General features: G+C 41.7%; 2 protein-coding genes and 1 pseudogene across 5 annotated transcripts; all 3 read left to right on the forward strand.

Annotated features, from left to right (window-relative positions):
- Nucleotides 1-741: 741 nt before the first annotated feature.
- On the forward strand, nucleotides 742-13,811 carry LOC106583886 (V-type proton ATPase 16 kDa proteolipid subunit). The gene is made up of 3 exons (XM_014168511.2): nucleotides 742-1,136; nucleotides 11,958-12,141; nucleotides 12,472-13,811. The coding sequence occupies exons 1-3, from the start codon at nucleotides 1,064-1,066 to the stop codon at nucleotides 12,674-12,676; spliced, it is 462 nt and encodes a 153-aa protein (XP_014023986.1). The 5' UTR covers nucleotides 742-1,063; the 3' UTR covers nucleotides 12,677-13,811.
- Nucleotides 13,812-14,811: 1,000 nt separating this feature from the next.
- On the forward strand, nucleotides 14,812-49,242 carry LOC106583885 (SPRY domain-containing SOCS box protein 3). Of its 4 annotated transcripts, none has more exons than XM_014168509.2 (7): nucleotides 14,812-15,204; nucleotides 20,918-21,056; nucleotides 21,382-21,640; nucleotides 21,834-22,021; nucleotides 22,305-22,407; nucleotides 44,912-45,037; nucleotides 46,042-49,242. In XM_014168509.2, exons 2-7 carry the CDS (start codon nucleotides 20,931-20,933, stop codon nucleotides 46,434-46,436), a joined length of 1,197 nt encoding a protein of 398 aa, XP_014023984.1. In that variant the 5' UTR covers nucleotides 14,812-15,204; nucleotides 20,918-20,930; the 3' UTR covers nucleotides 46,437-49,242. The 4 variants fall into 4 exon arrangements, with proteins under 4 accessions (XP_014023984.1, XP_014023985.1, XP_045562106.1 ...); XM_014168510.2 differs by having other exon boundaries at nucleotides 14,824-15,204; nucleotides 21,382-21,559; XM_045706150.1 differs by lacking the exon at nucleotides 14,812-15,204 and adding an exon at nucleotides 15,263-15,606.
- An 11,597-nt stretch (nucleotides 49,243-60,839) lies between these two features.
- Nucleotides 60,840-61,297, forward strand: LOC123729883 (28S ribosomal protein S34, mitochondrial-like; annotated as a pseudogene).
- The last annotated feature ends 10,792 nt before the right edge of the window (nucleotides 61,298-72,089 follow it).

Genomic DNA, 72,089 nt, shown 5'->3' on the forward strand with positions numbered 1-72,089 from the left:
CCTTGGAGGAAAGGAACAGGCTGAGCCAGAAGGTGATAAACAGTGTGAGAAGTTTATGGGGGTTGCAGGTCACCAACGGATTGTGTGTAAATGCATGTGCGTAAGTAAGCAAGAACTATATAATGACTGTTTTGCTATCCTGACGCCAGAACGTTCTCATGAATAAAGCTACAGAAACCTTTTGCAGAAAGCTGAGTCCTTGCCTAATTATTTTAACCCATTGTCTTACAAACCTTGGGCATTAGTCAAGGCAAATTGACTATTGATTATTATCATCAAGATATTAAATTCCTTTAACAATACCCCATTTCATTGATCCCCAATCCTTAGGTAAAGCTGTAGAGTGCAATATGAATGTCAATACACCACACAATAGGCTGACTGGGGAGGTGATTTCACAGTCACAGTCCCGCGATAAGAGCTACAACACTAATATTTGTGTAAACTCTTCACAGTTGTGTTCTGTGGGTGTCACCGAGTAGACTGGTAACCCATTTCATTGCTTCACATTCCAACCTTGTTTAACATGATCTAGTCTAAACATGGCATAATTCCACAAATTGTAACCTTCTGCATCACTTTCATATCTTTTTTTGACATGCAAAGACCCAAACGGTGTTCCATTGCGGCACATCCCCTCCCACAACCAGGCAAGCATGAATAGACCACAGACAGCCTTCAGCGGACCATACCATTATGACTACAAAATTAGGGATATCATCTAATTTATTTGATGAAATTATAAACAAAGAAGTTCTACCTTTCTTTGCAACAAATTATATTATTTGTATTCTCACGCGAACGAAATGGACATGACACGCAGGATATTTTGGACACCCCTACATCGACATAATGGGACATGGCCAGTGGAATGATCATGTGACATTTCCCGTTTCGCCATTTTCTACCGCTACACCAGTGTTCCTGTGAAGAGGTGGCTTTTTCGGGTGTCGTCCCTGTGCTGTACCAAAGGGCCTTGCAATTGAGTGTTGAGAATCGACAGAAACGTTAACGTTTTTTTTTTTTAAAGGACGTTTGTGCGCTTTTCCCTGAACGCGTAAGAATGTCGTCAGAAAGTCCCGAATACTCCCCTTTCTTCGCAGTGATGGGAGCCTCTGCGGCTATGGTCTTCAGCGGTAACGTTAACTATCACAACACCCTCGTTCAGTCATATGTCTCATGCCTCGTTCAATCATAAGGGGTGTGTGGGTCGTATTACTCTCGGCCGAAATGTCTACTACTAAGGAATGTTGTGTTGATTATGGAGCGGGCAAGTCAAAAAAGCCAAGAGGATGCGGTTGCTTGTTAGATAACTGGCTATCATACCTGTCATGTGAGGGGGTAGGTATTCGGACTGGAGATTTCCATCGTAACAGATGACGTTTCCATTGACGTAATAAGCTGGCCAATTTCTATTGATACAGTTTGATATAGGTATTTTTGTGTTAACTGGAGACATCCAATTCGATACTTTAAATAACGATGGTTGGTAATCGTGTCGACTAGCAACAAGATGCCTATCTGCTAATCAGCTAATCAGCTTGCTCACCTGTGCTGCTCAACCACAGAACAATGAGCCAGATGTTTCACCATACATCTGAAGCACCCGGTTGCATTTCCATTCGCCACCAAAAATGGTTATTTTTATTTATTTTATTTAACCTTTATTTTACAGATGAGCCCAGAATTACATAACTTACACACATCGATGTAAATACAAAATGCAAGCAGAAAGGACATGGTCATAAAAAAAAAACACATTCATCACTAATAAAGTCCTCAATCAGCCTCCTGAATTGCACCAAAACATTTTGAAGATTGTTTCACAAATAAGGTCAAATCAAATTTCATTTGTCACATGTGCCGAATACAACAGGTGTAGACCTTACAGATGGTACTAACCGTGCCCTTACAAGCCCTTAACCAACAATGTAGTTTTAAGAAAAAGGGGGGGGGGGGAAAGAAATAACATAACAGTAGCGAGCAACAATAAAATAACAGTAGCGAGGCTATATATAGGGGGTTCTGGTACAGAGTCAATGTGCGGGGGCACTAGTTTGAGGTAATATAAACATGTAGGTAGAGGTAAAGTGACTATGCATGGATAATAAACAGATTAGCAGCAGCGTAAAACTGGGGGGTGGGTTTGGGACAATGCAAATAGTCCGGGTAGCCATTTGATTAACTGTTCAAGAGACTTTTTGCTTGAGGGTAGAAGCTGCTATGCCTTTTTGACCAAGACTTGGTGCTCCAGTACCACTTGCCGTGCGGTAGCAGAGAGAACAGTCTATGGCTATGGTGGCTGGAGTCCTTGGCAATTTTTTGGGCCTTCCTCTGACACCGCCTGGTATAGAGGTCCTGGATGGCAGGAAGCTTGGCCCCAGTGATGTACTACACTTTGAAGTGCCTTGCGGTCGGAGGCCGAGCAGTTGCCATACCAGGCAGTGATGCAACCAGTCAGAATGCTCTCGATGGTACAGCTGTAGAACCTTTTGAGAATCTGAGGACCCATGCCAAATCTTTTCAGTCTCCTGAGGGGGAATAGATTTTGTCGTGCCCTCTTCACGACTGTGTTGGTGTGCTTGGACCATGTTAGTTTGTTGATGTGGACACCATGGAACTTGAAGCTCTCAACCTGCTCCGGTACAGCCCCGTCGATGAGAATGGGGGCGTGCTCGGTCCTTCTTTTCCTGTAGTCCACAATCATCTCCTTTGTCTTGATCACGTTGAGGGAGAGGTTGTTGTCCTGGCACCACACGGCCAGGTCTCTGACTTCCTCCCTATAGGCTGTCTCTCGTTGTCAGTGATCACTGTTGTCACCTGCAAACTTAATGAAGGTGTTGGAGTCTTGCTTGGCCAATTGTAACACACAAACTGTATCTCCCGTCATAAGCAGAACAAGTTTCATGGTGGATGTTGCCTAACGCATGATTTCAGACCATGTTCATGGAAATCAACTTAAAAAGTTATTTCAGGTAACACACAAACTGTCCCCTGTTGCATGCAGCACTAGTTGCATGGTTGATATTGACTAAAACATGATTTTAGACCATGTTCATGGAAAGTGTTTTAAGAATGTTTATTTGCAACTCAGTGTCTCCCTTCAAATACTAAACTAGTGGAATTGTGGGAGTTGCCTAACAATTGATTTTAGACCATGTTCATGGAAATCAGCCTAAGTTATTTCAGGATAGACAAACAATTGTAACACAAACTGTGTCTCCCGACATATGCTGAACGAGTTGCATTGTGGATTCTCTGCTGTTATGTTTTGGAAGAACCTAACCATTTAGCTAGATAGCTAACTAGCTACTAAATTTGCAAATCAAATGCACAACTGCAGAGCATTTACCACATTTTAGACAATTAATTTGATATAAGATATCTAGCTGGCAAACATTTAGTTGTTTACTGTAACTCGATCACCTGCCGCGTGCTGCACAACAGTGAGTGACTCACAAGGCTCCGGTCTCTCGTCGCTGTGTGCTTGTAAACAACAACCACCAGGTGACTACCGGTAAGCTTCATAATGAAAAATTATGTGACGGATGAAATGAAGAACGCAATGTTCTTCATCTCCTAACGTTTTGCAAAAGTTGAGTGCGGTATTTACTTAAAAAGTAGCTACAAATATTCAACTGTATAGTTTCAATGGTATTGACACAGTAAGACTGAGTGACTGACAAGCCATCTTCTAATGCAGCACCTGACTAGCCATATTCAATCAATAGCCTAGATGGTGCTAAATTCATTCGAGTTAGGGTACCCTCTTCATTTGATCAGATCTGTGTCATTCATTTCCTCTCCGTTGGTAGAGCATGGCGCTTGCAATGCCAGGGTTGTGGGTTCGCTTCCCACGGGTGGCCAGTACGAAAAAGTATGAAAATGTATCTACTCACTAATGTAAGTCGCTCTGGATAATGTAAATGTAAACTACAGCGTTTTATTTGCCAAGGTCAGCGATTAAATATTGTCGCATTAACCGAAAAAAGGCCTTTATAAGACTACACCAGAGATGGTTCATAACGTTGCCCTTCTGTCGCGTTCAAAACAACTGGCAACTCTGAAATCTCTGACTTCCAAGCGTTCAAGACAACTGTGAACTCTTAAAAATAATTTTGGAACGGTCGTCCAACTCGGAATTCCAAGTCGGAAACTCTGGCATCTTTCTAGAGCTCCGACTTTCGACATCATGATTTTACCTTGTTCTTTTCTGAGTTCCCAGTTGTCTTGAAAGCACCTTTCATACTGGCTTTGACTCCACTCTCCAGAACCAGTCATTCACCCGCAGTCATATGACTCACAAGCTTAGACAGCCAGGGACTTTCCACCCATGCATACCTCGCCTGAACTGTGTGCGCGCAGTGAAGTTAACCTCTATGGGCTAGGTGGGACGCTAGCGTGCCACCCGTGGTGCACTCCATCAACAGCAGGTGCATTTCAAGAGCGGCAAATTTGAATCCAAATAAATGTCAAAATTCAAATTTTTCAAACATACAACTATTTTACACCCTTTGAAAGATAAACATCTCCTTAATCTAACCACGTTTTACGATTTCAAAAAGGTTTTACGGCGAAAGCATAAATTTAGAGTATGTTAGGACAGTACATTTACAAGAGTTGTGTGTAATGTTTTGTCAAGTCAAAGACAGGGTCACCAAAACCATAAAACCAGCTAAAATGATGCACTAACCTTTTACAATCTCCATCAGATGACACTCCTAGGACATTATGTTAGACAATGCATACATTTTTAGTTCTATCAAGTTCATATTTATATCCAAAAACAGCGTTTTACTATGGCATTGATGTTGAGGAAATCGTTTCCCTCCAATAACCGGCAGTCAAGTCAGCGTCACAAATTAAATAATTAAAATTAGAAAACATTGGTAAAATATTATATTGTCATTTAAAGAATTATAGATTTACATCTCTTGAACGCAATCAACTTGCCAGATTTAAAAATAACCTTACTGGGAAATCACACTTTGCAATAATCTGAGCACTGCGCCCAGAAAAATACGCGTTGCGATACAGACTAGACGTCATGTTGGGGAGATCTAAAATCGAAAATACTATGTAAATAATCCATTACCTTTGATTCTCTTCATCAGATGTCACTTCCAGGTATCACAGGTCCATAACGAATGTAGTTTTGTTCAAAAAAGCTCATCATTTATGTCCAAAAATCTCCGTCTTGTTAGCACATGATCTAAGCCAGCCGGACTTCTCGTCATGAACGAGGGGAAAAAATATATTTACGTTCGTTCAAACATGTCAAACGTTGTATAGCATAAATCATTAGGGCCTTTTTTAACCAGAACATGAATAATATTCAAGGTGGATGAATGCATACTCTTTTATAACGTATTGGAACGAGGGTACCCAACATGAACTCGCGCGCCAGGTGTCTAATGGGACATCATCGTTCCATGGCTCTTGTTCGGTCAGATCTCCCTCCAGAAGACTCAAAACACTTGGTAAAGGCTGGTGACATCTAGTGGAAGCAATAGGAAGTGCCAAAATATTCCTCAGCCCCTGTGTTTTTCAATGGGATAGGTTTAAAGGTAATACAACACATCAGGTATCCACTTCCTGTCAGAAAATGTCTCAGGGTTTTGCCTGCCAAATGAGTTCTGTTATACTCACAGACACCATTCAAACAGTTTTAGAAACTTTAGAGTGTTTTCTATCCATATATAATAAGTATATGCATATTCTAGTTACTGGGTAGGATTAGTAACCAGATTAAATCGGGTACATTTTTTTTATCCAGACGTGCAAATGCTGCCCCCTAGCCCTAACAGGATAAAGATGACTTTCTCTGAGAATCCGCAAGCGGTTTCGAAGACAGCTGAATGTGGATAGCTTAGCCTCAGAGCCTTCATGAGCAAAATATTTTTATAACTTACCCAAGATAAGACCACATCCTGTCGTTTCCAATGGGAGAAAATTAATCAGTGGGTAGAACAAGCAAGGAGGTGGGCAGAGCCAAGCATGAGCTAGGGTGATCCTATTGGCACATTCTAGCATGTATTTGCATATTTCTGTTAAGGAATGCATACTCTGAAGTGAAGATGTGAAACAACTCAATTCGCCCTTGCACTCCTAAACAACGCAATCTTTTTAAACTGGCAAAGGGTAAACCTCTACAAAACTTAAGTCCACTGTTCATAACATATTATAGTTTGAGGAACAGAAAACTGTATTGAGATCAAATGTTTCATCAATGAGAAAATTAGCAGGAAGTCGTCCAACATCCATCTTCTCCCTCTGCCCGCCACTGGGCTTCCTTTCATCATTTTAGGACGTTAAAGGATGTTGCTCTAGGTGGTCAGTCCACCTCACAGGAGCAACATAACAGCCACAAACTCACTGAGACAAATCAGGCGCACCTTTAGACCTGCATTCGGTGGCGCCACACAGACTGGCGAACAGCCAGCAACACTTCCCCCCCACACCACTTCTCTCCCAAGAACTGCATGCAGATTCACTGAGCTATGCCCAAGCTGTACAGTCAGAGAGGCCCCATGCAGAGTTTGGAGCGTCGCTGGCCACACTGCCCTCCACACTACCCTCTTCAATTCCCCCTACAACCTCCCTCCCATGCTACCAGACCAGGCCCGCCTCAGCAAAGCTCTACCAGACCTGCCCCATCACAGCCCAGCTCTACACAGCTACGACCACTACCCTAGGGTCTAGAAAAACACTGTTGAGGGTAGTGCACCACATGATGCAGTACCATTCACATCATCAGTCCTCATATGCTGAATGTTTGGAGCTTCGCCAGCCACACTGCCCTCCTCAATTCTCCCCACAACCTCCCTCCCAGGCTAGTTTTAGTTACCCTCCCTACTCCCAACCCCAGGACAGGCCTGGGACACTCCCCCCCCCCATTGCAGCCCCAACCCTGCAACAGGATTCCACACCAAGGCCTCCTGTGAATACTCAGAATGGAGAATTGGCAGCCACCAATCCCCTGCAGCAGCTCCACTCCCTTGGTGGGAGCTTCATCAGGGTGGACTGAGCTCTGCTAACACTTCTCTCCCAGTTCCCGCCCCAGCCACTACAGCCAGCAACTTGAGGGAGGTCTGTCAAATGCGCAGTCTACTCTGCTCTCAGCTGGTCAGCAAGGGACCTCTGCAGAGTCTCAGCTCACTCAAAAAATAGCTGCAGGTGACCTTATGCCTGTTAGCTCTTATGGGAATGAGCTTAAAATACCCCCTCTGACTTTAAATCACATGTGGGGCTTGGGATAATGCACTTTAAATGTGCAAAGTATGATTTCAAAAGTTGACAATTGACATTTGGGTACAGGACTTGTGTCCTGGTTCTCTCAGAAACATGGTTAAATGGTTCTATATCTGATGATAGACATTGAAGTAAATGATTATAATGTATTTAGATGTGACAGATTACAGAAAGGTGTAAGAGTGGACATATGTCAAATCAAATTTCATGGCATCCCAATCTTTAAGTATTTCTGTTCTCAAGAAATGTAAAACACCTGGTTGTAGAGGTGCCCATCAACCAGAATTATGGCTGACCGCAATTAGTCGACTGGTCGATTGTTTGGTCGACCAAGATTTTTTTTAGTTGAGCAAAGGCAAATATACAGTGCATTTGGAAAGTATTCAGACCCCTTGACTTGTTCCACATTTGTTACGTTACAGCCATATTCTAAAATTAATTCAATAGTTTGCCCCCCCACAATCTACACACAATACCCCATAATGACAAAGCAAAAAAACATTTCCATAAGTATTCAGACCCTTTACTCAGTACTTTTTGAAGCACCTTGGGCAGCGATTAACCCTTGGCACACCTGTATTTGGGGAGTTTCTCCCATTCTTCTCTGCAGATCCTCTCAAGTGTTGTCAGGTTGGATGGGGAGGATCGAAGCACAGCTATTTTCAGGTCTCTTCAGAGATGTTTGATCGGGTTCAAGTCCAGGCTCTGGCTGGGCCACTCAAGGACATTCAGAGACTTGTCCCAAAGCCACTCCTGTGTTGTCTTGGCTGTGTGCTTAGGATCGTTGTCCTGTTGGAAGATGAACCTTCGTCCAAGTCTGTGAACCTGAGCAGGTTTTCATCAAGGATCTCTATGTACTTTGCTCAGTTCATCTTTCCATCGATCCTGACTAATCTCCCAGTCCACGCAGCTGGAAAACATCCCCACTGAATGATGCTGCCACCACTATGCTTCACTGTAGGGATGGTGCCAGGTTTCCTGCAGACGTGACACTTGGAATTCAGGCCAAAGAGTTCAATCTTGATTTCATCAGTCCAGAGAATCTTGTTTCTCATAGTCTGAGAGTCCTTTAGGTGCCTTTTGGCAAACTCCAAGTGGGCGTCATGTGCCTTTTACTGAGGAGTGGCTTCCGTCTGGCTACTACCATAAAGGCCTGATTGGTGGAGTGCTGCAGAGATGATTGTCCTCTGGAAGGTTCTCCCATCTCCACAGAGGTACTCTGGAGCTCTGTCAAAGTGACCATCGGGTTCTTGTTCACCTCCCTGACCAAGGCCCTTCTCCCCCGACTGCTCAGTTTGACCGGGCAGCTAGCTCTAGGAAGAGTCTTGCTGGTTCCAAACCTCTTCCATTTTTTGATAATGATGGAGGCCACTGTGTTCTTCGGGACTTTCAATGCTGCAGACATTTTTTGGAACCCTTCCCCAGATCTGTGCCTCGACATAATCCTGTCTCGGAGCTCTACGGACAAGTATTTTGACCTCATGGCTTGATTTTTGCTCAGACATGAACTGTCAACTGTGGGACCTTATATAGACAGGTGTGTGCCTTTCCCAATAATGTCCAATCAATTGAATTTACCACAGATGGACTCCAATCAAGTTGTAGAAACATCTCAAGGATGATCAATGGAAACAGGATGCACCTGAGCTCAATTTCGAGTTTCGTAGCAAAGGATCTGAATACTTAAGGTTTTTCAGTTTTTTTAATACATTTCTAAAAACCTTTTTTTTTTTTTTTCTTTGTCATTATGGGCTATTGTGTGTGTATAGTCGTGGCCAAAAGTTGAGTGACACAAATATTAATTTTCACAAAGTCTGCCTGACTTTGTATGATGGCAATTTGCATATACTCCAGAATGTTATGAAGCGTGATCAGATGAATTTCAATGAATTGCAAACTCCCTCTTTGCCATGCAAATGAACCGCCCAAACCCAGCATGCCCCACGCTGATATTTGTGGAGATGTGAAAAATTGGCTACATGGCTAATTAAAGTACTGTGGATGATAGACTGGTTAAACCGAGTGGCACAGTGGTCTAACACACTGCATCTCAGTGCTAGAGGCGTCACTACAGACAACCTGGTTCAAATCCAGACTGTATCACAACCGGCCGTGATTGGGAGTCCCATAGGGCGGTGCGCAATTGGCCCAGCGTCGTCCGAGTTTGGCCAGTGTAGGCCGTCATTGTAAATAAGAATTTCTTCTTAACTAACTTGCCTAGTTAAATACCAGACTGGCCTCACCCTTTGGCATTTTTTCACTTCCGTTTGACTAGGTTAGCTCTACTGCCTTCGGGGTTCAGCACTGCATGGCTATGTCCCCATTATCTCTCATTCAGGGACTAGAATTAACACCTGTCAAATGCGGGTAGATTTTGGCATTGGCAGGTCAAATTCACCAGCCACGTTGGCGGGTGGTCAGTCTCCACAGTGTGAGCATTTCACTTGTATTTGTGAATAGAAATGGTCAAGTATGATCACATTTATGGAAACATTTATTCTGCAGTAGCTATTTTCTAAGTATTTCTGCAGTTTTGTTTCATAGCTGGTAAATGAATTGCAAAAAGTCAAAGAACTACAAAACGTATAGCCTATCTCACCTTGCGCTTCAACACTGCATGTGAAGAGCTGAGTTGAAAGATTCATTTTTAGAAGCGTTGCACACGCATAAGTTGGCCTAATTTACTTGAAACAAAAGTTGACTGAAGTGAGACTTTGTCCTTGTCTCTTGGCTATTTACACTGAACAAAAATATGAACGCAACATGCAATGTTTTGGTCCCATGTTTCATGAGCTGAAATACAAGATCCCAGAAATGTTCCATATGCACAAAAGCTTATTTCTATCAAATGTTGTGCCCAAATGTGTTCATGTCCCTGTTAGTGAGAGGCCACTCTAAAATGTTCACTTTTGTCACAACACAATGCCACAGATGTCTCAGGTTTTGAGGGAGCGTGTAATTGGCCTGCTGACTGCAGGAATGTCCAACAGAGCAGTGGCCAGATAATTCATTGTTAATTTCTCTACCATAAGAATGTATTTTTTACCCTTTTTCTCCCCAATTTTGTGATATCCAATTACGATCTTGTCTCATCGCTGCAAAGGTCGAGTCATACGTCCTCCGAAATATGACCCGCCAAACCGCACTCCTTAACACCTGCCAGCTTAACTCGGAAGCCAGCCGCACCAATGTGTCAGAGGAAACATTGATGACCGAAGTAAGCCTGCATGTGCCTGGCCTGCCACGCCACAAGGAGTCAAGTAAAGCCCACCCCGGCCAAACCATCCCCTAACCCGGACAACGCTGTGCCAATTATGCCCCTCCATATGGGACTTCCGGTTGTGACACAGCCTGGGAACGAACCTGGGTCTGTAGTGACACCTTTAGCACTGCGATTCAGTGCCTTAGGACCACCCACTGGCTCTCCAGTGGGTGGTCCTGGCTCCCAAATGGATGGGCCTATGCCCTCCGAGGCTCCCCTGCCCAGTCATGTGAAATCCATAAATTAGGACCTAATGAATTTATTTCAAACGACTGATTTCCTTCTATGAACTGTAACTCAGTGAAATGTTTGAAATTGTTGCAGTTTTATATTTTTTGTTCAGTATACGTCTCCCATGCCACCATCAAGACAATGCTTTTTTAGGTTTGTGGGAAGTAATGAACAAGTGTACACTTCAGGAGAAAGGAGATATTGGGACACACACCATGTCTTTCTCTGGCTACATCCTGGAGTCTTTCTCTCAGTGGCTCTTTTTTAAAATAGTTATTCCTTAAATCCTCGCATCCTCGCTCCTCACTGAAAGAACTGACCAAGCCATCCTAATGTTTTCACCATAGTTTTCACCATGTTGTTTATACCTGTCAAGTCTTTGCCAATCAGTACAGTTGAAGGGGAGAAGAGGACAGATTTGTTTTTAAAGCAATGAAGGCAGCCATATAGGCTCTCATGAATTTGGGAACCTTTGCAATTACAGAAAGGTGTGAGCCTCAAGAGTTAAAGGGATAGTTTGGGATGTTGGCAATGAAGCCCTTTATCTACTTCCCCAGAGTCAGATGAACTCGTGGATACCATTCTTTTGTTTGTCTCTGCGTTCAGTTTGAAGGGAGTTGTTAACTAGCTTTAACACAATTAAACACAACTAGCATTAGTGCAACGACTGGAATGACTGTTCCCATAGACTTCCAGTCATTGCACTAACACTAGTTAGCATTGGCTCGTGAATGTACCTTTAACTAACTTCATACTGGACGCAGAGACATGAACTTGTGGATACCATTTGGATCTGACTCTGGGGAAGTAGATAAAGGGCTTCGTTGACAAAATCACAAACTATCCCATTAAACACACAAAATCCCCAACCTCTTTCTCCACCTTGCACAAACTCCTGAAACCATTGTGATGGGCATTACCAATGTGCTAATGCATTTGTTGATCTATTGAGTTTTCTTCATAGATGTAAAGATTTAAGATGTTTTTCCTAGAGCTACAAAGCGTGAAAAGGGAAGCTTACCTGTGATTGAAAACGGGCTTTGATCAACAAGCGCAAACACTACTGTCAAACTCCATTGGTTTTAATACCCACACGCTCTATAACAATCTAATCTCTCGTTCTCTTTACTTGAAACAATTGTGTTCTGTTGACAAAATAGGATGGTCTTGGAATTCTGTCTTTTTGAAATTCTAAATTCTCCTTCTCCTCCAGCGTTAGGGGCGGCCTATGGCACGGCTAAGAGCGGCACGGGCATCGCTGCCATGTCGGTGATGCGGCCGGAGCTCATCATGAAGTCCATCATTCCTGTGGTCATGGCAGGTATCATCGCCATCTACGGGCTGGTGGTGGCGGTGCTCATCGCCAACAACATTTCAGAGAAAGTCACCCTCTACAAGTAAGAGCTCAGAAATTGACGCTAGTTACCCATTCTCAAGTCTACCGCTAGGCACTGCATGTCTGAAGCGATCTGATTGGTAATATGGTATTGGCTCCACTTGATAGGATTGGTGGATTTTTCACCATTGTTTTTCAGAAGTGTTAGCGATGTCCTACATCTGTAAACTGATGGTCTGCAATCTCTTTGGGATGCTTTGACTGCAATTGTTTTAAATAAATCTTCCTCCCTCCCCATCTCTTTCTCCCTCTCTCCAACACGCATCTCCATCCCAACTTTCTTTCTACCCTCTCTCCATCTCGCTCTATCCCTCACCTCTCTCTCATGTAGGAGTTTCCTCCACTTGGGTGCTGGGCTGAGTGTGGGGCTGAGTGGGCTGGCGGCTGGTTTTGCCATCGGCATTGTGGGCGACGCAGGCGTTCGGGGCACAGCTCAGCAGCCCAGGCTCTTTGTGGGCATGATCCTCATCCTGATCTTCGCAGAGGTCCTAGGGCTCTACGGTCTTATCGTGGCTCTCATCCTCTCCACGAAATAGAGAAAGAAAGAAAAGAACAGTCCTTCTGTCCATCCATGCGTGTACGTTGAGTCAACGCTACGTCATCCATTCCATATATAAACAACTAAGAAATAAAGAACAAATTGTAGAGCATGCCTTTACGCCCGGTTCCAAATCAACTCCCTTTAGCCACTTCTTTCCTCGTGACACTACTTGATGGTCCTTTGTAGATCTAATAGTTTTGAATAAGTGTTAGCAATATGGTAATAGTAAAGCCACATACCTACCTACTTATATTGCTTATTCATGCCTGTCAGATCTACGAGGGAGGCATCTTGAGGTGTTATGCATGGGGTTGCTTTGGGATTGGGCACAGCATGGGGTTGCTTTGGGATTGGGCGGGAAGCGAAAAGCGTCCTCTTATCTCTTTTCATGTACAGTCGTCCTTGAGTCCAGCAGTCAACCCCTTGTAAATGCGCTTTGTAAATGTAGTGACGCGTTCCTCCTGTCCGTGCTTGAGTATCAGTTTACCTCCTTCCTCCCAATTTCCTTTAATTTGTGTGTCTGCTAAATGGCTTTTATTATTCCTTCGTTTTTTTCTGAAGAACTGACTGTTTGGACAAATCATTTTAATTTTTCTGGGGACCATTTTCACATTATAGGACCAAACTAATAAGAGGACATGGATAACTATTTTTTGGTTTGGTTGTTTTTTCACTAATTATTTATGAAGATTTTGAAATGTTAATAAAACTGTTTAAATGGAACAAAGTGTTTATCAAGTGTGTGAGAGAGATATATGTGTATAGCTAGATTAATTGCACTGTGGGTTATTGTTCTAAGTTCTTGGAGTTCCTCTGGATGCATGTATCCAGTTGTTACTATGGAGACTGTCTCTGATGTCCAGATGTGGGAGTTAATGGTGTGTTTGTTTATGGCAGCGGGCATGTGAATGTGTGTTTTAACTCGAATACATAATTCTCAACACTCATTCGTACCGTTGACCTGTAGTACTGGGGTGTAATCATTACTCCAAATGAAAACTAAACGGAAACCGTTGGGTTTGTAAACAGGTTCCGTTGCAAGACGTAATGAATAAACCCCAGCCGTGTGGTTGCAGATGCTCACTGTCAGGCCTCGTCTAATTTCCAATTAAATCTCAACCTCCAAATGATGTATTTTCTTGCATTATTTAATGATTTTCTGAAGCAATGTTAGAATGGAAGAATAGCTCGCTCTTTGGTTTTTTTGGGGGGGGGGGGGTTCAATGCTTTGTTCAAGGATTCAATGGCAGTAAGTAGCACATGGATTTGGATATTGATGCTGTTGCCGCTTTGTTAAGCCATGTTCATGTTTATATAGCAGCACTATAAATAACAGCATTCACAAGCTTCACATGTGCAACTTAGCTATTAGTTGGAGGGAAGAAAATCCCACATGGCAGCAGTTGGTTTGACAAAGTATTGTTTGTCTGTTGCCGGAAAGTAGGTCATGATTGTCAGACAGTACAGTAGGAACACAGAACAATGAGTCAGATATTTCACCGGATGTATTAATGTGAAGCGTCCAGTTGGCGTTTCCTCTCACTACCAAATATGAGGAAGCCCAGTAGAAGGTGGAGCGAGATGGATTTTGACAGAAATTCTGCAAATTTTATCATTGATGAAACATTTGATCGCCATACAGTTTTCTGTTTCCAAAACTAAAATCTGTAACAGAGAGGACTGCGTTTTGTTGACTTTACCCTTTGCCAAAGTTTTAAAAAATTGCGTTGTTTCGGAGTGCAAGTGCGAAATGAGCTACTGCACACACGCACTTCAAAGTGGGCGTTCCCTAACGGAAATATGGAAATAAATGCTAGAACGCGCCAATATGATTTCCATAGCTGGTGCTTGGCTCTGCCCACTTTGCACACTGATTAATTTATTCCCATTGGAAACGACAGGCTCTGGTCTAGCTTGGGTTAGTTATAAAAAAATCTGGTTTGAAGTTGGGCAGAAACTGCTTCTCCAGTAGAAATCCCGCATCAGGCGATGTTGGTGGCGACGTTGGCGAGCTAAATGCATGCGTAGAAACACCGCATCGGGTTAACGGACTCTCGCGCCAAACTGCGCATGTGCAAGCCTTCAACTCAAACGCACCCCTTAACTATAAAGTAATTTGTGACGAAAATGAACACGTGTCAGTTTCGCACTTTCACGAGGTTGGAATAATAACGTGTTGAACTACTTAAAACATTGTTAGAATCCAGGTTGTGCCTTTCGATTTTGAGAAAAGTAACAACTAAGGAATACTTTTTGACGTATCTCATTGAAGTCTCAAACCCGGCCTGGTCTGTTTGGCAAGCTTTCCCGGAAGTCTCGCGATGTTGCGCCTCGGTTTAGAAACTCTGTCATAGAGAGTGACTTAAGCTAGTTGGCCGACTAGCATGTTAGTAAAGAAAGTACTTCGCTGCAAATGTTTCATAAGGATATTGGCCTGTACAGTCCTGTGACATTTAACGAAGACTAAGGGCTTATTTTTAAGTGTCGGACAGGAAACGGACGGCTGGTAACGTTACAGTACAGGTAAATTAGCAATCGCGCTAACGCTGTCTAGCCAGCCAACTGTAGCTAACTAGGTACTTGCAAGCTAGCTAACGTCAACAAAAATAACATGTTGTTGGAGAAAGGTTAAACTGTATATATGTAACTAGTTATGATGCATATTATTTCTTACATTTTTGCCATAATGTAAATGTTTAGTCATTGACCAAGGAGGCACAGCTAGCCCGTTGACGTTAGTTAAATTGAAAACGTGTTGCAGCACCGTTGGGGCTGTTCGCGAGCCAGCTAGGCCCAAAACGTACCAGACGAGATGATTGATTGTATGATCTAGTCAGTAGGCTAGCCTACATATTTGCGTGGCTTGGTCACTTAAACACACACACACTTAAACAGATGGATGGATATTTTATGCACAGCAACTAGGTAAGTAAAATGGAGCTAGCTAAAATCTGTGCATGACAGTTGATGGTATGTGAAGTGTACAGATAGACGCAGGGTTGCCAGGTGAAGTGAAAATGTTGAGCCCATGACCACTCAAAGGCTTGGAAAAACTAGCGCACATTTTTTTTGACAGCATGGGAGGAGTTGCCATATCTCTACAATAAACCCTTTTTCTGTAACGTTATTGAGCCAATTAAGAAGGAATAGCATAGTAACTTGTAACAACATTAGAAGCAAAATTCGGGTTACCTCTAAATAATAATAATTGCAAGTTATGACGTTGCAACCTCTTAAGGATTGGACCCTTTAAAAAAAATATAAAAAAAATCGCCTAAAACTACATACCCAAATCTAACTGCCTGTAGCTCAAGACCTGAAGCAAGAATATGCATGTTCTTGATACCGTTTGAAAGGAATATCACGCATTAGATCTGGTAAAAGATGGGTCCCCCCCCCGGCCCCCCCCCCATCTTTGAAATGCAAGAGAAAGGTCACACTGTATTATTCCAGGTTAGGTGCAATTCTGTATTTGCCAAGTTTTAGACTGATCCAATTAACCATTGCATTTCTGTTCAAAATGTTGTATCAAGACTGCCCAAATGTGCCTAATTGGTTTATTAATTCATTTTATAGTTCAGAACTGTGCACTCTCCTCAAACAATAGCATGGTATTTTTTCACTGTAATTGCTTCTGTAAATTGGACAGTGCAGTTAGATTAACAAGAATTTAAGATTTCCGCCCATACCAGATATGTCTCTGCCCTGGGAAATGTTCTCTTTACTTAAAACGTCATGCTAATCACATTAGCGCACGCTAGCTCAACCGTCCTGAGGTGTATGGTATATGGCCAATATACCACGGCTCAGGGCTGTTCTTAAGCATGACACAATGCGGAGTGCCTGGATACAGCCCGTCAGCCATGGTATATTGGCCATATACCCCAAACCCCCGGGGTGCATTATTGCTATTATAAACTGGGTACCACTGTGATTAGAACAGTAAAAAGTTATGTTTTGTAATACCCGTGATAGATGGTCTGATATAGCACAGCTTTCAGCCAATCAGTATTCTTTGCGCATGTGCGTAACTATAGATAAATCCGACAGGAAATCTCTGAGCAAGAAACACTTGGATGAACATAAAAAACTGTTAGGCTATTTTCTGGCAATTATGTGCCAGATATTAAGGCTACAAACCGTTATAAATGGCCCATTTGCAAGATTGACTTGTAATTTCAATAGGCATAGGCTACAGACTAAAATCTGTGTTTATGAATGCAATTACATTTTGCTGTAGTTTGCTTAGCTTAAGGCGGGTATCCTTTCGCCCCTGATAGGCCTACATCTCATTTCAGATAGTCTACAGTATCCTAGACAAGATGTAGGCAAGATATAAACTGAATGATTTAGCAGCTTGCTTAGTTCAAATTAAGACTAATTTATTAATGAATAGTGAGGCGATTTCACAATAAGAGGTGCTTGTTTCCCAATATCCTGCTTGAATAGGCTACTGAGGATGGGGTCATAATTTCAATCAATGAATTACATTTTAATAATATGTATATGAACTGAATATGCTTGTCAACAACAGCCAGTGTTTCTTTTTTAATTTGTTTTACTTGTAGCCTAATCTGACAACTGTTACGTCAATCTAATGCATTCATAATAACACAAGGCTACAACAACAAACTGTTGTAGGCTATTTATTAAATTGCTTTGCCAGGTCCAGGTAGGCTACACAAGTGACACAAAATGATTTGCAATGACTCCAGTGATATTGTCATTCCAACATATTTATTGTATGAAATGGTAGCCTACAATGGCATATACATTTAATAGGCTAGTTGATGGCCAGCAGAGGCAAATGTATAATTCTCCACATTTAGCCTAATGTCAGTTACATTGAGGACTTTTCCCCATAAGAAGAACCACGTGAAGGAGTTTCATAACTTCCATTTCAAATGTCCACTCGGGTAGCCCCGGAGACCCAAGAACTGAGCATGCATAAAGCACTTTGCTTGATACCTTTTTCTTTAAGCAGTCAACATTAGAATGCAGTTTAAACCACCTCTGAGCGAATTTATGTAATGCGCTCTAGTGTACCCAAAGCCGTTTTCCAGTGCTTTTGTAACCAGTTCTATACCGGTACCTTTCTGCGTTGTCTTCTGGTGAGTTTTAGGTGGAAGGGAAGGGAAAGCTCTGGACACAATTCTGCTGGTTGTCTCTCTTTTTTTTTATGACTGCATGGAATGGATAGAAATGCAAGGCAAATGTTAATGCTGCCGTCTGGACTCATACACAAGTATATTTGCCTCTCCTCACCACGCTTTGAGCAAACTGACATCAACAAAAGAATGCATCGTACAAAATGTACATGTTCATATTTTAAAAAGACTCAAATTTCATTTTTATTAAAGTTGTACACCATTATACTGATAATTTGCTAATAAGTACTATTTATTTGAATGTACTATTATACCCCAGGCATACTAATGAGGCAACCACCATTCCTGACATGACCAGACAGGTAACAAAATGTACGACAGCTAACTAGGCACATTAAACATGAAATTCAAAAATGTCACATTTGACAAAATACCTGTATGGAATGGCTACAAATCCAAGGCAAACAATGCTGCCATCTGGACCCTCATACTCAAGTATATTTCCCTGACAAAAGATTGTAAAGAATACCGTGAGAAAATCATCACAAAACTCACGCTGTCTGTACCTGAAAGAGACCCTCTCTCTAGCTGGGCTAGCCTTGCAAAGTTGCACTCGAAAATTATCCCCATTCACGCAAATATATATTCCTACTGACAGTTGTGCAACAAGACTACATCTATTTAATATTTTTGTGCATTAGTGAACATTCACATTCAAAAGACAAATAAACATACATAAACATCTTTCCTCATCACACTTTGAGCTAACTGAGGAGTAAAAGCATGGCTCCTGTTGATGGCATCACAACATCACAATTTAGAAGATGACTACAATAAAATAGTTATCTTGAATGTAGTGTAATACATTTCAAAATAACCTTTTAAATAAATGAGGGGTTTTCTGTGAAATACAAAGTATATGTTACACCTGTTACACTTTGTCTCCATTGTTTCTTGATGTGCATCAGTTCTAGCATAGTGTTTTATGGAAAAAGGGTTAGAAATAGGTGTCTCCCTAATGACAGTCTAAATGGCCTACATTCAACTGGTAAAAAGTTGTCACAACGTGCACGCGTGCTGCTTTCTGTCCTCTCGCTCACATGACTCAGCCAATAACTGTGGTGCTCTCTTAACACAAACCCCTCCGGCCCTCCCCACCAATCACTCACTCAGCATCAGCCTGCCTCATTGCCTGACAGTCAGCAACAGGTCACAGTGAAATATACAGTACCAGTCAAAAGTTTCGACACACCTACTCATTTCAGGGTTTTTCTTAATTTTTACTATTTTCTACATTGAAGACATCAACTATGAAATAACACATGGAATCATATAGTAACCAAAAAAGTGTTAAACAAATCAAAATATTTTATATTTGAGATTCTTCAAAGTAGCCACCATTTGCCTTGACAGCTTTGCACACAGAAGTATATATTTTTAAACCTGCATATTTAGCTAAAATAAATCCAGATTAGCAGGCAATATTAACCAGGTGAAATTGTCATTTTGCGTTCATTGCACGCAGAGTCAGGGTATATGCAACAGTTTGGGCCGCCTGGCTCGTTGCTAACTAATTTGCCTGAATTTTACGTAATTATGACATAACATTGAAGGTTGTGCAATGTAACAGGAATATTTAGACTTAGGGATGCCACCCGTTAGATAAAATACGGAACGGTTCCGTATTTCACTGACAGGAAAAACGTTTTGTTTTCGAGATGATAGTTTCCAGATTCGACCATATTAATGACCTAAGGCTCGTAATTCTGTGTGTTATGTTATAATTAAGTATATGATTTGATAGAGCAGTCTGACTGAGCGGTGGTAGGCAGCAGCAGGCTCGTAAGCGTTCATTCAAACAGCACTTTAGTGCGTTTGCCAGCAGCTCTTCGCAATGCATTGCGCTATTTATGACTTCAAGCCTGTCAACTCCCAAGATTAGGCTGGTGTAACCGATGTGAAATGGCTAGCTAGTTAGCCGGGTGCGCGCTAATAGCATTTCAAACGTCACTCGCTCTGAGACTTGGAGTAGTTGTTCCCCTTGCTCTGCATGGGTAACGCTGCTTCGAGGGTGGCTGTTGTCGATGTGTTCCTGGTTCGAGCCCAGGTAGGAGCAAGGAGAGGGACAGAAGCTATACTGTTACACTGGCAATACTAAAGTGCCTATAAGAACATCCAATAGTCAAAGGTATATGAAATACAAATCGTATAGAGAGAAATAGTCCTATAATTCCTATAATAACTACAACCTTGGAATATTGAAGACTCATGTTAAAAGGAACCACCAGCTTTCATATGTTCCCATGTTCTGAGCAAGGAACTTAAACGTTAGCTTTTTTACATGGCACATATTGCACTTTTACTTTCTTCTCCAACACTTTGTTTTTGCATTATTTAAACCAAATTGAACATGTTTCATAATTTATGAGGCTAAATTGATTTTATTGATGTATTATATTAAGTTAAAATAAGTGTTCATTCAGTATTGTTGTAATTGTCATTATTACAAATAAATAAATACATTAAAAAAAAAACGGTTGATTAATCGGTATCGGCTTTTTTTGGTCCTCCAATAATCGGCATCGGCGTTGAAAAATCATAGTCGGTCGACCTCTAACACTAACCCTATAAAGGTGTATGTGTATCAATGTATTCTTTTTGTTTTTTGAAAATGATTTCTCACTGATATGAAATATAAGGTCCTTATGCTGCCATAACCGTACCGCAAGCGATGCGTGTTAATGTTCAGATCGATCGTCGGGGCTCTCAAAGTACTGAGTAAAGGGTCTGAATACTTATATAAATGTGATATTTCAGTTACAATTTTTTTTGCAAAAACAACAGTTTTTGCTTTGTCATCATGGGGCATTGTGTGTAGATTGATGAGGGGGAAAAAACTATTTAATACGTTTTACAATAAGGCTGTAACGTAACCAAATGTGGAAAAAGTCAAGCGGTCTGAATACTTTCCGAATGCACTGTATATCACATATTTGCCTACATTGTAAAATTGTCAACTTCTGGAGCTCATAGGGCTCTGGTCAAAAGTAATGCACTGAATAGGGTGCCATTTTGGATGCAACCTTTGTCCACCCAACTCTGACTCTCCTGACTCGTCCTTCCCCCAGGTGTCCTGCTGCAATGTCAAGGCGGAGCAGGAACAGCCGGGCGTGGCGTTACGTGTGGAGTGGAATACGGCGAGATGCTGATTCCCGGGCGCTGGTACTGGCCTCAGAAAGTGAGGAGTGGGGTTACGAACGCTTACAGGTAAGGGTCGGTTTGTGACGGACGTAGTCCAGGGGTGTGAAACTCATTCCATAGAGAAGATAGTCTTCTGGTTTTTGTTATTTCCTTTCAGTTTGTGTCCAATTAAGACCTAGACAACCAGGTGAGGGGAGTTCCTAACTAATGAGGGACCTAAGGCAAGTTGTTCAATCAAGTACAAGGGAGGAGCGAAAATCCGCAGACAATTGGCCTTCCGTGGAATGAGTTTGACACCTGTGACGTAGACGGTTCCATTGTGCCAGAAAAGCGGAGTCAAGTACAGCTGACATATTTGAGCACTGTTATGTACTGTTTGTGGCCTCTGCAGTACAGTGACTCAGACTCTGAGCCAGACTACCGTCCTGTGGTGCCACCGGTCCCCAGTGCCGTGCCCGTTACCGGAGAGTCGTACTGCACCTGCGACTCCCAGGCTGAGCCCAGCTACAACCCACGTCTCCGGGGCTTCCACCGCATCAAAGACTGCCACTGTGGAGAGGAAGACCAGGGTGAGGACTGGAGGGGCAGAGTGGGGAACTACGGTTGTGTTCAGAAGGGTTACACCGTAGCAAAACGTTTTGAAGTGGAAAGTGAGCATTTTTTATAGGTCAAGTTCAGGTATTTCACACTGTTTCTGAGGGTTTTCTTCTGTTTCATGCCCAGGCTGTATCAGGGAGTTCCCAAAGTGAAGCTCTCACCATTATTTGCTTATTAAAATATCTTAAGTGTCTGAAATGTTGGAAGTCAACTGTCATTTGATCCACTGACCTCTTGACATTGCAGACTTCGACTGGGTGTGGGATGACAGTAACCGCTCCATGGCCACGTTGATGACCTGCGACAACCGCAAAGTCAACTTCCACACGGAGTACAGCTGCGGCACAGCAGCCATAAGAGGCTCCAAGGAGCTGGCAGATGGACAGCACTTCTGGGAGATCAAGATGACATCACCAGTGTACGGGACAGATATGGTGAGGCTCTGCCCATCATTACTCAGGAGACAGCATTCATTCATTCAATTCCAGCCATTACTATGAGCCTGTCCTCTGATTTCTCTCTTTACCAGCCTCGTCTGCTGGGGGTTGGTGCTTAGGCTTGTAAGACCTTAGGAAGTTTAGTGGTTTCTCTTTCCTAAAGTTTATTTTGTGAATCTTTTGCATATTGTATGATGGTGAGCATGTTGATTACTGTTCTATTTTGATGTTATGTTGTTAAGGTGAACATGTTGAATGAAGACTCTTCGATGTTGTGTAGATGGTAGGCATCGGAACCTGTGACGTGAGCCTGGATAAGTACAGACATACCTTCTGCAGCCTGTTGGGGAAAGATGACGACAGCTGGGGTCTCTCCTACACTGGTAAAACCATATAATCCATCAGATAGTCCTTATCACAAACAGACCTGGGTTCATATCGTATTCTTTCAAATACTTTCAGTATTTGCCTGCTCTGCTGGACAGGGTTTTCACTTTTGGAGCTGTTAGCAGTTGATGTTATTCTTTAACAACACAAACCCCATAGCAAATCAGGGGGAGGAAAATAGGTTTATTCAAAGAGGTTAAATCATAGGTGTTATGCTGAGAGGTAGATGTTAGATGGACGTTCCTTCCCTGTCCTCAGTGATTCTCTCCACAGAACAAAGGGACAGGATGTTGTTTTATAACCCAGCCGTAGCCTGTTGTTGGCCAATTAGAATTCCTTGCAATAAAACTGGGCCAATGGCAAAATAACAAGTATCCTATTTCAGGTGGGACCAATGAGAACGTGCCACACATAGGAATGTCAGTCCTGAACTCATAGCTAACAGATGTTGAACTGAAAACCAACTATTTCAATTGATAATTCCATATTGACTGTTAATACTCTAGACTTATAGTACTCTTGACTTCTCGTCCTCTGCGTTGTGTATTTATCTTCGAAATATTCTTACACTCCCCCCTAGACCATTTTAAAAAGAAATATACTTAAAATTTATTTTTAGAAAATAATAAAAAAACATGAAAAAATATACAGTATAAAAAACATTAGCAGTTAAGCATAAAATCATTCACATTAAACACCTTGCATTTCTATAGAACACAAAGGCCATATTTTACTTGTTGTTACAATAAGAAATAGATTTCGAACAAAGTTATAGAAAATAAGTATTAACCGGTGTAATGATTCATTCATTCAATTCCAGCCATTACTATGAGCCCTTACGATTCCTATCACATCCTGTATTAGGAGGAAACTCAAAAAAATTAAATTGTCTACAAGACCATAATATTCAATTGTCCTATTGGCAAGGTACTCATTTACCAAGTCCTTTAAAAGTGATCTGCTCTTCCACACTGGTATCAGTCCCACATAGATAACTATTTGAAATTATGTTCTGAAAGTCTGCCGGTAGTGAGGAATTATTCTTCCTTTCTAATTCTTCCGTTCCACTGGTTGATAAGGACTTCTCTAGTGAACACTTCACCAGTGATCTTGTATTATTTCAAGTACAGTCCTTGGGTCAAGGGATATTGCTTCAGACTGTAGATTCTAGTAACCTGTAATGAAGGAAACAAAAAAGTGAAAGTAACATGTCCTGGTTTCAAGAGAAATTGATATTTCACATAGATTTCCCTAAGTAAGCATGTCCCGATTTTCAGGAAGAAGTTGGATATTTCAGCTAGATATCCCTAATATGATGACTGCGGTGTATAACATAGAAGCATATCAGGTTCTGATCATCTTACTATGCTTCTTCACCCGAGATTGGCCCCCGATTGCTAATCAATCAGTTCTTTATTCTCAAGGCTCCGCTTTGTCATCAACATGGACAACCTTGCAATGAGTGACATGTATTCATCGCGATTTTCCATGGACTTGTACTGCTGACCTCGTTATGAGCAGAACTTGATAAGGACCTTACCATTTTGGCCCTAATGTCTCTGTTAAATATTTTTTTACCATCACCCACTGTGCTGGTACTACGTCATGTCCCCCCTCGGGACTTATTCCCCACGCCTCTTTTACTTGTCTGTCTGCTTCCGCTACTGCATTAGAGAGTTGTATGCAATAGTTAAACATTGTGTCACTCATAAAGTGAACGTCTGATTTTCTTAAATCTAACGTGCCTGTCACTATCACGTTGTCCATTGTAGTGTTAGGTTCTAATTCTCAGGATAAAAAAACTCAACGGACACTATGAAAGCCCTCTCTCCCTCAGTGAAGTGACATGAATAAGTATATTTCATATTCTCAGAACCCAACCGTACTAACTGCCCAGCCTGCCTTCCTCACACCCCCCTCCACAACGCTTGAACCGTCTGTGTATAAGATAAACTCAGGGTTTTCCAACGGATGACTCTTAATAAACCCATCAGATTTGATCCAAAACCAACTCACAACAGTCGTGTTCAAGTAATGTGGTTTATGGAGGAAGCATCAGAGTAGCTGGATTACATGGTGTGCCACATTGTATGATGATGTTAGGAGCCTCCACAACTTTAGTAGAGCCATAGCTTTCTTTGCTAATGGGATATTGTTTTATGCAAGGTGGGACAACACCTGTCAAGCACACTCCTGTTGCTCTCATCTTCTTGCCCATGTACTGAGGACTATAGGTCGACCGATTTATGATTTTTCAACGGCGATACTGATTATTGGAGGACCAAAAAAAGCCGTTACCGATTAATCGGCCAATTTTATATATCACACAAATACATCTACATACAGTTGAAGTCGGAAGTTTACATACTTAGGTTGGAGTCATTAAAACTCATTTTTCAACCACTCCACATTTTTCTTGTTAACAAACTATAATTTTGGCAAGTCGGTTAGGACATCTATTTTGTGCATGACACAAGTAATTTTTCCAACAATTGTTTACAGACAGATTATTTCACATATAATTCACTGTATCACAATTCCAGTGGGTCAGAAGTTTACATACACGAAGTTGACTGTGCCTTTAAACAGCTTGGATAATTCCAGAAAATGATGTCATGGCTTTAGAAGCTTCTGATAGGCTAATTGACATCATTTGAGTCAATTGGAGGTGTACCTGTGGATGTATTTCAAGGCCTACCTTCAAACTCAGTGCCTCTTTACTTGACATCATGGAAAAATCTAAAGAAATCAGCCAAGACCTCAGAAAATAAATTGTAGACCTCCACAAGTCTGGTTCATCCTTGGGAGTAATTTCCAAACACTTGAAGGTACCACGTTCATCTGAACAAACAATAGTACGCAAGTATAAACACCATGGGACCATGCAGACGTCATATTGCTCAGGAAGGAGACGCGTTCTGTCTCCTAGAGATGAACGTACTTTGGTGCGAAAAGTGCTAATAAAAAGTATCTATCCACAGTAAAATTAGTCCTATATCGACATAACATGAAAGGCCACTCAGCAAGGAGAAGCCACTGCTCCAAAACCGCCATAAAAAAGCCAGACTACGGTTTGCAACAGCACATGGGGACAAAGATTGTACCATTTAGAGAAATGTCCTCTGGTCTGATGAAACAAAAATAGGACCTTTTGGCCATAATGACCATCGTTACATTAGGAGGAAAAGGGGGGGGGCTTGCGAGCCGAAGAACACCATCCCAGCCGTGAAGCACAGGGGTGGCAGCATCATGTTGTGGGGGTGCTTTGCTGCAGGAGGGACTGGTGCACTTCACAAAATAGAAGGCATCATGAGGTAGGAAAATTAAGTGGATATATTGAAGCAACATCAAGATATCAGTCAAGAAGTAAAAAAAAACTGACATTTCCATCCCTAACTATAACATTTTTCGACAAGATAGAACTGGCAAAGGGGGCGGTGTTGCAATCTAAAGCAGAGTTTTGTCTTATTATCCAGGTCTTACCCAAAAAATTAGAGCTTCTACTTTTAAAAATCCATATTTCCAGAAACAAGTCTCTTACCGTTGTCGCTTGCTATAGACCACCCTCTGCCCCCAGCTGTGCCCTGGACACCATATGTGAATTGATTGTCCCCCATCTATCTTCAGAGCTCGTGCTGCTAGGTGACCTAAACTGGAACATGCTTAACACTCCGGCCATCCTACAATCTAAGCTTGATGCCCTCAATCTCACACAAATTATCAATGAATCCACCAGGTACAACCCCAAATCTGTAAAAACGGGCACCCTCATAGATATCATCCTAACCAACTTGCCCTCCAAGTACACATCTGCTGTTTTCACCTGAGATCTCAGCGATCACTGCCTCATTGCCTGCATCCGTAACGGGTCTGCGGTCAAACGACCACCCCTCATCATTTCAGTGAGCAAGCCTTTCTAATCGACCTGGCCCGGGTATCCTGGAAGGATATTGACCTTATCCCGTCACTAGAGGATGCCTGGTTATTCTTTAAAAGTGCCTTCCTCACCATCTTAAATAAGCATACCCCATTCTCCTTCACCCAAATCCAGATAGCTCATGTTCTGAAAGAGCTGCAAAATTTGGACCCCTACAAATCAGCCGGGCTAGACAATCTGGACCCTCTCTTTCTAAAATTATCTGCCGAAATTGTTGCAACGCCTATTACTGTTCAACCTCTCTTTCGTATCATCTGAGATTCCCAAAGATTGGAAAGCTGCCACGGGGAGACACTCTAGACCCAAACTGCTACAGACCTATATCTATCTTACCCTGCCTTTCTAAGGTCTTCGAAAGCCAAGTTAACAAACAGATTACCGACCATTTCGAATCCCACCATACCTTCTCCGCTATGCAATCTGGTTTCAGAGCTGGTCATGGGTGCACCTCAGCCATGCTCAAGGTCCTAAACGATATCATAACCGCCATCGACAAAAGACATTACTGTGCAGCCGTATTCGTCGACCTGGCCAAGGCTTTCGACTCTGTCAATCACCACATTCTTATCGGCAGACTAAACAGCCTTGGTTTCTCAAATGATTGCCTCGCCTGGTTCAGCAACTACTTCTCTGATAGAGTTAAGTGTGTCAAATCGGAGGGCTTGTTGTCCGGACTGGCAGTTTTTATGGGGGTTCAATTCTCGGGCCGACTCTCTTCTCTGTATACATCAATGATGTCGCTCTTGCTGCTGGTGAATCTCTGATCCACCTCTATGCAGACAAAACCATTCTGTATACCTCTGGCCCTTCTTTGGACATTGTTAACGTCTTATGGCTTGAATCCCGTTAGCGGGATCGATATGACAACAGCCAGTAAAAGTGCATGGCGGCAAATTCAAAACAACAATCTCAAAATTAACATTTCTCAAACATAAAAGTATTATACACCATTTTAATGATATGATTCTCCTTAATCTAACCACAGTGTCCGATTTCAAAAAGGCTTTACGGCAAAAGCAAAACATTACATTATGTTAGGACAGCACCAAAACAAGAAAAACCACACAGCCATTTTCCAAGCAAGCAGAGGCATCACAAAAACCAGAAAGTCAGCTAAAATCAATTACTAACCTTGGATGATCTTCATCAGATGACAGGTATTTGTAGTTGTCCCAGAACTAAGATATGCATAAATCTAGAATCGGCTTCCTATTTGGCAACAAAGCATCCTTCACTCCCAGGACTCAATATTACAAAATACATGTATGTTTTGTTCGATAAAGTTCATATTTGTATCCATAAACCCCATTTTACATTGGCGCGTGATGTTCAGAAAATGTATTCCCACCAAAACTTTCGGTGAATGAGCACATCAATTTACGGAAATACTCATCATAAACGTTGATAAAATTTACAACAGTTATTGAAATAATTATAGATATGCTACCGCTGTGTCAGACTTTAAAATAGCTTTTCGGCGAAAACACATTTGTCAATATTCTGAGTACAGAGCTCAACCATCAAGCAAGCTATACAGATACCAGCAAAGTTCTGGAGTCAACTAAACTCAGAATTAGTATTATAAATATTCCCTTACCTTTGCTGATCTTGGTCGGAATGCACTACCAGGACTCCTACTTCCACAAATTTTATTTTTGTTCCAAATACCTCCGTTTTGTTCGTGCGTACAGATCACTATCCAAAGGCATTACACGTGTGTGTAAAAAAGAGACAAAAAGTCAAATAGTTCCATTACCGTTCGTAGAAACATGTCAAACGATGTTTACAATCAATCCTTAGGGTCTTTTTAAAATAAAACGTTGATAATATTCCAACCGCACAATAGGGTATTCATTACAGAAGAAAAAGAATGAGCGGCGCGCCAGCGTGAATGCGCAGTAAACAACGCACTGCTCCCAGGCAGTCCACTGATAGACTGAGCTCCTATTCTCTGCCCAGTAACAGGAGACGCATGAAACACGTTTCTAAAGGCTGTTGACAGCCAATGGAAGCCTTAGGAAGTGCAAAATGACCCCACAGACACTGTAGTTTTAACAGGGATTAGATAGAACTACAAATCACTTCCTGGTTGGACTTTTTCTCAGGTTTTTGCCTGCCATATGAGTTCTGTTATACTCAGACATCATTCAAACAGTTTTAGAGTATTTTCTATCCAAATCTACTAATAATATGCATATCTTAGTTCTGGGAGTGAGTAGGAGGCAGTTTACTCTGGGCACGTCAGTCATCCAAGCGACTCAATCGTCCCACCATCCATAAGAAGTTAACTAACCTCCAGATGAGCTTCAATGCCATACAACTATCCTTCTGTGGCCTCCAACTGCTCTTAAATGCAAGTAAAACTAAATGCATGCTCTTCAACTGATCGCTGCCCGCACCTGCCCGCCCGTTCAGCGTACTCTGGACGGTTCTGACTTAGAATATGTGGACAACTACAAATACCTAGGTGTCTGGTTAGACTGTAAACAATGCTTCCAGACTCACATTAAGCATCTCCAATCCAAAATTAAATCTAGAATCGGCTTCCTATTTGGCAACAAAGCATCCTTCACTCATGCTACCAAACATACCCTCGTAAAACTGACCATCCTACCGATCCTTGACTTCAGCGATGTCATTTACAAAATAGCCTCCAACACTCTACTCAACAAATTGGATGCAGTCTATCACAGTGCCATCTGTTTTGTCACCAAAGCCTCATATACTATCCACCACTGCGACCTGTACACTCTCATTTACATTTACATTACATTTAAGTCATTTAGCAGACGCTCTTATCCAGAGCGACTTACAAATTGGTGCATTCACCTTATGATATCCAGTGGAACAACCACTTTACAATAGTGCATCTAAATCTTTTAACCTGTTGGGGCTAGGGGGCAGTATTTTCACGGCTGGATAAAAAAAACGTACCCGATTTTAATCTGGTTACTAATCCTACCCAGTAACTAGAATATGCATATACTTATTATATATGGATAGAAAACACCCTAAAGTTTCTAAAACTGTTTGAATGGTGTCTGTGAGTATAACAGAACTCATTTGGCAAGCAAAACCCTGAGACATTTTCTGACAGGAAGTGGATACCTGATGTGTTGAATTACCTTTAAGCCTATGCCATTGAAACACACAGGGGCTGATTAATGTTTTGGCACTTCCTATTGCTTCCACTAGATGTCACCAGCCTTTACAAAGTGTTTTGAATCTTCTACTATGAGATCTGACCGAACAAGAGCCTTGGAACGGTGATGGCCGATTAGACTCTGGCGCGCGAGGTCATGTTGGGTACCCTCGTTCCAATACGTTTTAAAAGAGAATGCATTCGTCCACCTTGAATATTATTCATGTTCTGGTTAACCTCTATGGGACCGGCGGGACGAATTCGTCCCACCTACGTAACAGCCACTGCCATCCTGTGGCGCGATTTTCAAAATCTTCAAAATCATATTACTTCAATTTCTCAAACATATGACTATTTTACAGCCATTTAAAGATAAGACTCTCGTTAATCTAACCACACTGTCCGATTTCAAAAAGGCTTTACAACGAAAGCAAAACATTAGATTATGTCAGCAGAGTACCAAGCCAGAAATAATCAGACACCCATTTTTCAAGCCAGCATATAATGTCACCAAAACCCAGAAGACAGCTAAATGCAGCACTCACCTTTGATGATCTTCATCAGATGACAACCCTAGGACATTATGTTATACAATACATGCATGTTTTGTTCAATCAAGTTCATATTTATATCAAAAACCAGCTTTTTACATTAGCATGTGACGTTCAGAACTAGCATACCCCCCGCAAACTTACGGGGAATTCGCTAACATTTTACTAAATTACTCACGATAAACGTTCACAAAAAGCATAACAATTATTTTAAGAATTATAGATACAGACCTCCTCTATGCACTCGATATGTCCGATTTTAAAATAGCTTTTTGGTGAAAGCACATTTTGCAATATTCTCAGTAGATAGCCCAGGCATCACGGGCTCGCTATTTAGACACCCGGCAAGTTTAGCACTCACCATAATCATATTTACTATTATAAAAATGTCATTACCTTTTGTTGTCTTCGTCAGAATGCACACCCAGGACGTCTACTTCAATAACAAATGTTGGTTTGGTCCAAAATAATCCATCGTTATATCCGAATAGCGGCGTTTTGTTCGTGCGTTCCAGACACTATCCGAAATAGTAAAGAAGTGTCGCGCGCTTGGCGCAATTCCTGACAATAAAATTCAAAGTATTCCATTGCCGTACGTCGAAGCATGTCAACCACTGTTTAAAATCAATTTTTACGTCATTTTTCTCGTGAAAAGCGATAAAATTCCGACAGGGAATCTCCTTTTCGGCAAACAGAGGAAAAAATCCCAAAGGCGGGGGCGGTCGGGGTCACGCGCATAAGCTAGTGTCTCTTGATGGGCCACTTGAGAAAGGCGATAATGTGTTTCAGCCTGGGGCTGGAATGACGACATTCTCTTTTTCCCGGGCTATGAGAGCCTATGGACGACGTGGGAAGTGTCACGTTAGAGCAGAGATCCTTAGTAAATGATAGAGATGGCAAAGAAGTTCCAGAAATGGTCAGACAGGCCACTTCCTGTAAAGGAATCTCTCAGGTTTTGACCTGCCATTTGAGTTCTGTTATACTCACAGACACCATTCAAACAGTTTTAGAAAATTTAGGGTGTTTTCTATCCATATGTAATAAGTATATGCATATTCTAGTTACTGAGTAGGAGTGGTAACCAGATTAAATCGGGTATGTTTTTTATCCAGCCGTGTCAATGCTGCCCCCTAGCCCTAACAGGTTAAAAAAGGCACTAATGATTTATGCTATACAACGTTTGACATGTTTGAACGAACGTAAATATATTTTTTCCCCTCGTTCATGAAGTGAAGTCCGGCGGGCTTAGATCATGTGCTAACAACACGGAGCTTTTTGGACATAAATGATGAGCTTTTTTGAACAAAACTACATTCGTTATGGACCTGGGATTCCTGGAAGTGACATCTGATGAAGAGAATCAAAGGTAATGGATTATTTACATAGTATTTTCGATTTTAGATCTCTCCAACATGGCCGTTTGTCTGTATCGCAAAGCGTATTTTTCTGGGCGCAGTGCTCAGATTATTGCAAAGTGTGATTTCCCAGTAAGGTTATTTTTAAATCTGGCAAGTCGATTGCGTTCAAGAGATGTAAATCTATAATTCTTTAAATGACAATATAATATTTTACCAATGTTTTCTAATTTTAATTATTTAATTTGTGGTGCTGACTTGACTGCCGGTTATTGAAGGGAAACGATTTCCTGAACATCAACGCCATAGTAAAACGCTGTTTTTGGATATAAATATGAACTTGATAGAACTAAAAATGCATGCATTGTCTAACATAATGTCCTAGGAGTGTCATCTGATGGAGATTGTCAAAGGTTAGTGCATCATTTTAGCTGGTTTTATGGTTTTGGTGACGCCTGTCTTTGAATTGACAAAACATTACATTTACATTACATTTACATTTAAGTCATTTAGCAGACGCTGTTATCCAGAGCGACTTACAAAATGGTGCATTCACCTTATGATATCCAGTGGAACAACCACTTTACAATAGTGCATCTACATCTTTTAAGGGGGGGGTTAGAAGGATTACTTTATCCTATCCTAGGTATTCCTTAAAGAGGTGGGGTTTCAGGTGTCTCCGGAAGGTGGTGATTGACTCCGCTGTCCTGGCGTCGTGAGGGAGCTTGTTCCACCATTGGGGTGCCAGAGCAGCGAACAGTTTTGACTGGGCTGAGCGGGAACTGTGCTTCCTCAGAGGTAGGGGGGCCAGCAGGCCAGTGGTGGATGAACGCAGTGCCCTTGTTTGGGTGTAGGGCCTGATCAGAGCCTGAAGGTATGGAGGTGCCGTTCCCTTCACAGCTCCGTAGGCAATCACCATGGTCTTGTAGCGGATGCGAGGTTCAACTGGAAGCCAGTGGAGAGAGCGGAGGAGCGGGGTGACGTGAGAGAACTTGGGAAGGTTGAACACCAGACGGGCTGCGGCGTTCTGGATGAGTTGTAGGGGTTTAATGGCACAGGCTGGGAGCCCAGCCAACAGCGAGTTGCAGTAATCCAGACGGGAGATGACAAGTGCCTGGATTAGGACCTGCGCCGCTTTCTGTGTGAGGCAGGGTCGTACTCTGCGAATGTTGTAGAGCATGAACCTACAGGATCGGGTCACCGCCTTGATGTTAGTGGAGAACGACAGGGTGTTGTCCAGGATCACGCCAAGGTTCTTAGCACTCTGGGAGGAGGACACAAGGGAGTTGTCAACCGTGATGGCGAGATCATGGAACGGGCAGTCCTTCCCCGGGAGGAAGAGCAGCTCCGTCTTGCCGAGGTTCAGCTTGAGCTGGTGATCCGTCATCCACACTGATATGTCTGACAGACATGCAGAGATGCGATTCGCCACCTGGTTATCAGAAGGGGGAAAGGAGAAGATTAATTGTGTGTCGTCTGCATAGCAATGATAGGAGAGACCATGTGAGGATATGACAGAGCCAAGTGACTTGGTGTATAGCGAGAATAGGAGAGGGCCTAGAACAGAGCCCTGGGGGACACCAGTGGTGAGAGCGCGTGGTGCGGAGACAGATTCTCGCCACGCCACCTGGTAGGAGCGACCTGTCAGGTAGGACGCAATCCAAGCGTGGGCCGCGCCGGAGATGCCCAACTCGGAGAGGATGGAGAGGAGGATCTGATGGTTCACAGTATCAAAGGCAGCAGATAGGTCTAGAAGGATGAGAGCAGAGGAGAGAGAGTTAGCTTTAGCAGTGCGGAGAGCCTCCGTGACACAGAGAAGAGCAGTCTCAGTTGAATGCCCAGTCTTGAAACCTGACTGATTAGGATCAAGAAGGTCATTCTGAGAGAGATAGCAGGAGAGCTGGCCAAGGACGGCACGTTCAAGAGTTTTGGAGAGAAAAGAAAGAAGGGATACTGGTCTGTAGTTGTTGACATCGGAGGGATCGAGTGTAGGTTTTTTCAGAAGGGGTGCAACTCTCGCTCTCTTGAAGACGGAAGGGACGTAGCCAGCGGTCAAGGATGAGTTGATGAGCGAGGTGAGGAAGGGGAGAAGGTCTCCGGAAATGGTCTGGAGAAGAGAGGAGGGGATAGGGTCAAGTGGGCAGGTTGTTGGGCGGCCGGCCGTCACAAGACGCGAGATTTCATCTGGAGAGAGAGGGGAGAAAGAGGTCAAAGCACAGGGTAGGGCAGTGTGAGCAGGACCAGCGGTGTCGTTTGACTTAGCAAACGAGGATCGGATATCGTCAACCTTCTTTTCAAAATGGTTGACGAAGTCATCCGCAGAGAGGGAGGAGGGGGGGAGGGGGAGGAGGATTCAGGAGGGAGGAGAAGGTAGCAAAGAGCTTCCTAGGGTTAGAGGCAGATGCTTGGAATTTAGAGTGGTAGAAAGTGGCTTTAGCAGCAGAGACAGAAGAGGAGAATGTAGAGAGGAGGGAGTGAAAGGATGCCAGGTCCGCAGGGAGGCGAGTTTTCCTCCATTTCCGCTCGGCTGCCCGGAGCCTTGTTCTGTGAGCTCGTAGTGAGTCGTCGAGCCACGGAGCAGGAGGGGAGGACCGAGCCGGCCTGGAGGATAGGGGACAGAGAAAATCAAAGGATGCAGAAAGGGAGGAGAGAGGTTGGAGAAGGTTTGGGAAGAGATGATAGGATGGAAGAGGAGAGAGCAGCGGAAGAGAGAGAGCGAAGGTTGGGACGGCGCAATACCATCCGAGTAGGGGCAGAGTGAGAAGTGTTGGATGAGAGCGAGAGGGAAAAGGATACAAGGGAGTGGTCGGAGATTTGGAGGGGAGTTGCAATGAGATTAGTGGAAGAACAGCATCTAGTAAAGATGAGGTCAAGCGTATTGCCTGCCTTGTGAGTAGGGGGGGAAGGTGAGAGGGTGAGGTCAAAAGAGGAGAGGAGTGGAAAGAAGGAGGCAGAGAGGAATGAGTCAAAGGTAGACGTGGGGAGGTTAAAGTCACCCAGAACTGTGAGAGGTGAGCCATCCTCAGGAAAGGAACTTATCAAGGCGTCAAGCTCATTGATGAACTCTCCAAGGGAACCTGGAGGGCAATAAATGATAAGGATGTTAAGCTTGAAAGGGCTGGTAACTGTGACAGCATGGAATTCAAATGAGGAGATAGACAGATGGGTCAGGGGAGAAAGAGAGAATGTCCACTTGGGAGAGATGAGGATTCCAGTGCCACCACCCCGCTGGCTCGATGCTCTAGGGGTATGCGAGAACACGTGGGCAGACGAGGAGAGAGCAGTAGGAGTAGCAGTGTTATCTGTGGTAATCCATGTTTCCGTCAGCGCCAGGAAGTCTAGGGACTGGAGGGTAGCATAGGCTGAGATGAACTCAGCCTTGTTGGCCGCAGACCGGCAGTTCCAGAGGCTGCCGGAGACCTGGAACTCCACGTGGGTCGTGCGCGCTGGGACCACCAGGTTAGAGTGGCAGCGGCCACGCGGTGTGAAGCGTTTGTATGGCCTGTGCAGAGGGGAGAGAACAGGGATAGACAGACACATAGTTGACAAGCTACAGAAGTGTTGTTTCTTGTATTATTGTCTCTTGTGTCTTTAGAGAACTGTTTCACTTTGATATCCTTTTTCTTCTGTCCTGATTTTCTCTTTCTTTTCTTCTGTTAACTAGATATTCTTTGTTGTTCTTCGTTAGCTAGCTAGCTTCTTCCAAAAGAGACTCTCGTTGGCTGGCCCTCGCTTCATACTCGTCTCCAAACCCACTGGCTCCAGGTCATCTACAAGTCTCTTCTAGGTCAAGCCCTGCCTTATCTCAGCTCACTGGTCACCATAGCAGCACCCACCCATAGCACGCGCTCCAGCAGGTATTTCTCACTGGTCACCCACAAAGCCAATTCTTCCTTTGGCTGCCTTTCTTTTCAGTTTTCTGCTGCCAATGACTGGAACGAACTGCAAAAATCACTGAAGCTCGAGACTCATATCTCCCTCACTAGCTTTAACTTCTTACGGCTGAAATCCCGTTAACGGGATCGATATGACAACAGCCAGTGAATGTGCATAGCGCCAAATTCAAACAACATAAATCTCATAATTAAAATTCCTCAAGTATTTTACACCATGTTAACCTCTATGGGCTAGGTGGGACGCTAGCGTGCCACCCGTGGTGCACTCCATCAACAGCAGGTGCATTTCAAGAGCGGCAAATTTGAATCCAAATAAATGTCAAAATTCCAATTTTTCAAACATACAACTATTTTACACCCTTTGAAAGATAAACATCTCCTTAATCTAACCACGTTTTACGATTTCAAAAAGGTTTTACGGCGAAAGCATAAATTTAGAGTATGTTAGGACAGTACATTTACAAGAGTTGTGTGTAATGTTTTGTCAATTCAAAGACAGGGTCACCAAAACCATAAAACCAGCTAAAATGATGCACTAACCTTTTACAATCTCCATCAGATGACACTCCTAGGACATTATGTTAGACAATGCATACATTTTTAGTTCTATCAACTTCATATTTATATCCAAAAACAGCGTTTTACTATGGCATTGATGTTGAGGAAATCGTTTCCCTCCAATAACCGGCAGTCAAGTCAGCGTCACAAATTAAATAATTAAAATTAGAAAACATTGGTAAAATATTATATTGTCATTTAAAGAATTATAGATTTACATCTCTTGAACGCAATCAACTTGCCAGATTTAAAAATAACCTTACTGGGAAATCACACTTTGCAATAATCTGAGCACTGCGCCCAGAAAAATACGCGTTGCGATACAGACTAGACGTCATGTTGGGGAGATCTAAAATCGAAAATACTATGTAAATAATCCATTACCTTTGATTCTCTTCATCAGATGTCACTTCCAGGTATCACAGGTCCATAACGAATGTAGTTTTGTTCAAAAAAGCTCATCATTTATGTCCAAAAATCTCCGTCTTGTTAGCACATGATCTAAGCCAGCCGGACTTCTCGTCATGAACGAGGGGAAAAAATATATTTACGTTCGTTCAAACATGTCAAACGTTGTATAGCATAAATCATTAGGGCCTTTTTAACCAGAACATGAATAATATTCAAGGTGGACGAATGCATACTCTTTTATAACGTATTGGAACGAGGGTACCCAACATGAACTCGCGCGCCAGGTGTCTAATGGGACATCATCGTTCCATGGCTCTTGTTCGGTCAGATCTCCCTCCAGAAGACTCAAAACACTTTGTAAAGGCTGGTGACATCTAGTGGAAGCAATAGGAAGTGCCAAAATATTCCTCAGCCCCTGTGTTTTTCAATGGGATAGGTTTAAAGGTAATACAACACATCAGGTATCCACTTCCTGTCAGAAAATGTCTCAGGGTTTTGCCTGCCAAATGAGTTCTGTTATACTCACAGACACCATTCAAACAGTTTTCGAAACTTTAGAGTGTTTTCTATCCATATGTAATAAGTATATGCATATTCTAGTTACTGGGTAGGATTAGTAACCAGATTACATCGGGTACATTTTTTTTACCCAGCCGTGTCAATACTGCCCCCTAGCCCTAACAGGTTAAAGATAAACTTCTTGTTAATCCAACCACAGTGTCCGATTTCAAAAAGGCGAAAGCACACCAAACGATTGTTAGGTCAGCACCTAGTCACAGAAAAACACAGCCATTTTTCCAGCCAAAGAGAGGAGTCACAAAAAGCAGAAATAGAGATAAAATGAATCACTAACCTTTGATGATCTTCATCAGATGACACTCATAGGACTTCATGTTACACAATACATGTATGTTTTGTTCGATAAAGTTCATATTTATATCCAAAAATCTCAGTTTACATTGGTGCGTTATGTTCAGTAATGTTTTGCCTCCAAAACCTCTGGTGATTTTGCAGAGAGCCACATCAATTTACAGAAATACTCATTATAAATGTTGATGAAAATACAAGTGTTATGCATGGAACTTTAGATAAACTTCTCCTTAACCTGTTAGGGCTAGGGGGCAGCATTGACACGGCTGGATAAAAAACATACCCGATTTAATCTGGTTACCACTCCTACCCAGTAACTAGAATATGCATATACTTATTACATATGGATAGAAAACACCCTAAATTTTCTAAAACTGTTTGAATGGTGTCTGTGAGTATAACAGAACTCAAATGGCAGGTCAAAACCTGAGAGATTCCTTTACAGGAAGTGGCCTGTCTGACCATTTGTTGAACTTCTTTTCCATCTCTATCATTTACTAAGGATCTCTGCTCTAACGTGACACTTCCCACGTCGTCCATAGGCGCTCAGAGCCCGGGAAAAAACAGAATGTCGTCATTCCAGCCCCAGGCTGAAACACATTATCGCCTTTCTCAAGTGGCCGATCAAGAGACACTGGCTTATGCGCGTGACCCCGACCGCCCCCGCCTTTGGGATTTTTTCCTCTGTTTGCCGAAAAGGAGATTCCCTGTCGGAATATTATCGCTTTTCACGAGAAAAATGTCGTAAAAATTGATTTTAAACAGCGGTTGACATGCTTCGAAGTACGGTAATGGAATACTTAGAATTTTATTGTCACGAATTGCGCCATGCGCGTGACACTTCTTTACTATTTCGGATAGTGTCTGGAACGCATACGAACAAAACGCCGCTATTCGGATATAACGATGGATTATTTTGGACCAAACCAACATTTGTTATTGAAGTAGCAGTCCTGGGTGTGTATTCTGACGAAGACAACAAAAGGTAATGAAACTTTTATAATAGTAAATATGATTATGGTGAGTGCTAAACTTGCCGGGTGTCTAAATAGCGAGCCCGTGATGCCTGGGCTATGTACTTAGAATATTGCAAAATGTGCTTTCACCAAAAAGCTATTTTAAAATCGGACATATTGAGTGCATAGAGGAGGTCTGTATCTATAATTCTTAAAATAATTGTTATGCTTTTTGTGAACGTTTATCGTGAGTAATTTAGTAAAATGTTAGCGAATTCCCCGGAAGTTTGCGGGGGGTATGCTAGTTCTGAACGTCACATGCTAATGTAAAAAGCTGGTTTTTGATATAAATATGAACTTGATTGAACAAAACATGCATGTATTGTATAACATAATGTCCTAGGGTTGTCATCTGATGAAGATCATCAAAGGTGAGTGCTGCATTTAGCTGTCTTCTGGGTTTTGGTGACATTATATGCTGGCTTGAAAAATGGGTGTCTGATTATTTCTGGCTTGGTACTCTGCTGACATAATCTAATGTTTTGCTTTCGTTGTAAAGCCTTTTTGAAATCGGACAGTGTGGTTAGATTAACGAGAGTCTTGTCTTTAAATGGCTGTAAAATAGTCATATGTTTGAGAAATTGAAGTAATAGGATTTTTAAGGTTTTGAAAATCGCGCCACGGGATAGCAGTGGCTGTTACGTAGGTGGGACGAATTCGTCCCGCCTAGCCTAGAGAGGTTAATGCAACCGCTGTGTCAGATTTCAAAAACGCTTTACCGAAAAAGCACACCATGCAATAATCTGAGTATGGCGCTCAGACACAAAAACAAGGCAAAAATATATCCGCCATGTTGGAGTCAACAGAAATCAGAAATACCATTATAAATATTTACCTTTGATGATCTTCATCAGAATGCACTCCCAGGAATCCCAGTTCCACAATACATTTTTGTTCGATAAAGTCCATCCTTTATGTCCAAATACCTCCTTTTTGTTCGCGCCTTCAGTTCACAAATCCAAATTCACGACGCGCAGGCCAGACGAAAGCTCAAAACAATCCATTACAGTTCGTAGAAACATGTCAAACGATGTATAGAATCAATCTTTAGGATGTTTTTATCATAAAGCTTCAATAAGATTTCAACCGGAGAATTCCTTTGTCTTTAGAAATGCAATGGAACTCGGCTACCTCTCACGGGCACGTGCATGGCTGAAGCTCATGCCCATCTGGCAGACACCTGATACAATCAGCTCTTATTCCCCTCCACTTCACAGTAGAAGCCTCAAACAAGGTTCTAAAGATTGTTGACATCTAGTGGATCCTTAGGAAGTGCAATATGACCCCACAGACACTGTATATTGGATAGGCCAAGACTTGGAAAAACTACAAACCTCAGATTTCCCACTTCCTGGTTGGATATTTTCTCAGGTTTTTGCCTGCCATATGAGTTCTGTTATACTCACAGACATCATTCAAACAGTTTTAGAAACTTTAGAGTGTTTTCTATACAACTCTACTAATAATATGCATATCTTAGCTTCTGGGCCTGAGTAGCAGGCAGTTTACTCTGGGTACCTTCTTCATCCAAGCTACTCAATACTGCCACCCAGCCATAAGAAGTTAAGCACCAGCTGTCAGAGCAGCTCACAGATCACTGCACATGTACATAGCCCATTTGTAAATAGCCCATCCAACTACCTCATCCCCATACTGTATTTATTTATCTTGCTCCTTTGCACCCCAGTATCTGTACTTGCACATTCATCTTCTGCACATCTACCATTCCAGTGTTTAATTGCCATATTGTAATTACTTTGCCACCATGCCCTATTTTTTTGCCTTACCTCCCTATCCTACCTCATTTGCACACACTGTATATAGACTTTTTCTACTGTATTATTGACTGTTTGTTTATTCCATGTGTAACTCTGTGTTGTATGTGTCGAACTGCTTTGCTTTATCTTGTATCTTGGCCAGGTCACACTAGCGGTTCTGGGGGGGGCAGTGCCCCTGTGACAACAATTTTGGACCCCCTTGTGGCCCCCCTAAATGTGGAGTATGAAATCATTTTTACATAACAAATTTTTGCTATCGTTCTTTTTTTACATCCGTTATTAGACAACTCGGAACACTAATTTACCCCACACATTTTCTAGAGGGACGGCTCTCTCCACTGGCTTCCAGTTGAAGCTCGCATCCGCTACAAGACCATGGTGATTGCCTACGGAGCTGTGAAGGGAACGGCACCTCCATACCTTCAGGCTCTGATCAGGCCCTACACCCAAACAAGGGCACTGCGTTCATCCACCTCTGGCCTGCTGGCCCCCCTACCTCTGAGGAAGCACAGTTCCCGCTCAGCCCAGTCAAAACTGTTCGCTGCTCTGGCACCCCAATGGTGGAACAAGCTCCCTCACGACGCCAGGACAGCGGAGTCAATCACCACCTTCCGGAAACACCTGAAACCCCACCTCTTTAAGGAATACCTAGGATAGGATAAAGTAATCCTTCTAACCCCCCCCCTTAAAAGATTTAGATGCACTATTGTAAAGTGGTTGTTCCACTGGATATCATAAGGTGAATGCACCAATTTGTAAGTCGCTCTGGATAAGAGCGTCTGCTAAATGACTTAAATGTAATGTAAATGTTTAAGCGGAACACAACAGTATCGTACCACATGCATCTGCATTATGAGCATGGTCTTTTGCCTGCTAATGCCTGCAATGCAGTGAAGAAAATGATATGACAACAATAACGTCTAATGTAACTGGCCCCTCTAACAGTACAACTGGCCCCAGCTTGGCCCCCCCAGTTGAAATGGTCTAGAACAGCCACTGCCAGGTCGCAGTTGTAAATGAGAACTTGTTCTCAACTAGCCTACCTGGTTAAATAAAGGTGAAATAAATAAAATAAAAAAGCTTGGTCGCGAATGGGTCTTCTAAATGGAAAATGATCCCAAGCATACGTCCAAAGTTGTGGCAAAATGGCTTAAGGACAACAAAGTCAAGGTATTGGAGTGGCCATCACAAAGCCCTGACCTCAATCCTATAGAACATTTGTGGGCAGAACTGAAAAAGCGTGTGCGAGCAAGGAGGCCTACAAACCTGACTCAGTTACACCAGCTCTGTCAGGAGGAATGGGCCAAAATGCACCCAATTTATTGTGGGAAGCTTGTTGAAGGCTACCCAAAACGTTTGACCCAAGTTAAACTATTTAAAGGCAATGCTACCAAATACTAATTGAGTGTATGTAAACTTCTGACCCACTGGGAATGTGATGAAATAAATAAAAGCTGAAATAAATAATTCTCTCTACTATTATTCTGACATTTCACTTTCTTAAAATAAAGTGGTGATCCTAACTGACCTAAGACAGGGAATGTTTACTTGGATTGAATGTCAGGAATTGTGAAAAACTGAGTTTGAATGTATTTGGCTAAGGTGTATGTAAATTCCGACTTGGAACTGTATATTTTTGTAATAATGACAATTACAACAATACTGAATGATCAATGAACACTTATTTTAACTTAATATAATACATAAATAAAATTAATTAATTTAGTCTCAAATAAATAATGAAACATGTTCAATTTGGTTTAAAAAATGCAAAAACACAGTGTTGGAGGAGACAGTAAAAGTTCATTATGTGCCATGTAAAAGATGCTAACTTTTAAGTTCCTTGCTCAGAACATATGAAAGCTGGTGGTTCCTTTTAGCATGAGTCTTCAATATTCCCAGTTAAGAAGTTTTAGGTTGTAGTTATTATAGGATTTATGACGCGTCGACTATTTCTCTCTATACCATTTGTATTTCATATACCTTTGACTATTGGATGTTCTTATAGGCACTTTAGTATTGCCTGCATAATCTGGGGAGTTGATAGGCTTGAAGTCATAAACAGCGCTGTGCTTCAAGCATTGCAAAGAGCTGCTGGCAAACACAGTAAAGTGCTGTCTTATACCCTGACTGCTGCATATACCCTGACTCTGCTTGCACTGAACGCAAGATATTGCCTCCTAACATGAATTTCTTTTAACTAAATATGCAGGTTTAAAAACATATACTTCTGTGTATTGATTTTAAGAAAGACATTGATGTTTATGGTTAAGTACATTTGTGCAACAATTGTGCTTTTTTCGTCAATGCGCTTTTGTTAAATCATAACCCGTTTTGGCGATGTTGAAGTAGGCTGTGATTCGAGGGAAGTTAGGCACCGCATTGATTATATGCAATGCAGGACAAGCTAGTTAACCTAGTAATATCATCAACCATGTGTAGGTAACTGCATCTTTGTGCTAGAGGCGTCACTACAGTCCCTGGTTCGACAAGTCCAGCATCCCGGAGTCGCCTCTTCACTGTTGACGTTGAGACTGGTGTTTTGTGGGTACTATTTAATGAAGCTGCCAGTTGAGGACTTGTGAGGCGTCTGTTTCTCAAACTAGACACTCTAATGTACTAGTCCTCTTGCTCAGTTGCGCACCGGGGCCTCCCACTCTTTCTATTCTGGTTAGACCAAGTTTGCACTGTTCTGTGAAGGGAGTAGTACACAGCGTTGTACGAGATCTTCAGTTTCTTGGCAATTTCTCGCATGGAATAGCCTTCATTTCTCAGAACAAGAATAGACTGACGAGTTTCAGAAGAAAGGTCTTTGTTTCTGGCCATTTTGAACCTGTAATCAAACCCACAAATGCTGATGCTCTAGGTTCAACTAGTCTTAAGAAGGCCAGTTTTATTCCTTCTTTAACTTCTCTAGGGTAGGGGGCAGTATTTTGACGTCCGGATGAAAGGAGTGCCCGTAGTAAACTGCCTGCTACTCATGCTCAGAAGGTAGGATATGCATATTATTAGTAGATTTGGGTAGAAAACACTGAAGTTTCTAAAACTATTTGAATGATGTCTGTGAGTATAACGGAACTCATATGGCAGGCAAAAACCTGAGAAAAATCCAACCAGGAAGTGTGGATATCTGAGGTTTCTAGTTTTTCCAGTGATTGCCTATACAGTGACTTAGGGTTCATTTTGCACTTCCTAAGGCTTCCACTAGATGTCAACAGTCTTTAGAGCGTTGTTTCATGCTTCTACTGTGAATAGGGAGAGAATAAGAGCTCCTGAAAGTAGATGAGTGAGAAAATGACATGAGCACAGTGGCGCTCGCTCACGTGAGAGTTAGCTGTGTTCCTTTTCTTTTTTGAAGACAAAGGAATCGTCCGGTTGGAATATTATAGAAGATTTATGATAAAAACATCCTAAAGATTGATTCTATACATCGTTTGACATGTTTCTAAAAACTGTAGTATAACTTTTTTGACTTTGTCTGGACTAGTAAGCGCGTGCCTTACATTTGGAATAGTGAACCTAACGCGCGAACAAAATGGAGGTATTTGGACATAAAGATGAACTTTATCGAGCAAAACATACATGTATTGTGTAACATGAAGTCCTATGAGTGCCATCTGATGAAGATCATCAAAGGTTAGTGATTAATTTTAGCTGTATTTCTGGTTTTGGTGATGCCTCTCCTTGCTTGGAAAATGGCTGTGTGGTTTTTCTTGTCTCGGCGCTGTCCTAACAATCTAATGTTATGCTTTCGCCGTAAAGCCTTTTTGAAATCGGACAATGTGGTTGGATTAACGAGAAGTGTATCTTTAAAATGCGATATAATAGTTGTATGTTTGAGAAATTTGAATTATGAGATTTTTGTTGTTTGGAATTTGCCGCCCTGCTATTTCACTGGCTGTTGAATAGTGTGTGCCACGGCCACATTTCCCAGAGAGGTTAAACAGCTTGGAAAATTCCAGGAAATTGTGTCATGGCTTTAGAAGCTTCTGATAGACCTCAATTGACTCAAATTATGTCAATTAGCCTATCTGTGGATGTATTTCAAGGACTACCTTCAAACTCAGTGCCTCTTTGCTTGACATCATGGGCAAATCAAAAGCAATTAGCCAAGACCTCAGAAAACATATTGTAGACCTCCACAAGTCTGGTTCATCCTTGGGAGCAATTTCCAAACGCCTGAAGGTACCACGTTCATCTATACAAACAATAGTATGCAAGTATAAACACCATGGGCCCACGCAGCCATCATACCGCTCAGGAAGGAGAAGCGTTCTGTCTCCTAGAGATGAATGTACTTTGGTCAAAAAGTGCAAATCAATCCCAGAACAACAGCAAAGGACCTTGTAAAGATGTTGTTTACAACGTCGTTCTAGTCACATTATGCATATTACAAAACAACTTTCCCGATCGCATAGAGGTTGAAGGGATACTTTGGGATTTTGGCAATGAAGACCTTTTATCTACTTACCCAGAGTCCGATTAACTCGTGGATATCATTTTTATGTCTCTTCGTCTAGTATGGTTTTGACTACAATGAATACAGCTTTTGTCAGATTTGACTTTACGTAGCAGTATAGGAGAATTGGGTTAAGGTTATGAAAAGGGTTAGGGTTAGCCAAAATGCTACAAAATAACTTTTGATGTCAATTTAACAAAAGCTGTTTAGCCATGACCATGCAGTATGAAGGTAGGTAGTTTCGCGAGCCAATGCTGACAGGAAGTCTACAGGTACAGCAGCAAAGATATCAATGTACCATTTCCAAATAATGTTGGGCCCAAAAAATATATTTTGAGGTGGTTGAGAATTGACTGTTTCTCCATTTAACCCACATACAAATTAGCATAGTTAGTAGCCGTTGGGGTTCCCTTAACAGTACCCTTCATCTGGATAAAGAAATTGTTTTGAAACATGAAATAATTGTGTGTGTGTGTGTGGGCCTGTTTTTGTTTTCCCCTTATAATAATAATATGGTCATCCTCTAGGTCTGTTACATCATAAAGGAGACAAGGTGAATTTCTCCTCACGTTTCGGCCAGGGCTCAATCATCGGAGTGCACCTGGACACATGGCATGGAACACTCACCTTCTTTAAGAACCGCAAGTGCATAGGTAATTACAGGGGTTACAGGTCAAGGGGACCAGGTGGGTTGAGTAGTGATCAACATATAGTAATTTAACTACGTTTTGCATTAGCTTGGTGGTAGTTGAACTAAATTTCAAATCTTGGTCATATTTTCACTAGTTAATTACTTTTTTGCCATGTAGCGTTGTAGTTAACTACTGGAACTACACACTACTATTTTGGGCAAAAAGATAAGAAAATATGGGTGAAGTAGGCAAGAATTTCCTTTCTTTTACGGCATCAAACATGCCTAATTCTCACTTGAAACAGTTTTTGTTATTAATAGGCTAAATTACACATTCTGTTTACATTTCACTGTTCTTGCAATTTGTAGTCTGACATTTCAGATTTAGATATAATTTATCACAAAGTAGTTTGAACTACTTTTTTAAATTAACTTTAGTTAAGTAAACTATATTTTTTCTTAAAGGAAAATTACACCCCAAAATATATATTTTGGTATTTGCTTGATTAGTCCATTGTTGATATAGTCCCAAAATGTTTTGCGTGCCAGCAATCAAGTTACAGAAATACTGCTGGTAAGATATTTTTGGGTGTTTTCCTTTAAGGGTAGCTTAACTTCCTCCAGTGTGAAGTAATTGATAACTTGGTAAACTATATTTTCAGGGTAGCTTCCCCAACACTGCATGTTAGATTGGTGGTTGGGCATTAGGGGCCAGTTTCTCAGACACTGATTAAGCTAAGTCCTGGGCTACAATGCATGCTTTATGTTAAATCTCCATTGAAAGTGATTTCTAGTCCAGGACTAGGCTTGATCTGGGATGGGAAAACCAGCCCTATAAATCACTTCAAGACCTAATTAACATGGAACCTACCTAGGATTTCTCATATTCCCCCTCTGCATGTATCCAGCTAGTTACCCCTGTGTTGCGCCTAGCCTTATGCTTGTGTGTGACGTTGGGTAATGTGACAGCAAATGGATATATTTCCGTTCTAAACTGGACAATAAAATGTATATTCTATTCTGCAGGTGTGGCGGCTACAGAGCTACAGAACAAGCATTTCTACCCCATGGCGTGTTCCACAGCAGCCAAGAGCAGCATGAAGGTGATCCGCTCCTGCTTCACGCCCACTTCCCTGCAGTACCTGTGCTGTGCTCGCCTCCGCAAGCTCCTCCCTGAGTGCCCAGACACCCTGAGCGTACTGCCGCTGCCCCCTGGCCTGCGCCACCTGCTGCACAATAAGCTGGGCTGGGTCCTCCGCCTCAACAACGGCCTCCTGGGGGCTCCAGGGAGGGGGGGCTTGGGGTCTGACTTGCCCCCTACGCCCCCCTTGGCCGGGGCCTTGTCCTCTGAAAGCGATGACTCTGAGGGGTGTTCGTCGGACCCTGAGGCATGTCAGAGGAAGAGATGTCGTTGGACGTGACGGGAATCCGACGTGACCCCCAATGTAAACACATGGGGTGTGTCCTAAATTACACCCTATTCCCTATATATAGTGACCTACTGGTCAAAGACCCATAGGACTCTGGTCAATAGGGTGCCAGTTGGATGCAGACATGAACTGGACTGGATCCCTGCCCCCTCCCTGAGACACACTCAAGTTATAACCCCTTACACACACACACACACACGTTACAGTTAATGGTGATCCCAGGACCTAGGGACAGTGTTGTGGGAACATTTAATCAAGATCAAACGAATGTGGCACTAAGGCCAAACTTCAGTGTACATTAACAGTATATGCAACAACAATGATGGCATCAATGAAAAGAGACCAAGTGCAGCATTATGTGGATTGTCACCATGCTTTCTCCTTGTACATGAAAAGCTGGTTGGATTGCTGTAAGAGTGGCCTGTAAGGCCCTATTTTAAGTTTCTGTTTTAGCTGACCGAAGAACGAAGTTGAGTCCAGAGAGTAGTCACAATTTGTTGCACTTTCACATCTCCATGACAACATTTATTTGTTACTTTTTTCCTCCCTCTTTGTTGTGCCTTTGTCTGGTCCTGGCACAAAATCCAAACAATCCATGTTACATTATTAATGCAAGGTGTAAATAAGACAAGACTCGCACTCAAAATTTGAAATTTTCTAAATAGGAGAAAAGGCCTGCTTTGGAGGTAGTCCTAGTCAGATTTATTGCATGTAAAACATGACCTTCAACAACTATCCTAGCTGGAAGACCATCCCTAGATCAATGTTGATGGAGTCTGTCTGACCAATGGTTAAAGTGATGCAATTTGGCGAGAGCTTGCGTTTGTATGTCATTAGCTGTTCTCTAATGAAATCATAACTTCATTAGGCTGGCATTAACACTGGAATTTAATCAAAGTTTTGGAAAATGTTCTGTTCTTGCTCTGCAAGAATACACAGTTCAAGTAATGCGTTTGACAGTTTTGAATACTCAGTGAAACAAAGTTATTTTGTTACTTGGCACATTCGTTTCAGAGCAGGAACAATCTTTTATTATCTTGTTTTAGATCAGCTTGACAATATATTCCGCTGAATTATTTTTGTCATATCGACACCAGACATGGCATCATGTATTTTTTATTTATATTTATTTTTAACTAGATGTTTAGGGGGGTTCTGATTTATTTTTCACTCAATACTGCCGTCGTATTAGATATGGGTTGAAGCGGTGATGACTGTTACACATACACACATACACACACCATCTATGTTGAACTGTGAGTTGTCATGCACCATTCTTATACTGACCTCCCTGTTATGCTCTCCTTCTGCTTGACGGTTGACTCGTTTTGTCTGTTAGTTAGACATTTGATTTTGTCGTCGTGTGCATTTGGTTGGAACCCCCTGTGCGTCCAATGGTTGGGTTGCAGACAGTGTACCGAATAAAGAAGGCAAAGGGGGTAGAAAAGGGGTGTCCACATATTATAATATATAAATATATCTGTGTTTTATTATTTTTCAGTGTACAATGTTGTTTATTTTATGCATCAAAGCACTTGAGTATATACAGTGCATTTGGAAAGTATTCAGACCCCTTGACTTTTCCCACTTTTTATTTCCTAGAGCTGGCCGGACGAGTCTTGGTGGTTCCAAACTAGTTACATTTAAGATTGATGGTGGCCACTGTGTTCTTCAATGCTGCAGAGATTTTTTGGTACCCTTCCCCAGATCTGTGCCTCGACACAATCCTGTCTCGGAACTCTACGGAAAATTCCTTCGGCCTCATGGCTTGGTTTATGCTCTGATATGCATTGTCAACTGTGGGACCTTATATAGACAGGTGTGTGACTTTCCAAATCATGTCCAATCAATTGAATTTACCAATTTTCGGGGCTCCCGAGTGGCGCAGCGGTCTAAGGCACTGCATCTCAGTGATCGAGGTGTCAATACAGACACTCTGGTTCGAATCCAGGCTGTATCACAACCGGCTGTGATTGGGAGTCCCATAGGACGGCGCACAATTTGCCAGCGTTGTCTGGGTTTGGCCAGTGTAGGCCATCATTGTAAATAAGAATTTGTTCTTAACTGACTTGCCTAGTTAAATAAAAGTTAAATCAAATAAAAAAAATACCACAGGTGGACTCTAATCAAGTTGTAGAAACATCTCAAAGATGATCAATGGAAACAGCTCAATTTTTAAGCCTCATAGCAAAGGGTCTGAATACTTATATAAATAAGGTATTTGTTTATTTTTAATACATTTGCAAAAATGTCAAACCTTTTTGCTTTGTCATTAGGGGGTATTGTCTTTTTTAAATCCATTTTAGAATAAGGCTATAATGTTGCAAAATGTGGAAAAAGTGAAGGGGTCTAAATACTTTCTGAATTCACTGTATAAACGGGATATATAAATGGATCTTTTATGTAATGTTCATACTGTATGTATAGGCCTTTATTCTTCTCTTTCTCTCTAATGTCTTTCTCTACAATAATCTATATCTAATGCATGGCCTTTAACTGAAACTAAGAGGAATAGGTGAAATATGCACAGAACTGTTTTTCTTATTCTAAAAAATAGTCGGAGGCTCATGGTGCTTTTCTTTTTCCCCCTGGTTCAAGCAAATGTTTAATCTTTAACCTTTACATTCAGTATTCTCTTCTCTGTTAGGTTGCTATAACAATATAAATCTTATGTTTGCACACCAATGTTCCTCCAGGAAACAAGGATTAAGTAATGTTTGTGCATGTCTGTTGGTCTAAAGAACCTACAATGGCATAAAATGCATCAACATCAAATAAAATACAAATGAAAACTTTCCTTTGCAAATCAAAACGAATGCCACTTTCAGTGTACAGGCAGCGGTATCAGCTGAGGCAGCTCTGGCAAAAAAAAAAAATTTTTTTTGTGATCTGAAAATCATATTGACGACAACCTTCTACTGGTATTCATCTTCGTAGTCTGAGCAGAGGTCGCTTCCCAACCTAGCAGGTGACATCACAACAGATGGCCACGCAGACCGTTCCATTGCCCAGATTGGCGCACATTCAGCAAGTGAATATTCTTCAAATCCGTCGTGATTTCTGTATTGTAATAGGCCCACAATGTGGTTACTTAAGTCTGATTTTTATATATCTGTCTGTTTTTGCTGCGTAACATTTAGAAGTTGTCCCTTTTCAGGTTTAGAAGAAGTGACCTCTAAATACAAACTCCCGGAAATATCAGACATATCTCATTTACACAAGTATTCACACCCCTGAGTCAGTACTTTGTAGAAGGCATCTATAGGATTTCGCAGCGATTACAGTTCTGAGTCTTCTTGGGTAAGCTTAGAAGCACGTTCCACACCTGGATTGTGCAATATTCGCCCATTTATTATTTTCAAAATTCTTCAAGCTCTGTCGATGTTGGGGGAGCATGGCTAGATGGCAATATTCAAGTCTTGCCATACATTTTCAAGCAGATTTAAGTCAAAACTGGAACATTCACTCTTGGTAAACAACTCCAGTGTAGATTTGGCCTTGTGTTGTAGGTCATTGTCCTGCTGAAAGGTGAATTCCTCTCCCAGTCTGGTGTAAAGCAGACTGAAGCAGGTTTTCCTCTAGGATTTTGCCTGTGCTTAGCTTCATCCCGTTTCTTTTTATCCCGAAAAACTCCCCACTATTTGCCTATGTAGAGCATACCCATACCATGATGCAGCCACCACTACGCTTGAAAATAAGGAGGCAGTTACTCAGTGATGTGTTGTGAGATTTGCCCAAACACAAGGCTTTGCATTTAGGTCAAAAGGTGTATTCCGATGCTGTGTTTTGTTGTTTTTGCAGTATTACTTTAAGTGCCATGTTGCAAACAAGATGCATGTTTTGGAATATTTTTATTCTGTATATTTCTGTGTTTTCTATTCACTCTGTCATTTAGGTCATTATTGTGGAGTCACTACTATGTTGTTGATCCATCCTCAGTTTTCTACCATCAGACATTGAACTCAATAACAGTTTTAAAATCACCAATGCCTCAGGTTAACATCCCTGTGCAGTTTCATTCCTGTCCTGCAGCTCAGTTCAGAAGGACGACTGTATATGTGTCCGGGTCGTTTAATATATAATGCACAGCATAATTATTAACTTGCTCAATAAGATATTCAATATTATTTTTAACTATCAACCAATCACTGCCCTTCTTTGAGGCTTTCGAAAAGTTCCCTGGTCTTTGTAGTCGAATCTGTGCTTGAAATTCAATACCTGAATGAGGGACCTTACATTCAATGCATTTGGAAAGTATTCAGACCCCTTGACTTTTTCCAAATGTTACATTAGCCTTATTCTAAAATTGATTAAATAAAATGTTCTCTTCATCAATCTACACACAATACCCCATAATGACAAAGTGAAAACAATTTCTTAGAAATGTATGCACATTTATTAAAAATAAAAAACAAACGTAAGTATTCATACCCTTTACTATGAGACCTGAAATTAAGCTCAGGTGCTTCCTGTTTCCATTGATCATCCTTGAGATGTTTCTACAACTTGGAGTTCACCGGTAAATTCAATTAATTGGACATGATTTGGAAAGGCACACACCTGTCTATAAAAGGTCCCACAGTTGACAGTGCATGTCAGAGCAAAAACCAAGCCATGAGGTCGAAGAAATTGTCTGTAGAATGCTGAGACATGATTGTGTCGAGGCACAGCTCTGGGAAGGGTACCAAAACATTTCTGCAGCATTGAAGGTCCCTAAGAACACAGTGGCCTCCACCATATTTAAATGGAAGAAGTTTGTAACCACCAAGACTCTTCATAGAGCTGGCCAAACTGAGCAATTGGAGAAGAAGGGCCTTGGTCAGGGAGATGGGAGAACCTTCCAGAAGAACAACCATCTCTGCAGCACTCCATCAGTCAAGTTTTTATGGTAGAGTGGCCCGATGGAAGCCACTCCTCAGTAAAAGGCACATGACAGCCCGCTTGGAGTTTGCCAAAAGGCACCTAAAGGATTCAGACCATAAGAAACCATATTCTCTGGTCTGATGAAATCAAGATTGAACTCTTTGGCCTGAATGCCAAGTGTCACGTCTGGAAGAAACCTGGCACCATCCCTATAGTGAAGCATGGTGGTGGCAGCATCATGCTGTGGGGATGCTTTTCAGCGGCAGTTACTGGGAGACTAGTCAGGATCGAGGGAAAGATGAACGGAGCAAAGTACATAGAGATCCTTGATGAAAACCTGCTCAAGACCTCAGACTGGGGTGAAGGTTCACCTTCCAACAGGATAATGACCCTAAGCACACTGCCAAGACAACGCAGGAGTGGCTTCGGGGCAAGTCTCTGAATGTCCTTGAGTGGCCCAGCCAGAGCCCAGACTTGAAACCGATCAAACATCTCTGGAGAGACCTAAAAATAGCTGTGCAGCAACGCTCCCCATCCAACCTGACAGAGCTTGAGAGGATCTGCAGAGAAGAATGGGAGAAACTCCCCAAATGCAGCTGAGTCAAGCTTGTAGCATCATACCCAAGAAGACTCTAGGCTAGAATCGCTGGCAAAGGTGCTTCAACGAAGTACTGAGTAAAGGGTTTGAATACTTAATACTTATGTAAATTTCTGTTTTTATTTGTAATAAATTAGCAAAAATGTCTAAAAACCTGTTTTGGCTTTGTCATTATGGGGTATAATGTGTAGATTGATGAGACATTTATTTATTTTTTAATCAATTTTAGAATAAGGCTGGAATGTCAAGGGGTCTGAATACTTTCCGAATGCACTGTATTATTTAAAAAAAAATATATATATTTGTATTAATTCCAATATTTTCTTTCTGTATGGGATACAGAAGCTGTGGCCACCACACAGTATCAAAGACAGTACAGTATGTTTAGAAACTGCGACCGTATGATTGGATCCTTGTCACAGCAGACAGAACAGTGCACTGGGAGAGATGATCTAGAAGCCATTTTCTCCTTCCCAGTCCAATTCCACATTAGCTAGCTACCTGTGTAGCTAACCCATAGACATTGCATCATTGTATCTGTCCCATTATGGCGTCTTTGAGAGAATGGGCAGCCCCACAGATTATCCATTATGTCACGTGTCAAACTCATCTCATGGAGGGTCGAGTGTCTATGGGTTTTCAGTCCACCCTTGTACTTGATTGACTAATTAAGGTCACTAATTAGTAAGGAACTCCCCTTACCTGGTTGTCTTAAAAAGGAAAAAACAAAACATGCAAACACTCTGCCTTTCGTGGAATGAGTTTGTCAGCCCTGCATTATATTGACCATATACTCAAGTGGCTGCTGTCGTGGAAATTCAGTACTGAGAGAGACTTGGTCATTTCTTCAAACAATCATCTTTATTTCATATCAATTAATTATTGCAATAATGAAACCAGTCAACTCAACAGTCTTGACTGTTGGGCTGAGCAGCATAACTGAAAATGAAAAAAAAAGATCTTATATAGAACCTAAAAATGCTTAGTCAGCCTGGTTCCAACCCCTCCCATAAGCCACCTTGGTCCATCTCCTGGTTATCTGCACGGGATGTTGTTTTACTTCCAACCCGGGCTTAGTTTCCCAGATGCCAGGAAGATGTGACAATGAGGCCTTGTTCTAAACTCTTCCAGGCTATCTCTATCTCGGGTGACACACACCACATCTTGTCTATGGAATGCCAGCTTTAGGTTTTTATCACCAAGTCATTCTCAGCTCAAGCTATCTCTAGCAAAACCTATTTTCCTTGACCATACGCCCAGACTAACTGCAGGAAGCTAGAGTGGAAACCATCTCTTTACAGAAACACAGAATTAAACAGAACATAAATGTCTTGCTAAATATTAATATCAAACAAATCAGGTAAATACGTAATTTTTCTATCACACCGCTCTAACAATGAACATAAATGGCTTAAAAAATGGAAGGCAGTTTGGAGGATGCAAAATCAGGTGGGACCATTTTGGCCAATGAGAGGGCAGATATGTGTGACAGCACAACTCTGAATTACTTTTCTTCTCAAATTTGCCAGAATGTCACACGTCCTACTTATATCAGTACACTCAGCATTACACAACTTATTTTCAATCAATTTTTTGTTTACCAAATTCTACACTTTATTTACCATACAAAAACGCCTTGCTTGGAGAGTGAAAAAATACAAGAAAAACGCCACCTGCTGGAAGTGACAGATTTTTGGTCTGTCATGCCAAATAGTGTCCCTCTGACAAAAACTGTCCGCCCCGTTAACCTGTTGGGGCTAGGGGGCAGTATTTTCACGGCCGGATAAAAACCGTACCCGATTTAAACTGGTTACTACTCTTGCCCAGAAACGAGAATATGCATATAATTAGTAGATTTGGATAGAAAACACTCTAAAGTTTCTAAAACTGTTTGAATGGTGTCTGTGAGTATAACAGAACTCATATGGCAGGCCAAAACCTGAGAAGATTCCATGCAGGAAGTGCCCTGTCTGACAATTTGTTGTCCTGTTGCATCTCTATCGACATTACAGCATCTGTGCTGTTACCTGACACTTTCTAAGGCTTCCATTGGCTCTCTAAAGCGTTCAGAAAGCGGAATGACGTGTCTCCTGTCTCTGGGCAAAGTACAGCAGCAGAGTTTGTAAGTGGCCTGCCTGGGGACAGTGAGACTGAGATGCGCGTTCACGAGACTTCTCAATTTTTTTCTTTCAGTCTTTGAATGAATACAACGTTGTCCGGTTCGAATATTATCGCTATTTTATGAGAAAAATAGCATAAAAATTGATTTTAAACAGCGTTTGACATGCTTCTAAGTACGGTAATGGAATATTTTGCATTTTTTTGTCACGAAATGTGCTCGCGCGTTACCCTTCGGATAGTGACCTGAACGCAAGAACAAAAAGAAGATATTTGGATATAACTATGGATTATTTGGAACCAAAACAACATTTGTTGTAGAAGTCCTGGGAGTGCATTCTGACGAAGAACAGCAAAGGTAATCCAATTTTTCTAATAGTAATTCTGAGTTTAGGTTGCCCCAAACTTGGTGGGTGTCAAATTAGCTAGCCTGTGATGGCCGAGCTATGTACTCAGAATATTGCAAAATGTGCTTTCGCCGAAAAGCTATTTTAAAATCTGACATAGCGTTTGCATAAAGGAGTTCTGTATCTATAATTCTTAAGCTCTTACATCTAGACGTTCCGCTAGCGGAACACCTGCTCCAATATCCAATGATAGGCATGGCGCGAATTACAAATTCCTCAAAAATACAAAAACTTCCATTTTTCAAACATGACTATTTCACAGCATTTTAAAGACAAGACTCTCCTTTATCTAACCACACTGTCCGATTTCAAAAAGGCTTTACAGCGAAAGCAAAACATTAGATTATGTCAGCAGAGTACCCAGCCATAAATAATCAGACACCCATTTTTCAAGCTAGCATATAATGTCACAAAAAACAAAACCACAGCTAAATGCTGCACTAACCTTTGATGATCTTCATCAGATGACACACCTAGGACATTATGTTATACAATACATGCATGTTTTGTTCAATCATGTTCATATTTATATCAAAAACCAGCTTTTTACATTAGCATGTGACGTTCAGAACTAGCATACCCCCCGCAAACCTCCGGTGAATTTACTAAATTACTCACGATAAACGTTCACAAAAAACATAACAATTATTTAAAGAATTATAGACACAGAACTCCTTTGTGCAATCGAGGTGTCCGATTTTAAAATAGCTTTTCGGTGAAAGCACATTTTGCAATATTCTAAGTAGATAGCCCAGCCATCACGGCTAGCTATTTAGACACCCACCAAGTTTAGCCCTGACCAAACTCCGATTTACTATTAGAAAAGTGTGATTACCTTTGGTGTTCTTCGTCAGAATGCACTCCCAGGACTGCTACTTCAATAACAAATGTTGGTTTGGTTCAAAATAATCCATTGTTATATCCAAATAGCGGCGTTTTGTTCGTGCGTTCAAGACACTATCCGAAGTGTAAATAAGTGTCACGAGCATGGCGCATTTCGTGACAAAAGATTTCTAAATATTCCATTACCGTACTTCGAAGCATGTCAACCGCTGTTTAAAATCAATTTTTATGCCATTTTTCTCGTAAAAAAGCGATAATATTCCGACCGGGGAATCTGCGGTTAGGTAAACAGACGAAAGAAAATAAAGCATGGGGTCGACTCGGGCACGAGCCTGAGTCTCACAGTACTGTGACCAGCCACTATCCAAACGCGCTACTTTTTTTCAGTCAGAGCCTGCAAAGCCACGATTCAGCTTTTTGCCGCCTTCTGAGAGCCCATGGGAGCCGTAGGAAGTGTCACGTAACAGCAGAGATCCCCTGTAATGGATAGAGATAATCAAGAAGGCCAAGAAATTGTCAGACAGGGCACTTCCTGCATGGAATCTTCTCAGGTTTTGGCCTGCCAAATGAGTTCTGTTATACTCACAGACACCATTCAAACAGTTTTAGAAACTTTGGAGTGTTTTCTATCCAAAGCTAATAATTATATGCATATTCTAGTTTCTGGGCAGGAGTAATAATCAGATTAAATCGGGTACGTTTTTTATCCGGCCGTGAAAATACTGCCCCCTAGCCATAGGTTAAAATAATTGTTATGTATTTTGTCAACGTTTATCATGAGTATTTTAGTAAATTCACCAGAAGTTTTCGGTGGGTATGCTAGTTCTGAACATCACATGCTAATGTAAAAAGCTGTTTTTTGATATGAATATGAACTTGATTGAACAAAACATGCATGTATTGTATAACATAATGTCCTAGGAGTGTCATCTGATGAAGATCATCAAAGGTTAGTGCTGCATTTAGGTGTGGTTTTGGTTTTTGTGACATATATGCTTGCTTTGAAAATGGCTGTGTGATTATTTTTGGCAGGGTACTCTCCTGACATAATCTAATGTTTTGCTTTCGATGAAAAGCCTTTTTAAAATCGGACAACGTGGTTGGATTAACGAGAGTCTTATCTTTCAAATGCTGTGAAATAGTCATATGTTTGAGAAATTGAAGTTATAGCATTTTTTAGGTATTTGTATTTCGCACCACGCGATTCCACTGGCTGTTGACTAGGGTGGGACGCAAACGTCCCACTGGCCCAGAGAGGTTAAGCACGTTCCCCTGAATTGGGGAATTAGATAACTGAACGGATTTAGCTATGTACAACCACTTTCCGTCTAGCTAGTTGCTCATCTACATGTTGCTAGCTATACATATTGTTATGTCTGTCATATTTAGGTATCTAGCTATAAGTTAAACCTGATCAATCAAATGGATAGGTATAGACAATTATGGTAATTCAAATGCCCTTAACTAGGTGTCTTCGCTAGACATACTGAGAGAGAGGGGGGAGAGAAAGGAAGAAAGTGAAAAAGAATGGATGAGAGAGGTGGGAAGAGAGTGGGAGACAGAGAGAGAAAGACAGCAGTGCAAAATTTCCTTAGACTTGAGTATTTCAACAACTCGTCTCTTCCAACTTGTTAGACACTCACATGTACCTACAGGGGAAGGATGGCCAGACACAGGAGGGTGATTTTTACTAAGGAGTAGGCCGTGCTGAACGAGATGCATGCTGACGATTTCGGAGTGAAGCGCATTATTGCGAAAATCAACCTAAGCGTCTTCTGACGTGGAATTGTCAAGGAGGTGGACAGCTTGGCAAGTGAATTAACCTTTTGTTTATCAAGCACATTCTATTATATCTGGAATTATTATGATTTCAATGAATGTCACATCAGAGAGCACACAATGTTTCAATTTGTCACTGTGTGCTTAAAGGTCAGTACCCTGTCTAGCCTGCCAGAAGTATGAGAGAGTGAAGACTGTGGCACCGGAGTTGAAGCCCATCAAAGTTGTTTCACCATGGCACATGTTTGTTAAGTGTCCCAATTCAAATTTTGCCCTGATAAGTTGTTTTATGTAATGTAATGGTTGCTTTTTTTGACCACAGCAGAGTTCAATATTATAGAATGTGTGTGTGTGTGTGTGTGTGTGTGTGTGTGTCAGTATCCTTACAAATATGAACATCTGCATACTGTATGACACAGGTAAGAGTAAAGTAATCCTCTCTCTAACACTTTACATGTAAAGGGGTGGACCTCATCAGACCCTTCACGAAATCCAGGAATGGCAACAGCTGGTGTCTGACGGCGACCAATCACTTTACCAAGTGGGTGGAGGCAATACCCATTAAGGTCAGTGAAGGAAGAGAACGTGTTTAACTCTAAATTTCCATCTGTAACCCATTAAAAAGGGTGCTTGGAACCAAAAATAGATTTTTGTTTTGTATGGTACCCATCAAGGGCGAGACTGGCAAGGCCACCTCCAAGGCAATGATGGACAAAAAAAAAATCTACGTTTATATATTAAAATCTTAAACTTTGCCAGGTTAGTGTTCACAGTTGTTTCACAATGTGTTCATTATTGTAAGTTGTAAGATATCCTTTGATGGTATTTATTAGTTCCACATTATTCATTGTATCCTAGGACCTACAATAGATACATATATATTCAACCACAAGGATGTACTATGCGAGATAGAAAAAAGGGAATCAGAATAGAGGACTACTGAAATTATATTATTTCAGTCTAGATAAGGGAAGGGCCGATTAAAATAAAAACATGACAGCCAGACTAGCCAGTGTATGAATCAAATGGATTTGCATATGTATTTTTTGCTATTTCCGAAACGTAGCAACATTTAAGACAAGGATTGTATGTGTTATAATGCTAACAAGGTACCCAAAAGTAGTGTGAAGTAATGTTTTCATTTTATTAGCTAAGCAAAACAAGTCTAAACAGTGAAAATGTCCCTGAAATCAACCTTGTTTGCATAGTGGGAATGAAAACAACGTAATTTAGGCTGTAATGATCTATGTAAAAATCAATGACGAGACCTTCATGATGCCCATCTTTGCATGATTCAAGAAAGCAATGAGCTCCGTCGGGTTTTTTAAAAATGGCGGGTGAGGAAGCGAAACCGATTGCGTGATAGTGCGAAGGAGAGATGTCGTGTGGGGAAACGGCTTTTTCCACTCGATCTATCCAACCCTTATCGCCTCTAAAATGTAAATAAAACACTATAAAGAGTTTATATAATGTGTGATTACATACCTATTTGAAGGTATGTGTCGAATTTGAATCGGGTTTTTAGGGCGGTGCTAAAGTGATTTTCAGAAGTTAACAGCGGCTTTTGAGAGTAATGATAGCTTGCAGTGATGACGCAAAAAATGGCTAGGTATCCACCCTTACCCTGTCCCTTTATTGTTTTTAAACGGTGAGAGAAGTGCTACACCTGGTGGAGAGAGGCTGTAAGACAGAATTTGTTGTACGTACAGCGTCGGAGGGGTCCGTTTTTTCTCAACTTTTCTCCAATACTATAGTTCACACCCCAGATTTTGATGTCAACACAGTCGCTCCAGTCCAATTAGTTTTCTTTGCAGCCTCGTTTGAATGTCGCGGTTGCGCACATTTGTACGGAATGGGGTTAGCGTACGTTAGCTAGTTATGCCAAATAAAACATCACCTGGAAACTATTTTTTACAATTGGGATAACAAGAATACTGTGTGTTGAATAGTGGAATACCTAGCTAGCTAGCCCGCTAATGTGCCATTCTCTCTGGCTAACATCTGTAATGTTAGCTAGCTTGTGACAGAGAATGCCAGTGCCAGCACGTGAAGTAGTAGCTAACGTAAACGGACCGCATTTAACAATCTAACAGTAATCATAACTCAATTTTGCTGTATTGATTGTGGTTCTTAAATAAGATGTTTGGCTTTACTTAACCAGATTACCTACAGGATGACTAGCTACTTAATGGTTACTATAGTATGTTGGTAACGTAAAACAGTCAGACTTGAGTAGCAACGTTACAGTGAATGCATTTTTTTATTTAACCTTTATTTAACTAAGCAAGTCAGTCAAGAACAAATTCTTATTTACAATGACGGCCTACCCCGGCCAAACCCGGATGACGGTGGGCCAATGGTGCGTCGCCCTATGGGACTCCCAATCACGGCCGGTTGTGATATAACCTGGAATCCAACCAGGTTCTGTAGTATTTGTATTTATTATGGATCCCCATTAGCTGCTGCCAAGGAAGCAGCTACTCTTCCTGGGGTCCAGCAAAATTAAGGCAGTTTATACAATTTTAAAAACCTTACAATACATTCACAGACCGTGTGCCCTCAGGCCCCTACTCCAACCACTACCACAAATATACAGTACAAAATCCATCTGTATGTGTGTGTGTGTGTATAGTGCGTATGCTATCGTGTGTGTGTATGCATGTGTCTGTGCCTATGTTTGTGTTGCTTCACAGTCCCCGCTGTTCCATAAGGTGTTTTTTTTTATCTGTTTTTTAAATATTATTTTACTGTTTGAGTTACTTGATGTGGAATAGAGATCCATGTAGACATGGCTCTATTTACTACTGTGTGCCTCCCATAGTCTGCTCTGGACTTGTGGGGTATGCGTGGGTGTCCGAACTGTGCACCAGTAGTTCAAACAGACCGCTCGGTGCATTCAACAGGTCAATTCCTCTCATAAATACAAGCAGTGATGAAGTCAATCTCTCCTCCACTTTGAGCCAGGAGAGATTGACATGCATATTATTCATATTAGCTCTCTGTGTACATCCAAGGTCCAGCCGTGCTGCCCTGTTCTGAGCCAATTGCAATTTTCCTAAGTCCTTTTTTGTGGCACCTGACCACACGACTGAACAGTTGGCTGAGCAACCGCACACTAGCCTAAGATCACCATGTGCAATGCCAAGCGTCGGCTGGAGTGGTGTAATGCTCACCGCCATTGCACTTTGGCGCAGTGGAAAGGCGTTCTCTGGAGTGATGAATCACGATTCACCATTTGGCAGTCTGACGGACAAATCGTGGTTCGGAAGAATAATGGTCTGGGGCTGTTCTTCATGGTTTGGGCTAGTTCCAGTGAAGGGAAATCTTAACGCTACAGCATACAATAACATTCTAGAAAATATTGTTCTTCCAACTTTGTGGCAACTGTTTGGGGAAGACCCTTTCCTGATTCAGCATGACAGTGCCCCCGTGCACAAAGCAAGGTCCATACAGAAATGATTTGTTGAGATCAGTGTGGAAGAACTTGACTGGCCTGCACATGAACTGAACCCCATCGAACTCCTTTGGGAGGAATTGGAACGCCGACTACGAGCCAGGCCTAATCACCCAACATCAGTGCTCGACCTCAATGGAAGCAAGTTCTAACATCTAGTGGAAAGCCTTCCCAGAAGAGCGGAGGCTGTTATAGCAGGAAAGAGGGGATTAACTCCATATTAATAACCATGATTTTGAAATTAGATGTTCGACGAGCAGGTGTCCACATACCTTTGTTCATGTAGTGTACATGTTTATAACTCCGCTGCCTTCTCTTCTTCTCTGCATAACATGGGCCACGGCAGAGCATGAGGAGTCCTGACCTATAAAGGTGCGAATTTTCCATTCACACATCCTATATCATGCTCTCTCACTGAAGAAAGAATAGGTTTAGCTTTCCTCGGTAGTACTCTGTTGTACCGACATGTGATTGTGGTTGTGAAAAGAGATTAGGAAAAGATTACCAAGTCAACATTATGTGTATTATTATTTCCCATAGGCAATTGGGAGAGTGAAACGAAGGAGATGGACAAGGTGATGTACCATGACTCTACAATCCTGTTCCCGAGCCCCCCATACGCTATGTGTCGTACCCGCCCCTGTGCCGTGCTCCTCGCCCAGCGGCAGAAAGATGAGCTAGGGGCGGCGGCGGCTGAGGAGCCAACCTTACCCCTAAAGGGGATGTCCTACTCAGCAAAGAGTACTTCAGAAGTCAGGAGAGGGTGAGGCAGGAGGGGACAGCAGTGTGAGAGATGGGTTAAGAGGAAAAAGGGTGAAAGGTTTACTACAAGGGACTGTGATGTCAACTTAGATCATAGGCTGCGTTCTGTTTCTCCACTCTTCATCCAAAAGCATTGAATTGTTGCAAGCATGGATGAAGGGAGTTTTGACCATATACTTTGCACCAATCCATTCCTTTTAAATCCATTAGAAGGTGTAGGAGTGCACATCTCAGGAGAAGGGTAGCGAATTGGACCACAGCTATAGATATTTCCTTTACATTCATATGAGCCTTCTATAACAATTCTTCTGAATAGAAAGAATTTGGATCATCAGATGGACTTTAGTGACACCTTGCTGTAATGTTTCCACAACTGTCTCTTACCATATTGTAATGTGATGCTTGTGTGTTTGTATTGTACATATGAACATATAATACTACATTATGAAAATCCTGTAGGTTCATGCTCTACAACATTCGCAGAGTACGACCCTGCCTCACACAGGAAGCGGCACAGGTCCTAATCCAGGCACTTGTCATCTCCCGTCTGGATTACTGCAACTCGCTGTTGGCTGGGCTCCCTGCCTGTGCCATTAAACGCCTACAACTCATCCAGAACGCCGCAGCCCGTCTGGTGTTCAACCTTCCCAAGTTCTCTCACGTCACCCCGCTCCTCCGCTCTCTCCACTGGCTTCCAGTTGAAGCTCGCATCCGCTACAAGACCATGGTGCTTGCCTACGGAGCTGTGAAGGGAACGGCACCTCCATACCTTCAGGCTCTGATCAGGCCCTACACCCAAATAAGGGCACTGCGTTCATCCACCACTGGCCTGCTGGCCCCCCTACCTCTGAGGAAGCACAGTTCCCGCTCAGCCCAGTCAAAACTGTTCGCTGCTCTGGCACCCCAATGGTGGAACAAGCTCCCTCACGACGCCAGGACAGCGGAGTCAATCACCACCTTCCGGAGACACCTGAAACCCCACCTCTTTAAGGAATACCTAGGATAGGATAAAGTAACCCCCCTTAAAAGATTTAGATGCACTATTGTAAAGTGGTTGTTCCACTGGATATCATAAGGTGAATGCACCATTTTGTAAGTCGCTCTGGATAAGAGCGTCTGCTAAATGACTTAAATGTAAATGTAAATGTAATGTAATGTAATGAAAAGAATGGGCACTCTTAATTTTCTTAAACCGGATTCATTCTAACTGGATGACTGGGTTAGGATAGATCGTTTTTATTATTCTCCCACCCATGTAAAAGCAATTATTATTCCACTTCCATGCATGATAGATGACAAATTGGTCCGGGTGACTTTGAAACTCATGGCTGAACAGTAGAGGGCGCGCCATCAAGCATTCTTTAGTCATCTGGCTGACTACGACAAAGTTTATAGATATACAGACAAGATACATGTCTCTCCGCCCTAACATTAGGAGTCGCCCACAAAGCGACACGGCGGCCTGTCTAACTCCTGCCTATCCTTTCTTTGGATTGGTGGATAAATCTCATTATTGTCATCCCTTTTTGATTATTCAATGAGGGTTGTTGATATATATCGCCTGTATTCAATGGAGAGAGACGCTATGATACTAGCCTAATGCCATGAATATACATAGCCATCTCAACAACTCCGATAAAAAACATGTTATATCAAAGTAGCCGGGATGTCACATGTCCTTCTCATATCATTACACTCGTAACAATTTAAGCATTACGAAACTTGTATTCGATCAAATAAACCTTTTGCTTAATATGGATAAAATGAAATACATGTTTTTAAACTCGTACGAATGTTTCAGATTAACTACATGTTAACCCATTAGATGGTTCTCCAATCGAACCTGTTCCCGCATATAAATATTTAGGCATATGGATTGGATTTTAAACAGATTGTGCCTTTCTCTAAGCATTAGGAAGCAGATTATTCAGTCAATCTTTTTACCTGTTCTTGATTATGGTGATATTATTTATCAAAGTGCAGCTTCTACTACCCTTAAACCTTTGGATGCCATGGTTTAATGTCCTTCGTTTTAATACTCATCACTGCATCCTGTGTCAAAATGTTGGCTGAACTTCGCTGAAGACCTGTCTAGATCTCTACATTACCCCCTTTTTTTGTTAACAAGACCCTACTTCATACTTCCGTTACATCTATAGCATACAACGCCACATTTTAAAACATGGTTAAACAAAGACAACATTTCTGTTTAGTGTAACGACCCTGGGTTTATAAGCGCGGAAAATCGACTCTGATAGCGCGCCGGACCTCGGGCTAGAAGGTCGAGGGCTCGAGACCTGCTCCCCGAATTAGCCATTAAGAAGAACAAAAATGAAATATAAACTATCGCGTCTATATGGTTTTTGCAAAGGCTTGTGTGTAGCCTACTGGTTAAATTTTTGCCTACTGGTTAAATTTGTGTCTTTTCGCACAAATTAAGAAGCACATAAAATTCGTGTCTTTTCTCACGAATTAAGCCACACCAAAACGCACAAAAACGCACGAAATTTGCTGAAATGCATTATGTGCATATATGCACGAATTGATTGTGAGACTGCGTTGGCTAACCATGTGTATGTGACAAATACAATTTGATTTGATTTGAAATTATGACGTATTGGATCACAACAAAATAATGCAACTTTCACATTGCCGTGTAGTTTACTAATAAAATGGTCTGACGGGGATGTGGACATACTCGGTATACAAATCCCGAAAGAAAGAAATGATCTCACTCCAGTAAATTTTTATAGAAAGTTAGCAAAAATAGTTAAGATCTTGCTATCTTGAAAGGAAAATACCTGTCTATTTGTGAAAAATTACCCTGATTAACTTTTTAGTCATATCACAGTTTACCTATTTGCTTATCGTTTTGCCTACACCTAGTGACCTGCTTTTGAAATTATATGAACAAAAAATATACAATTTTATTTGGAATGGCAAGCCAGAAAAAATTATAAGGGTCTATTTATATAAGGAATACCTAGGATAGGATAAAGTAATCCTTCTAACCCCCCCCCTTAAAAGATTTAGATGCACTATTGTAAAGTGGTTGTTCCACTGGATATCATAAGGTGAATGCACCAATTTGTAAGTCGCTCTGGATAAGAGCGTCTACTAAATGACTTAAATGTAAATGTAATGAATATGAATTTGGAGGCCAGAAATTATTAAATATTAAAGCATTAGACCTCTCACTAAAGGCATCAGTCATACAAAAGTTCTACTTAAATCCGAAATGGTTCTCTAGTAAATTGGTAGAAATGTCTCACCCCATGTTCAAGAATGGCCTTTTCCCCATTATTCAGATTACAACTGCTCACTTTCGGTTCTTCTAAAATCTCCAAAATATCGTTATTTTTTAAACAAGTCTTAGAAACTTGGTTGCAATTTCAGTTTAATCCACCTGAAAAGAAAGAACAAATAATACAACAAATATTGTGGTTAAACTGAAATATACTAATTGATCAAAAAAACGTATTTTTCGCTACATTTTTTTTTTAAAGGTATAATTTTTGTAAATGATGTCATAAACAGGACTGGTGGAGTTGTCACACATGCCGCTAACACAGACATATGGAAATGTCTGCTCTACCCCAAATTACAACCAACTAATTGCAGCATTACCACATAAATGGAAGAAGCAAGTAGAAGGGGAGAAAAGTAAGGAACTTGTCTATTGGTCCTACATTAAAGAACGTAAATGGTTAAAGAAAATTGTGATGAATAAAAACATGAACCAATTTCATTTAAGGACCAAAAAATGGACACCTGTGCTACATAAATTGCAAAATAGTTGGGAAGAAATTTTCGATGTACCCATTCCATAGCACATGGTTTATAAATTGACACGCAAAACAAAACTTAGAAACGCAAAACTTAGAATTTTTCAGTTTCAATTATTATACTAAATTCTTGCAACCAACAGAATGTTATATACATGGGGGACACAGTCTTCCCAGCTCTGCAGATATATATATATATATATATATATATATATATATATATATATATATATATATATATATACACAGTTGAAGTCGGAAGTTTACATACACCTTAGCCAAATACATTTAAACTCAGTTTTTCACAATTCCTGACATTTAATCCTAGTAGAAAATCCCTGTTATAGGTCAGTTAGGATCACCACTTTATTTTAAGAATGTGAAATGAAAGAATAATAGTAAAGAGAATGATTTATTTCAGCTTTTATTTCTTTCATCACATTCCCAGTGGGTCAGAAGTTTACATACACTCAATTAGTATTTGGTAGCATTGCCTTTAAATTGTTTAACTTGGGTCAAACGTTTTGGGTAGCCTTCCACAAGCTTCCCACAATAAGTTGGGTGAATTTTGGCCCATTCCTCCTGACAGAGCTGGTGTAACTGAGTCAGGTTTGTAGGCCTCCTTGCTCGCACACGCCTTTTCAGTTCTGCCCACAAATTTTCTATGGGATTGAGGTCAGGGCTTTGTGATGGCCACTCCTTTACCTTGACTTTGTTGTACCTTAAGCCATTTTGCCACAACTTTGGAAGTATGCTTGGGGTCATTGTCCATGTGGAAGACCCATTTGCAACCAAGCTTTAACTTCTTGACTGATGTCTTGAGATGTTGCTTCAATATATCCACAAAATTTTCCTCCCTCATGATGCCATCCATTTTGTGAAGTGCACCGGTCCCTCCTGCAGCAAAGCACCCACACAACATGATGCTGCCACCCTCGTGCTTCACGGTTGGGATGGTGTTCTTCGGTTTGCAAGCCTCCCCCTTTTCCTCCAAACATAACGATGGTCATTATGGCCAAACAGTTCTATTTTTGTTTCATCAGACTGGAGGACATTTATCCAAAAAGTATGATCTTTGTCCCCATGTGCAGTTGAAAACCGTAGTCTGGCTTTTTTATGGTGGTTTTGGAGCAGTGGCTTCTTCCTTGCTGAGCGGCCTTTCAGGTTATGTCAATATAGGACTCGTTTTACTGTGGATATAGCTACTTTTGTACCTGTTTCCTCCAGCATCTTCACAAGATCCTTTGCTGTTGTTCTGGGATTGATTTGCATCTCTAGGAGACAGAACGCGTCTCTTTCCTGAGCGGTATGATGGCTGCGGGGTCCCATGGTGTTTATACTCGCGTACTATTGTTTGTACAGATGAACGTGGTACCTTCAGGCATTTGGAAATTGCTCCCAAGGATGAACCAAACTTGTGGAGATCTACAATTTATTTTCTGAGGTCTTGGCTGATTTCTTTTGATTGTCTCATGTCAAGCAAAGAGGCACTGAGTTTGACGGTAGGCCTTGAAATACATCCACAGGTACTCCTCCAATTGACTCAAATGATGTCAATTAGCCTATCAGAAGCTTCTAAAGCCATGACATCATTTTCTGGAATTTTCCAAGCTGGTTAAAGGCACAGTCAAATTAGTGTATGTAAACTTCTGACCCACTGGAATTGTGATACAGTGAATTATAAGTGAAATAATCTGTCTGTAAATAATTGTCGGAAAAATTACTTGTGTCATGTGTAGAGTAGATGTCTTAACCAACTTGCCTAAACTATAGTTTGTTTACACAAAATTTGTGGAGTGGTTGAAAAATGAGTTAATGACTCCAACCTAAGTGTATGTAAACTTCCGACTTCAACTGTATATAATAAGGGTATGTATGTATGTATGTATGTATGTATGTATGTATGTATGTATGTATGTATGTATGTATGTATGTATGTGTGTGTATATATATATATATTTACCCCAAAAATATATGGGGGATTGGAAATGATGCAGACAATTACATTGATGGAAGCATTAATCTTTGCTTCCATCAATGGTGTTCCTTTTGTCCAGGTGGGAAAGGGCAGTGTGGAGTGCAATAGTGATTGCATAATCTGTGGATCTGTTGGGGCGGTATGCAAATTGACGTGGGTCTAGGGTTTCTGGGATAATGGTGTTGATGTGAGTCATGACCAGACTTTCAAAGCATTTCATGGCTACAGACGTGAGTGCTACGGGTCGGTAGTCATTTAGGCAGGTTACCTTAGTGTTCTTGGGTACAGGGACTATGGTGGTCTGCTTGAAACATGTTGGTATTACAGACTCGGACAGGGAGAGGCTGAAAATGTCAGTGAAGACGCCAGTTGGTCAGCGCATGCTCAGAGTACATGTCCTGGTAATCCGTCTTGCCTCTTGGCCTTGTGAATGTTGACCTGCTTAAAGGTCTTACTCACATCGGCTGCGGAGATTGTGATCACACAGTCATCCGGAACACCTGATGCTCTCATGCATGCTTCAGTGTTACTTGCCTCGAAGCGAACATAGAAGTAATTTAGCTTGTCTTGTAGGCTCGTGTCACTGGACAGCTCACGGCTGTGCTTCCCTTTGTAGTCTGTAATAGTTTGCATGCCCTGCCACATCCGACGAGCGTCGGAGCCGGTGTAGTACAATTCAATCTTAGTCCTGTATTGACACTTTGCCTGTTTGATGGTTTGTCGTAGGGCATAGCGGGATTTCTTATAAGCTTCCGGGTTAGAGTCCCGCTCTTTGAAAGCGGCAGCTCTACCCTTTAGCCCAGTGCGGATGTTGCCTGTAATCCATGGCTTCTGGTTGGGGTATGTATGTACAGTCACTGTGGGGACGACGTCATCGATGCACTTATTGATGAAGCCAGTGACTGATGTGGTGTTCTCCTCAATGCCGTTGGAAGAATCCCGGAACATATTCCAGTCTTAGCTAGCAAACTGGATTCATCCATGAAGACCCATTTGCAACCAAGTGGCCATCAAAGTTGAGCATTTACCCACTGAAGTCGGTTACGGCACCAAACTGCAGGTTGGTCAAGACCCTGGTGAGGATGACGAGCACACAGATGAGCTTCCCTGATATGGTTTCTGACAGTTTGTGCAGAAATTCTTTGGTTGTACAAACCCACAGTTTCATCAGGTGGCTGGTCTCAGACGACACCGCAGGTGAAGAAGACGGATGTTAAGGTCCTGGGCTGACGTGGTTACACGTGGTCTACGGTGGTGAGGCCGGTTGGACGTACTGCCAAATTCTCTAAGATGACGTTGGAGGCGGCTTATGGTAGAGAAATTAACATTCAATTCTCTGTCTACAACTCTGGTGGATATTCCTGCAGTCACCATGTCAATTGCCATGCCACCATGCACGCTCCCTCAACCTAACATCGTACCCAAACCGGTCGTGCGCCATTGTGCGCAAATTGATTTTGTCCCCCCACACCAAACGCGATCACGACACGCAGGTTGAAATATCAAAACAAACTCTAAACCAATTATATTAATTTGGGGACAAGTCAAAAAGCATTAAAAATGTATGGCAATTTAGCTAGCTAACTTGCAGTTGCTAGCTAATTTGTCCTATTTAGCTAGCTTGCAGTTGCTAGCTAATTTATCCTGGGATATAAACAGTGAGTTGTTATTTTATCTGAAATGCACAAGGTACTCTACTCCGACAATTAATCCACACATAAAACGATCGACCGAATCGTTTGTAGTTAACTCTCCCCCTTCCAGGCTTTTTCTTCTTTGGACTTTATATGGCGATTGGCATCTAATAGTATTACCATGACGACGACCGACTTCAGTTCGTCTTTCAATCACCCACTTGGGTATAACCAATGAGGAGATGGCACGTGGGTATCTGCTTCTATAAACCAATGAGGAGATGGGAGAGGCAGGACTTTCAGCGCGTTCTGTGCCACAAATAGAAGCAACTTATACTTTAGCGCCTGGCAACGCAGATGCTCGTTGGCGTACGCAAGCAGTGTGGGTGCAATGATTGAATAGCGATGTGGTCAGCATGTAAGACATCTGTTGCATTGTGTTGTGTGACAAAACTGCACATTTTAGAGTGGCCTTTTATTGTCCACAGCACAAGGTGCATCTGTAACGATCATGCTGTTTAATCAGCTTTTTGATATGCCACACCTGTCAGGTAATGGATTATCATGGCAAAGGAGAAATTCTCACTAACAGGGATGTAAACAAATGTGTGTACAAAATTTGAGAGAAATAAGCTTTTTGTGCGTATGGAAAATGTTGGTGTCTTTTATTTCAGTTCATGAAATATGGGAACAACACTTTACATGTTGCGTTTACATTTTTGTTCAGTGTATGTATATTTGTGTATAATATGTGTATTTATGTTCTATTATACAGGGCACATTTGAAAAATAAACCTAGGTCTCAATGTCTTCTCTATTAAAATAAAGGTAAAATAAAACATAGCAAATAAGCCATTCATTTTCTTGTTGACCAAATTCAATACTCATTAAACGCCATACAAAAATTCCTTGCTTGGTGGGCGAAACCACCCAGAAAAAGCGACCTGCTAGAGGGAGAAAGATTTTCTACTGAGTTGGGCTTCTCTCTTCCTCTCAGACTAGGCATATTGAACTCTATTCCACATCAAGTAACACATGCAAGCATAAAAATGAGATAATAAAAACAGATACAAATAAATCTTATGGAACAGCGGGGACTGTGAAGCAACACAAACATTAGCACAGACACATGCATACACACAATAACATATGCACTAAACACACGTACACATGGATTTTGTGTTGTAGATATGTGGTAGTATAGTAGAGGCCTGAGTGCACACACTTAATATGTTGTGAAATCTGTTGTGAATCTATTGTAATGTTTTAAAAAAATGTATAACTGCCTTAATTTTGCTGGACCCAAGGAAAGAGCAGTTGCTGCCTCGGCAGCAGCTAATGGGGATCCATAATAAATACAAATACAAAACCTGTAGTGCGCTAGGGGAGTGATTCGTGCCAAAATTAAGCCTAGGCAACAGCACCACCGTGTGGCTGTCGTCTACCTTTGAACATCTGACTGACATGAAGTGATATCAACGCCTTACTAACATCTGTTGGACGCCTGCATGTTAATAAAAGTCATAAGATGCATTGTTTATATTTATATTAATTAAATATCAACCACAAATGTTAGAAATGTACAGTTTTCTTGATATTCCAATATAGCTTGCCACATTGAGCTATAGTGTTGCCAACAGCTTGTGTCTGTGATTCACCACCTGGATTCGGTCTTATGTAGCAAAATGTTTAATGTTTTTATTTTATTTTTTACATTGGATAAAGGTAGAGACTCAGAGCTACAAAATGGTATATCATACACTGCATTTGAGGAACAATGGGAAAGTAATTCTGCTTTGAAAGTTGATCAACATGTAAACTCACTTTTGAGAAAATCGCTTTTCAATGTTTAGGTATCTAGTGAAGAGCTCTTCTTTGTCTACACCCATTCAGCATCGTTCACACCCTCTTAAGCTTTAGCCCCAACCATCTCGTTTCGCTCTTCTTGACGCTCTGACTGATGATTTGTTTACCTCTGGATAACATGAAAACAGCCTAACCAGCTCTGCTGGCAACAATTTCATTACAATTTTTTGCAGATGTTTACTGACACCGGACATATTCAACGGGTGTTGACACACGTCACGTAACGTTAGCTAACGAACCAGCCAGCGAACGTTAGCTAGTTAAACAACAATGAACAAAGTGCCAACAATGCCACAGTGCTGGGAGCTAACCAACCAGGTCCAATGTTAGCTAGCTAACATTAGGATCTAACTAGAAAAGCAAACGGCTCTGGGAAACAAATAATAACGTCAGCTAAGGAGCCAGCCAGCTAACATTAGCTAGCTAACAGTACACTTTAGCTTCAAATGAAACCCCTTTCTGTCAAAATTAGAAACGTATGATATCTGAAAAAGTAGCTAGCTAGCGCTAGACCAGTGGATCTTAACCTGGGTTCGATCGAACCCCAGGGGTTCGGTGAGTCAGTCTCAGGGGATCGGCGGAGGTCAAGACACACACCCGACTCATATGATTCGTGATGACACGCCCCGCTTGGCCATCATTGGCTGCAGGTGATCACGCAACATCGCTTGGCCTATCTGTGCTGCAGGGAATTTGGCGCGCTCAGTAGTCGAATTGTGACTGTCGTGATGGTACGTCGTGTGATTTCTTTCTTAATATTTTAATCCCTTCATACTAACTATGTCGAGCAAAAAAAGAAAGTGGTCGGACGAATATGTACAATATGGATTCACATGTATAACGGAACGTGATGAGAGTCAGCGTCCTAACTGCATGATTTGCAATGCCAAGTTGAGCAATTCTAGTCTAGCACCGGCAAAACTAAGAGAACACTTCCTTAAGCTGCATGGAGATGGACAATACAAGAACACAACGCTCGCTGAATTCAAGGTGAAGAGAGCCAGATTCGATGAAAAGGCTACTCTGCCTGTTCTCGGCTTTGTACCCATCAACAAACCGATCCTCACAGCATCGTACGAAGTTGCTTACCTGATCGCAAAGCAGGGCAAACCACACACCATTGGTGAAACACTCATAAAACCAGCTGTGTTGAAGATGGCGAATATCATGCTGGGAAAAGCGGCTGAAGTTATCCCAAATTCCTCTTTCAAATGACACCATTAGCGACAGAATAGAGGACATGAGCAAAGACATCTTGGCTCAAGTAGTTGCAGATCTGATTTCAAGCCCGGCAAAATTCAGCCTTCAACTCGACGAGACCACAGACGTTTCCAATCTAAGCCAGCTTGCTGTATTTGTGCGCTATGTGAAAGACGACGTGATAAAGGAAGATTTTTTATTTTGTAAGCCTCTTACGACAACAACTAAGGCAGACGATGTGAAGAAACTTGTGGATGACTTCTTCAAAGACAATCTTTCGTGGGATATGGTTTCTGCAGTTTGTTCGGATGGAGCTCCAGTCATGCTGGGAAGAAAGTCTGGTTTTGGTGCGCTAGT

This window comes from Salmo salar, chromosome ssa23, assembly GCF_905237065.1.
Source record: "Salmo salar chromosome ssa23, Ssal_v3.1, whole genome shotgun sequence".
NCBI lineage: Eukaryota > Metazoa > Chordata > Actinopteri > Salmoniformes > Salmonidae > Salmo > Salmo salar.

Coding starts and splice junctions, on each gene's coding strand:
- LOC106583886 (XM_014168511.2), top strand. CDS start 1,064: ATGTCGTCAGAAAGTCCCGAATACTCCCCTTTCTTCGCAGTGATGGGA. Junction 1,137..11,957: donor TGCGGCTATGGTCTTCAGCG/GTAACGTTAACT, acceptor CTTCTCCTCCAG/CGTTAGGGGCGGCCTATGGC. Junction 12,142..12,471: donor GAGAAAGTCACCCTCTACAA/GTAAGAGCTCAG, acceptor TCTCTCATGTAG/GAGTTTCCTCCACTTGGGTG.
- LOC106583885 (XM_045706150.1), top strand. CDS start 15,581: ATGGATATTTTATGCACAGCAACTAG. Junction 15,607..20,917: donor ATTTTATGCACAGCAACTAG/GTAAGTAAAATG, acceptor TCCTTCCCCCAG/GTGTCCTGCTGCAATGTCAA. Junction 45,038..46,041: donor TAAGAACCGCAAGTGCATAG/GTAATTACAGGG, acceptor TCTATTCTGCAG/GTGTGGCGGCTACAGAGCTA.